General features: G+C 38.9%; 3 protein-coding genes and 2 pseudogenes across 6 annotated transcripts; 4 read left to right on the top strand and 1 right to left on the bottom strand.

Annotated features, from left to right (window-relative positions):
• Nucleotides 1-3,703: 3,703 nt before the first annotated feature.
• On the bottom strand, nt 3,704-9,244 carry LOC126625941 (uncharacterized). 4 transcript variants are annotated; one of them, XM_050295069.1, is made up of 3 exons: nt 7,054-9,244; nt 6,508-6,988; nt 5,888-6,289 (listed from the first exon to the last, which is right to left on the bottom strand). In XM_050295069.1, the coding sequence occupies exon 1, from the start codon at nt 9,151-9,153 to the stop codon at nt 8,209-8,211; it is 945 nt and encodes a 314-aa protein (XP_050151026.1). In that variant the 5' UTR covers nt 9,154-9,244; the 3' UTR covers nt 5,888-6,289; nt 6,508-6,988; nt 7,054-8,208. The 4 variants fall into 4 exon arrangements, with proteins under 4 accessions (XP_050151027.1, XP_050151026.1, XP_050151025.1 ...); XM_050295070.1 differs by lacking the exons at nt 5,888-6,289; nt 6,508-6,988 and adding an exon at nt 3,704-3,859 and having other exon boundaries at nt 8,331-9,244; XM_050295068.1 differs by having other exon boundaries at nt 5,888-6,071; nt 6,290-9,244.
• Nucleotides 9,245-14,896: 5,652 nt separating this feature from the next.
• On the top strand, nt 14,897-24,529 carry LOC126626782 (serine/threonine-protein kinase BSK1-like; annotated as a pseudogene).
• Nucleotides 24,530-30,182: 5,653 nt separating this feature from the next.
• LOC126626778 (serine/threonine-protein kinase BSK1-like) lies at nt 30,183-31,359 on the top strand (annotated as a pseudogene).
• Nucleotides 31,360-38,184: 6,825 nt separating this feature from the next.
• LOC126625940 (alcohol acyl transferase 1 allele GSa-like) lies at nt 38,185-42,223 on the top strand. The gene is made up of 3 exons (XM_050295066.1): nt 38,185-38,752; nt 40,887-41,769; nt 41,932-42,223. The coding sequence occupies exons 1-3, from the start codon at nt 38,312-38,314 to the stop codon at nt 41,946-41,948; spliced, it is 1,341 nt and encodes a 446-aa protein (XP_050151023.1). The 5' UTR covers nt 38,185-38,311; the 3' UTR covers nt 41,949-42,223.
• Nucleotides 42,224-60,087: 17,864 nt separating this feature from the next.
• LOC126625943 (phytochrome-interacting ankyrin-repeat protein 2-like) lies at nt 60,088-62,922 on the top strand. The gene is made up of 3 exons (XM_050295071.1): nt 60,088-60,804; nt 61,902-62,073; nt 62,224-62,922. Exons 1-3 carry the CDS (start codon nt 60,688-60,690, stop codon nt 62,436-62,438), a joined length of 504 nt encoding a protein of 167 aa, XP_050151028.1. The 5' UTR covers nt 60,088-60,687; the 3' UTR covers nt 62,439-62,922.
• The last annotated feature ends 9,167 nt before the right edge of the window (nt 62,923-72,089 follow it).

Raw genomic sequence — 72,089 nt, 5'->3', positions numbered from 1 at the left:
AATAGATAATTTTCAGCCCTATTTTGTTAAAAGTTTGAATTTGAATTGAGTTGAGACTCAAATTAAAGTAAATATCAATACTTGTGGGGACGACTTCATATACTTGCTCTTACTATACTACTATTGGTCTTGTGCACCTGCAAGTTAAAGTTGGGTTTGCTTATCTGATTAATAGGTACTTCGAGGTCACATCACCGAGCAGGATTCCCTGGTTCAAGTAGAGCTTAAGCGACCTACCAAACCAAAAACATAGTAAAATAAATTACAATGTTTCACGCAAACCATTTGAGCAAGCTGAAGCCAAAAAATTGAACAACAAAAAGTTACATGCCCAAAGAAAAAAAGGGTCCAAGTAGCCAAGCCATCCAGAATGCAAGAAACAAACATCTTAACAAATTATTTGAAGAAAAAAAAAAAAAAAAGAGGGAAGCAAAGCAATTTTTTCACATGAAATTTCAAGCAAGTAAACAGACTGAGGAAAACCATTATGTACATCCCCATCGAGGCTCTACATAAAAAATTCCATGTAGTTTGTTAGTCCCTTTTCTTTTCAGAAAAGTTCGTTGCGATCCCGTAACCTTAAAGAAAGGCTATTCCAAATGTCCAAGGAGTAGGTGTTGGAAAATATTAATATTTATGTTTATTTTAGTATTTGGGTTTTTCTTGTTAGTTTAGGATTTGGACGTAGCTCATCCTAGTTAGAGTTTCTTAGGTTTAGTTCTCTATAAATATTGCTTGTAATTTAATTTGAGAAATAAATTAGTTACAATGTAGTCTTTTAGGGTTTTGTAGCCTTTTTGGCATTCTTGTTTGTTTAATAATATTCTATTTTGTAATCTTGTTCGTGACGCACTCTGATATACAACTTGGTATCAGAGCAGGTTTGATTCTTCGAGATTTAATTTGCTCTTGCATGTCGCATGTCAATTTGTTGTCGTCTTCCTTTGTTTGATTGTTCTAGTTTAGATAAATTGGTGGAAGTAAAATAAATAAATAAATAAATAAAATTGTCGCTGTTCATTGTTTGTCGTTCATTATTGTCCTGTACTCCATCGTTTGATCTGCATCTCACCAGATGCATCACCACATCGTTTCCTGCATTGCATCCCCACACGGGCAAGGGAAAAAAATTGGTTAGAAGTCTTTGGGGTCCACTTTTGTTTGAAGTTGCAGGCCCACAATGAGTTTGTTGATGTTGTTTGGCTTGTATTAGGAGGTTTGGTGTTGCCTTCTGTGACGATTGCTCGAGTGTTTGGATTGGTGACTACTCGAGTAACGTTGTGAAAGTTGGGTTTTTTGCTTGTTTGTTCAGGCTTGTTCGAAAGCTCGCTATTGGACATGGTAGCTTGAACTTGGATTGGAAATTGGCATTAGCATTGGCATTGGCATTTCAATGGCATTGGCCCTGGCATAGCACTGGAATTTGGAATCTTGCACTTGTACCGATGGAATTTCGTATTGAAATTGGCATCGTAAAATTAGCATAACAAGCTTGCATCCACATTGTCTATTGGCAAACTCATGTCGTGTACCGCCATGAATTTGACCCCGGGGGGTGTTGGAAAATATTAATATTTATGTTTATTTTAATATTTGGGTTTTCCTTGTTAGTTTAGGATTTGGGCCTAGCCCATCCTAGTTAGGGATTCTTAGGTTTAGTTTTTTTATAAATATTGCTTGTAATTTAGTTTGAGAAATAAGTTAGTCACAATGTAGCCTCTTAGGGGGTGTTTGTTTTCCTTCACTAAAGTTCACTAGACTAAGGCTTAGTCCAGTCCCGTGATTGTTCCCCAGGGGGCTTAGAGTTAATGAGATTAGCTCTCACTCGCCCCGACTAAAACAGGGCCTAGCCAGTCTTAGCAAAGCCCCCTAAAAACCATGGGATTGCTGATCCCGTCTCCAAACTTGCGTAGAACGATCACATGCAGCAAGGCTTGTGAACTGCAAATCTGCAAAAATGCTTCTGGGCAACTCTGTTTGCCAACCCATATTCAGATCTGAAACCCAGCCCCACCCACTGCCTAAATCTCAACACCAAAATTCAAAAACATATATGCAAAATGATGATAAACAACAATCCCAATAGCAAAATTCTTCTTTATTCCCGAAAATTCCCATAAAATTTCCAAATTTTTTTCCTTTTCCCCAGAAAATTTCGAAAATAATGGATAGAGAAGGGGAGAGAGTAGCTTTGGGACAAAGAGATATGGAGAGATAGAGAGGGAGAGGAGAGTAGCATGGGGACGATTTGCAAGAAGAATGATTTGAAGGATGTTGTGTTGCAGGAAAAAAGATGGAGAAAGGAAGTGACGGGGACGAATTAAAGAGGAAGAAAAGGGAAGAACTCTCTAGAGAGAGAGAGGTGGTGCGTGTACTTTAGAAATAAAAAGGAAAAAGTTTGATTTAGTAATAAAATATTATTGAATTAATAATAAAATATTATTATATGTGTATTATATAATATAATATTATAGTTATTAGTTATTCTGTTTTTTAGTCCGACACTGCACCAAACGCATCACTAAATCAATCCAGCTTAGTCTAGCCTAAGCCAGTCTAACTTAGTCCTTGAAGCTAGTCCATTCTGAGATAATCCGGTGCAACAAACGCACCCTTAGGGTTTTGTAGTCTTTTCGGCATTGTTGTTTGTTTAATAATATTCTATTTTGTAATCTTGTTCGTGGCGCACTCTGATATTCAATTGTAGGTTGTGTTAGGATATATTAAATAGTGTAAGATTGTGCATTTAGTAGTTTGCTCTCCTTCATGATGCTCATATTGTCTTTGTTAGCTGTGTGCTATATAAGCTTCAATGTAATGACTTGATCATTAAGTAATCAATACAAAGAATATTCAGTCTCCTCTCTCTATATCTTTCTCTCTCTAGTTCTTGATTCTCTCTATTTCTTCAATCTCTATGTACATTAACATGGTATCCATCGCCATAACTGCTCGCACAATTCTTCTCGACCCTTCTTCTACTTCCGCTCTTCAAGTTTGATCAAGAATTTCTGTTTCTTGCTTGCGATCGTGTTCTTCTTCTCTGAGCAATCGTGTGATTCAAGATTTCTTCTTTTTTCCTAATTTATAGGTACTTCGAGCTCACATAACCGAGCAAGTTTCACTGGTTCAAGTAGAGCTTAAGCGACCTACCAAACCGAAAACATAGTAAGATAAACTACAATGTTCCACGCAAACTATTTGAGCAAGCTAAAGCCAAAAAAAATTGAAATGAAGCAAAACAATATTTGGAAATGAAACTTCAAGCAGGTAAACAGGCTGAGGGAAAACAGGGCATGTACAAGCCCATCGAGGCTCTACATAAAATGTTCCATGTCGTTTGTTAGTCCCTTGTCTTTTCAGATAAGTTTGTTGCAATCTCGTCGCATTAAAGAAAGGCTATTCCGAATGGCGATTGACATGTCCAAGGAGTGGTTTGCTGTCCTTCATGAGGCTCATATTGTCTTTGTGGTGGTCATGGAATCATATTCTGCGGCAAGGAGAACATGTGTAACCAGTAGACGAGGTAAGCATCCAGTGTAGAATCAATGGTGGAGTCCCACAAGGGACACTGCCAATAAAGGCAGACTGAGAGAATGAGGTGGTGTCGACACCCAAGCTAATATGCATACTGGAACTCTACACACCTTCTCAATGGACCACAACAGATCGCGGTTAAAAGTGACTGCAGATCGAATACAACAACAACAACAACAACAACAACAACAAAGCCTTTTCCCACTAAGTGGGGTCGGCTATATGAATCCTAGAACGCCATTGCGCTCGGTTTTGTGTCATGTCCTCCGTTAGATCCAAGTACTTAAGTCTTTTCTTAGGGTCTCTTCCAAAGTTTTCCTAGGTCTTCCTCTACTCATTCGGCCCTGAACCTCTGTCCCGTAGTCACATTTTCAAACCGGAGCGTCAGTAGGCCCTCTTTACACATGTCCAAACCACCGGAACCGATTTTCTCTCATCTTTCCTTCAATTTTGGCTACTCCTACTTTGCCTCGGATATCCTCATTCCCAATCTTATCCTTTCTCGTGTGCCCATACATCCCACGAAGCATCCTCATCTCCGCTACACCCATTTTGTGTACGTGTTGATGCTTCACCGCCCAACATTCTGTGCCATACAACATCGCTGGCTTTATTGCCGTCCTATAAAATTTTCCCTTGAGCTTCAGTGGCCTACGACGGTCACACAACACGCCGGATGCACTCTTACACTTCATCCATCCAGCTTGTATTCTATGGTTGAGATCTCCATCTAATTATCCGTTCTCTTGCAAGATAGATCTTAGGTAGCGAAAACGGTCACTTTTTGTGATCTTCGCTAGATTGCTCCGGTCATTAGTGTGGATAAGTATATAAATGGATAGAGATAGGAAAGCAAACACAAGATGTACGTGGTTCACCCAGATTGGCTACGTCCACGGAATAGAGGAGTTCTCATTAATTGTGAAGGGTTTACACAAGTACATAGGTTCAAGCTCTCCTTTAGTGAGTACAAGTGAATGATTTAGTACAAATGACATTAGGAAATATTGTGGGAGAATGATCTCGTAACCACGAAACTTCTAAGTACCGGAGTGTGGTATCGTCTTGACTTGCCTTATCTGTCTCATAGGTAGATGTGGCATCTTCTCTAGAAGTACTCTTCCTCCATCCAGGGGTGGTATCTGTAACTGGTGGAGATGCACAAGGTAATGTATCAATTTCACTTGAAGCTTACTTGTAGTTTCAGGCTTGGTCAAGCGCGATACAAACCATGTAGTAGGAGTCCCCCAAGTCGCCGGGCTAGGGGATCTGCTGAAAGAGGTGACAGACAAGGTAAGCAATCAGAGCTCCGGCTGATTGTTCACATTCTCCCTATCTTGCAGGCAGCATGAAGGATAAAGAGAAGAAAAATGAGAAGAGATGATATGGGATACTTTTGCTTTTGAAGAAGTAACTTTCCACAGGCTTATTCTTGAACAGGGCTGGAGGGTTTTCTGGTTTCCTCCAGAGTATAAGGCCGATTGAAGAATTTGAGGGTCAAAACAAGTCCATCAAATCTAGAGTACGTTCGACCCTTCTGATATGGGATACTTTTGCTTTTGACAGAGTAGTGGATGTATCGGCACGTGTGCTGTTACGCTTGTCTCCACATGCTTCCTTGTATCCTTCTCACTTGCCCTATCTGTTCCTCAAGCATATGCGGTATCTTCCCTGGAAGCATAAGATGTTGAAGATGAGTACTCGAGAGCAATGCCAGGTAAGTAATCAGGTAAGGGGTTCCAGGCAGTCAGTTCCTGGCTGGAAGCTTGATTCCAAGTGCTGACTGATTGCTCTCTTTCTCCTTGTCTTGCAGGTAAGAACAAGGCCAAAGGAAAAGACAGGGAAAAAGCATGATATGGGATACTCTTGCTTTTAACCCTGATGATATGAGATATTCTTGCTCTAGTATAGCTTGTTTACAGAGGTATTATCCGGGGGAAAGAAAGCTGAATATGTCGAAAGGCTTCGTTGGGAGTGCCCTCTCAGATAAGAGAAAGGGTTGAGCATTTTTGCAGGTCTGCCTGTCCGTTAGGGATGGAGGTCGACATATATAGGAGTCTCCCTAACATCAAGTAATAATGCTATTCCTTTACCCTGCTTGGTCATAGCACGGTAGTGGGAGCTGTCAGCTTCACATGTTTTAACTCTATCAGAGCACTTTGAAAAAGTGGTCTGTGGTATCTGGAAAGCTAATGTTGCGTGTGAAGATTACAGACAAGCTTTATCCAAGGAGATCCAGCTCTTGAAGTTGGGAAAGTGGTGCCTCTTCGGTTTTCGAACAAGCAATCCTGTCAGGGGTCTGGCTCTCGAGATTCGGAGAACGATGCCTCTTCGATTTTTGAGAAAGCAATCCTGCTGGGGGTCTGGCTCTCGAGATTCGGAGAGCGGTCTCTTCGATTTTTGAGAAAGTAATCATGTTGGGAGTCTGGCTCTCGAGATTCGGAGGGTGGTGCCTCTTCGATTTTGGAGCAAGCAATCTTGTTGGGAGTGTTTTCTCGAATGTGAGTAAAGGTTGGGCATGTTTGCTAGTCTACCTTGCCACGAAGCACAGAGGTTGACACACAGGGACTTTCCAATTATCCAGCAGTGGTACTGTTCCTTTACCCTCTCTTCGATTTTTGAGAAAGTAATCATGTTGGGAGTCTGGCTCTCGAGATTCGGAGGGCGGTGCCTCTTCGATTTTGGAGCAAGCAATCTTGTTGTGAGTGTTTTCTCGAATGTGAGTAAAGGTTGGGCATGTTTGCTAGTCTACCTTGCCACGGAGCACAAAGGTTGACACACAGGGACTTTCCAATTATCCAACAATGGTACTGTTCCTTTACCCTCTCTTCGATTTTTGAGAAAGTAATCATGTTGGGAGTCTGGCTCTCGAGATTCGGAGGGCGGTGCCTCTTCGATTTTGGAGCAAGCAATCCTGTTGGGAGTGTTTTCTCGAATGTGAGTAAAGGTTGGGCATGTTTGCTAGTCTACCTTGCCACGAAGCACAGAGGTTGACACACCGGGACTTTCCAATTATCCAGCAGTGGTACTGTTCCTTTACCCTTGTGGGTAATAATATGGTAGCTAGACCTTCAAAATTTATGTGTCTAAACTTTGTTAGTGTTGTTTCTTTGCAATTCTTTTACTCTTCTTGGTCAGAGCGATGTAGCGGGAGCTGCAAGCTTCACGTGTCTCAACTTTGTCAGAGAACTTTGGCAAAGTTATCTGTGGTACCCATGAGTTACTGTTGCATGTGGGAAGTGGGTGATTGAACAGTACGATTCATGTGCTTTCTACTTCGCCAGAAATCTTCGACAGAATGCCCATAATTTCCGCAAAGCTGAGTGTGCGTGTGACAGGTGCTGACAAGGCTGGAAAAGTAGGTGCCTCTTCGATTTCTGAGATCGGCCCTCGTGGTCTCTGAGCAGCCCAGCTTTTGAGAAAGCAAGCCTCTTCGATTTCTGAGATCGGCCTTCGTGGTCTTTGAGTAGCCCAACTTTTGAGAAAGCAAACGCCTCTTCGATTTCTGAGATCGACCCTCGTGGTCTCTGAGCAGCCCAGCTTTTGAGAAAGCAAACGCCTCTTCGATTTCTGAGCAGGCGCCTTTTCGATTTCTGAAGCTTCGTCGAGTGCAGATTTTTATAGGGGCTGACATTAAGTTCCAAAGCACACTTGAGTATCCACCAGTAGAAGCTCCATTCTTGCACTTCTAAGATCTTGATTTGTCCGACCTCTTCTCTCTTCAACACCTTTGAAAATGTCTGGCCCCTCCGACCGTCGTTTTGACTTGAACCTTGTTGAAGAGGCAGCCCCGCCTTCTTCAGACAACATATGGCGCTCATCCTTCGTCTCCCCTACTTGTCCTCTTACCGTTGGGGATTCCGTGATGAAGAATGATATGACCGCTGCGGTAGTGGCCAGGAACCTTCTCACTCCCAAAGATAACAGACTACTTTCCAAACGGTCTGATGAGTTGGCTGTTAAGGATTCTCTGGCTCTCAGTGTTCAGTGTGCAGGTTCTGTGTCTAATATGGCCCAACGCCTATTTGCTCGAACCCGCCAAGTTGAATCATTGGCGGCTGAAGTGATGAGTCTCAAACAGGAGATTAGAGGGCTCAAGCATGAGAATAAACAGTTGCACCGGCTCGCACATGACTATGCTACAAACATGAAGAGGAAGCTTGACCAGATGAAGGAATCTGATGGTCAGGTTTTACTTGATCATCAGAGATTTGTGGGTTTGTTCCAAAGGCATTTATTGCCTTCGTCTTCTGGGGCTGTACCGCTTAATGAAGCTCCAAATGATCAACCTCTGATGCCTCCTCCTTCGAGGGTTTTGTCCAGTACTGAGGCTCCGAATGATCCCCCTCCGGTGCCTTCTCTTTCTGGGGCTCTACCGACTGCTGAGACTTCTCCTAAGCAACCTTTGTGAATGCTCCCTCTTGTTTGTTTATTTTGGCTCAAGTATATGTACATATTTGTAACTTATCGGGGATATCAATAAATAAGCTTTCCTTCATTTCAACGTATTGTGTTAAATACACCAAAGCCTTCTTCGCTAAGTTCTTTGAATTTTCTTTTGTTGAAGCTTGTATGTTGAAGCTTTGTGAGTGGAGCATGTAGGTTGAGGTAGTGTTCCCTTAATTTCCCGAGTGAGGAAAACTTCTCGGTTGGAGACTTGGAAAATCCGAGTCACTGAGTGGGATCGGCTATATGAATCTTAGAACGCCATTGTGTTCTGTCCTGTGTCATATCCGCCGTTAGATCCAAGTACTCTAAGTCTTTTCTTAGGGTCTCTTCCAAAGTTTTCCTAGGTCTTCCTCTACCCCTTCGGCCCTGAACCTCTGTCCCATAGTCGCATATTCTAATCGGAGCGTCAGTAGGCCTTCTTTGCACATGTCCAAACCACCGTAACCGATTTTCTCTCATCTTTCCTTCAATTTCGGCTACTCCTACTTTACCCCGGATATCCTCATTCCTAATCTTATCCATTCTCGTGTGCCCACACATCCAACGAAGCATCCTCATCTCCGCTACACACATTTTGTGTACGTGTTGATGCTTTAACGCCCAACATTCTGTGCCATACAACATCGCCGGCCTTATTGCCGTCCTATAAAATTTTCCCTTGAGCTTCAGTGGCATACGGCGGTCACACAACACGCCGGATGCACTCTTCCACTTCATCCATCCAGCTTGTATTCTATGGTTGAGATCTCCATCTAATTCTCCGTTCTTTTGCAAGATAGATCCTAGGTAACGAAAACGGTCGCTCTTTGGTATTTCTTGATCTCTGATCCTCACCCCTAACTCGTTTTGGCCTCCATTTGCACTGAACTTGCACTCCATATATTCTGTCTTTGATCGGCTTAGGCGAAGACCTTTAGATTCCAACACTTCTCTCCAAAGGTTAAGCTTTGCATTTACCCCTTCCTGAGTTTCATCTATCAACACTATATCGTCTGCGAAAAGCATACACCAAGGAATATCATCTTGAATATGTCCTGTTAACTCATCCATTACCAACGCAAAAAGGTAAGGACTTAAGGATGAGCCTTGATGTAATCCTACAGTTATGGGAAAGCTTTCGGTTTGTCCTTCATGAGTTCTTACGGCAGTCTTTGCTCCTTCATACATATCCTGTATAGCTTGGATATATGCTACTCGTACTCCTTTCTTCTCTAAAATCCTCCAAAGAATGTCTCTTGGGACCCTATCATACGCTTTTTCCAAGAATAAATTGATGAAAGGCAGAGCCAAGCCGAAGATAGAGGAGATTGGATTTGTGGGGGATGACTGGATTTGTAGGCGTTAACTGGGGGACATGAAGATAGAGGGATGGATCTAAGGACATAATTGAGTAGGAATGATGGCAATAAGGGTGCATAGGTCACACTGATCGGGATGGATAACAGGGGGAAAACAGTAACAGAAAGGAATGAGGGAAAAAAACAAAAGAAGATAGGAAAGGATTGCCACCGACCCTGGCCATAGCTAGGGTACGCAGCTGAACGGAAAATCAAGAAGGAAAACCTCAGACAAGAGGTGAGAATAAGTCTCATCTAGGGAGAAAAACTCTCACTGACACAGGAGAGAAGAAGGAAAGGACTACCACCGCAGTCATCTGCGTCACAGTTGGATGAATATTATTTATTATTATGCTTTTTGCGAGTGCAGTAGTAATGGTGGCATTAGGGTGGCTAGGGATGGGGAAGGGACCTGTCTTGTTGCGGTTGCTACTCTTCGGAGGGTACTGCTAGTCCTTTTCACGTAGAACCATTGGTCGCGTTACGAAGTGTTTAACTAGTCCTCCTATTGGGACTATGATTATCGCTCATCATTTTTCCATGTCCTTTCACTCCCTCCTCTCACATTTTCTATTTTGTCTTTCTCTTTCTCTAAAAAATTAATATAAGATGTTGACGTGGCTTAACCGTGACCCTTCAAATAGGAGAGGAGGGAAAGGGAGAGAAAAAAAAGAGGGGAGAAAATCCTACTCCCTCCTATTGAGCTTTCGTATTTTCATTCAGAAAGGGATGCTTTTACAAGTGGTGTTTGTTGTTGAAAAATTTTAGCGACGTTGATGCTACTTCTTCTGCAACAATGCACATAAAATTAATACAAATTAATGATAATTTTCATTGCCACCATTGATTCAAGGAAATCAACAATATATTAAATACTTATCTTTTAGGGTGTAGAAATCGCTCTCTCCCGATATTTAATTAGAACAATACTGTAAGTTGAGGCAATTTAAACACTATCTTTAAGAGTAGATTTCGTCTCCCAAAAATAATGTCTCAATGTAGTAGATTATGATGCCCTATTATGTAAAATACTACCTTTGACCCTTGTTTGTACACTTGCAATACTCGAGTTCGACTAAGAGTACTATTCTTTCATTTGGAAAATAGGAATTAGGGCAATTAGCAGAAATAATCACATTTTGATATTTGATTGCAAAATGATCATTTTTTAACAATGGTGACATATAGATTAGATATCGACGACATAATGATAACATAACGATACCTGATCTTTCTGCAACCAAATGTCAAAAATAGATTATTCTTGCTAATTACCCTAAAAATTAAACGATACACTAGCCAATGATGGGTCAAGAAAGGAGAAACTGATGCGATAATTAATGTTTTGACCCTTCAGTATTAGCTGTCATTTCTATTAAATATCTGTCATTTCCATTTACTGGGCCATGCTGTTGCGCATCACTGAATCATAGTTGCAGTAGTACCCGATTACTAGGGTTTTCCCATATGATCCACTATATAGTGTAATGGTTCTGCCTCTTGAAGGCATATTATATATGAAATCCTCGTCTTTTTAATTTATTTTCTCTTGTATACAAATTAACGCACCAAATTGGCCTCAGAGCCAGGTTGATGGCTAGAAAAATCAAGCTCCGCAAAAGTCAAGTTCTACGTTGGTAGCTGTGGATGTTTAGCAAGAGCAGTTCGCAACTCAACTTCAGGAGATGAACGAGAAGGTGACGGCAATCTCATCGCACCAAGAAGCAGATTAGTCCGGAATGGCGGAGATGCAGCGGGCTATCATGTCGTTGATGGTAATGTAGAACTAGATCCAAGCATCCTGGAGCTCTCAACAAGCTGACCTCCAACTCACTATGCTGGAGGAGATTTGACAACTGAAGACGGCTTCCCGACCTTCACGTTGGAGAGGGTCTTTCAGATTCCGTCATTTGGGTCCATTTCGTTGCCACCTTCTTTGCCAATTACAGGGGTAACATCGACGCAGCCATCAGTTCCGAATTTGTATTCGAGCAATCTGATCTTTGGGTACGCTTCAACCACCAGTTCTCCATCTTTTCCGCCAGTGACACTCCAACGGTTGTACAATGCATACTCCATCAAAATGATAGATTCACTAACACTTAGAGTTTATTTCTACTTTCATTTTTATTAAGTATAACATAAGATTTTGTGGTATCCACTAATGTAAATATTTTAAATTGAAATTGAATTCATTCATTGTATTCATATAGGGTTAAGGAGTGTAGCTGTAAATTTCATCAAAATCGGAGTAAAATAACCATTAAATCGTGATTTTTCGTTTATAACCATTGAAAAGTTTTGTCCCATTACTTGATCTTTGAATGCTTATTTTTTGCGAATTTTGGCGTATGCGATCTCGAAGTATATACAAACAAGTTTAACGGTTGGATCTTTGAAACTAGTTTCGTAGAATGCGTATCCCATCAAGTTGAATGGTATATTTATTTATTAAGTAGCTTTAAATTTATTTATTTTGTACGTATAACACTTAAGAAATTAAATGATATATATTTATTAAGTAGCTTTAAATTTATTATTGTAGTTTGGATCGGGTTTTTGATAGAAAAATATATTATTGTGGGTTTTATGTAAAAAAAATTAAATTTGAAGGGAATAAAGTTAAATTTTCAGTAAACTTTATAATATATTTAAAAAAATAATAATTACCTTGTGCGACGCATCAGCCAATCCATCGCGCAAACAACCTTTGCGCAGCGCATTAACTGGTGCGTCGCCAAAAACACTTTGCGCGACGCGGTTATTCCGTCGCGCAAACACTTTTTGCATGACGTATTGGTTGGTGCGTCGCACAAAGTGTGTTTTTGCCCAACGAAATAACCGCGTCTCGCAAAATGTTTTTGCGCGACGAATACATGCATCGCCCAAGTTGTTAAAAATTTGGCCATCCAACTGAAAAAAATAGGCAATGTTTTTTAAATTTTCCCAAATTACTCATAATTAGGGGTGGTTACCGAATCGAAACACTTGTCCTGATTCCCAAACCGAAATTTTCGGGAATCCCAATTTCAATACTGATCGCAAACCAATTTTTCGAGAATCCCGAAATAGTTTCGGGATTTCGAGACAAATCGAGAATCTCGAAATGGTTTTGGGCTTTTGGACTAAAATTTGACATATTATGCTTTTGGGCTAAAATTCAACCTTTTATATTGAAAATTTGACATATAGCCAGGCTGCCAATCTGCTAGTCTGTTGGACTAAAATTTGACATACAAGTATACAACCAATCTGCCAATATGTGCACAATAGCATCTGTGATCTGCCTATTCAATTTCTACTAATAGCATCTGTGATCTACCTATTCAATTTCTACTACATATGCCTCAAGGCTTGGCAAACAACATGCAACCTTAACTCAAAAGAAGCATAATTATTTCCTCACAAGAAGTACGTGTAAAATTGCACGGAAAATATTCGCTACCTCAAAGATAAGAGATCTAAAAGTCACACCAGGTCCAACTCTTCAGTCTTCTAGGCACTCTTCTTCACCTCCGCAGACTTGATAATGTCAATAAACTTAGGCTGGAGAGAAACATAAATGTAAGAATGCGGGGATAACCAAACTTTTTTTTTACTAGGGATAAGCAAACTTTTTTTTACTAACGAAACTGGGAGATCGCAATTAGTATGCATAACCTATGATCATTACCTTTAGAGAAGCTCCACCAACAAAAAATTCATCGATATCAGGCTGACCTGCGAATTCTTTGCTGTTTGCACCGTTCACAGACCTAAAAAAATTATTCGATTCAACCAATTGTTGAGAAAGCGAACAGAGAAAGATAAGTTGACCCCTCATCTTTCCCATATGTACACAAGACATGAAAACTGAGTGGACTCCTTAATTCAAACACAAGACATAATGAATTCTTCACAAGAGAACAAATATATTTATGACTCAAAGTGATTTTGGCAGATGATAGCCTCTATCCGTACAACAGATCATTCCTATCCTCTAGTCTTTTTCGAGTTTCGCTTTTTCACCAAAGTCCAGGTAAATTGTGTTTTAGTAAGCATCCAATCTTAGGGTTTAGGGTACAAGAATTAAGACTTGAAAGGCCATACTTAAGGGTACAAGAAACATGTATACAAAATGTCATAATGCTTCATTATTGGGACAGTTATACAACTTTTCAGAAAGTCAGTTGACTCTTATATTATTTCTATAGATATTATTCCTCTAGGCAGGGTGGGGTGGGGGGAATACACATTAGTCAACATAAATATATTTTAGGTGCTTCAAAGTTGTAATTGAGAAAAGGATGGGATGTATAAGCAGATAAACAACAAAATGATGCGGTAAAGGTGTAAAAAGATACCTCCATAAATAATCTGGGTTAATGCATCAACTTCAGAACTGACGTTTGCTTGAAGCCATTTCCTTAATTCAGAATGCACCTATTGTATGGAGAAACATTTGTGTGAAAAACAAACGGTGAAGTAAGTTTCAACCCCTAAATTTCAACCAGTAAGGTATATTTCAACCTCTACATTTCAAGCCCTAAATTAAATTTCAACCCCCAAACCCTAATCTAGAATTCCAACCCTAAATTAAATTTCACAAACCCTAATCTAGAATTCCAACCCTAAACTAAATTTCAAACCCTAAATTAATTCCAAAATTTACCTGATTTGGGGGAGAAGAGAATCGGTGCACAGTCGATGTCGAGAGACAAATGCTCCTCCTCCACTGTCTGTGATGGATGAGAAGTCAAGAGAGACTGAGAGAGAGATCAGAGAGGTGATAGTCGAGAGAGAGGTGAGTCGTGACTTAGGTGAGACACTTATGTGGCCGGATTCGAAAACATAGAGGGAAATCGGCAAGGAGGGTGGTGATGGTGAGCGAGGTTGAGTCTAAGGTCAGAAAGGGTGAGCATGGCTGCGTGAGTCGTGGTGTGAGTGAGTGAGTTCTGTTGTTGTTCTGAGTATGTTTGATAATATTCAACGGTTGAGATTAAATTTTCAATCGAATCTGACGGCTATTAAAATTCTACATATATATTTTTTATTTCGGTTCGGTTCAGGATTACAGAAATCCTAAAAACTTGAGACCAATTTCGGTACCAAAATTTCGGGATCGGTTCGATATTGGGTACCAAAATTTTTGGGATTTTTGGTTTGAAATTTTTTCGGTTCAGTTCCGGGATTTTTTCAATTTGCTTTGGGATTTTTGGGATTTTTTTCCAGCCCTAAATGGAGGTGCAATTGGAAGAGTCCAGACACTACCCTCTCGCTCACTCGGTCTCTCTCTTCCCTCTCACTCATCTCGCCCTCTCTCTCACTCTATCTCACTCTTCTCTCCCACTCCGTTAGACGAAGACAAAGACGAAGGAAGACGGCAGCCACTACACACTTATCTGCTCCTCCTCCGCTCCAACCTCCCTTAGAATTCTCGCCGTTTCTTTGATTCTGAAGGTCCCTTCACATCTATCTCTCTCAATGTTTTGCTTTTTGCTTTAATCGTTCAACATATGATAATTAGGGTTTTATTTGGTGAGTGTTACAATGACCAATACGTTCTTCCACTATTTTGGGACGAAGAAATTCTGATGGGGTCGATTGCAAAGAAGGGGTTGCAGCAGTACTTGCTTCAGCTTCAGCATCACCCAGAACGAAGGTCAAATTCTATGCCTTTCATCAAATTATCAGTCTCACTTTTATTCTGGGATATCTTGATTTCCTCTGTTTTCTATATTAAAACCCTGTTTGGATCCCGAGAAAGTTGAGGAAACCCCCAAAGATTGAATTTTTTTTTTTTTGTATGTCTAGATTGCTTTCTCATCTAGGTTTTTTCAAAGATGATGTATTTTCAGCTCGTATTCCTTAATTGTGATTAGTAGTTAATTGGTTTTTCGAGCTGAGTAATATGAGTGTAACAAGTTGTTAATTGGGATTTTTTTTGGTGATCTTCATTTCATTTGATATCCGAACAGGCAATTACAGTGGAGGTTTTGTCAATGATCAGTGACATAGTGTTGCAGAAGCTCATCGGTATTCAGAAACTTCAGATAAGACGGCTCCTTCTCAAAGTGGTAAGGTCTATTAGGATTCCATATCGACGATTTTATGAAAGTTTGTATCTGTGATCTGTGTATGTGTGCATACTGTATATGAAAGAAAGAGTGATTTTTGAAAGTAGTAAAGTTGGTTTAAACTCGTTGTTCGATCATTTGAACCTAATTTTATACTTTTGTCGAAAAAATGTCTACTAGCATTTGCTATGAAACTGAAGTGTTTGTAGATTCACTTTCTCACAGATGTTCGATTATGCATTATATTTGAGAAACCTTGTGAAACTAATTTATCTCCCACTCCGTTAGACGAAGACAAAGATGAAGGAAGACAGCAGCCACTACCCACCCATCTGCTTCTCCTCCACTCCACCCTCCGTCGGAATTCCTCTCTGTTTCCTCAATTCTGAAGGTCCCTTCACATCTCTCTCTGAATGTTTTGCTAGGTCCAGATTTCAATTTTAGTTTGTGTAATTAGATTTCAATTTTTGGAAATAGGTTGCTGTAAAATTTATGGGGTAGTAGAATTTGGTATGCTATAAAGTGTTTCTTGATATTATGAATTTCTGGAAATAGGTTGCTGTAAAATTTACAGATGTTCGTTTTGTGAATTGGGTGTATGAATGATTTGTGGGTTTTGGTTTTGCAGGAGGAAGCTTGGGGTGTGGGGAAGTTGCGGCATCGGCGGCTTGCAAATTTGATTGGGTATTGCTGTGATGGGGATGAGAGGCTGCTTGTTGCTGAGTACATGCCTACTGATACTTTGGCAAGCATTTGTTCCACTGTATGTCAAACAAAATCTATCTTTATTTACTATTCGTCTTTCGACTTCACCTAATTTATTAAGAATGCTATTTTTAGCTCAGCTTCTAAGATTTCTCAGTGACCTTTTTGTGAAGTACCTCTAAATATATAGCTTTTTAACAAGCAAATATTGAAAGGCTAAGAAGGAATGTTGTAAAGCCTTATACAAGGAGAGGACCGATGAAAATGGTGAAAGGTATAGAAAAGCGAAGCAAGAGGCGAAGAAAGCTGTCAGAGAAGCTAAGTTAGCGGCTTACGACGATATGTATAAACGACTAGATACCAAAGAAGAAGAGTTGGATATCTATAAACTAGCTAGAGCAAGGGAAAAGAAGACAAGGGACCTAAACCAAGTGAGGTGCATCAAGGATGAGGATGGAAAGGTTCTTGCTACAGAGAACGCGGTTAAAGACAGATGGAGAGGTTATTTTCATAATCTTTTCAATGAAGGACATGAAAGGAGTGCTTCTTTAGGGGAGTTGAGTAACTCAGAAGAGTGTAGAAACTACTCTTTTTATCGTCGAATCCGGAAGGAAGAAGTGGTTGTAGCTTTGAAGAAGATGAAGCATCGAAAAGCAATAGGCCCAGACAATATACCAATCGAAGTGTGGAAAGTTTTGGGAGAGACATGTATAACATGGCTCACTGACCTTTTCAATAGGATTTTGAAAATGAAGAAGATGCCAAATGAGTGGCGAACGAGCACTTTGGTGCCTATCTACAAGAATAAGGGCGACGTACAAAATTGCATGAACTATAGGGGTATTAAGTTAATGAGTCATACAATGAAGCTCTGGGAGAGAGTCATTGAGCATAGATTGAGGCAAGAGACACGGGTTTCGGACAACCAATTCGGGTTCATGCCAGGGCGCTCAACCATGGAGGCAATCTATCTCTTACGAAGATTGATGGAAAGATATAGAGATGGGAAAAAGGATTTACACATGGTCTTTATAGATTTGGAAAAAGCGTATGATAGGGTCCCAAGAGACATTCTTTGGAGGATTTTAGAGAAGAAAGGAGTACGAGTAGCATATATCCAAGCTATAAATGATATGTATGAAGGAGCAAAGACTGCCGTAAGAACCCATAAAGGACAAACCGAAAGCTTTCCCATAACTGTAGGATTACATCAAGGCTCATCCTTAAGTCCTTACCTTTTTGCGTTGGTAATGGATGAGTTAACAGGACATATTCAAGATGATATTCCTTGGTGTATGCTTTTCGCAGACGATATAGTGTTGATAGATGAAACTCAGGAAGGGGTAAATGCAAAGCTTAACCTTTGGAGAGAAGTGTTGGAATCTAAAGGTCTTCGCCTAAGCCGATCAAAGACAGAATATATGGAGTGCAAGTTCAGTGCAAATGAAGGCCAAAACGAGTTAGGGGTGAGGATCGGAGATCAAGAAATACCAAAGAGCGACCGTTTTCGTTACCTAGGATCTATCTTGCAAAAGAACGGAGAATTAGATGGAGATCTCAACCATAGAATACAAGCTGGATGGATGAAGTGGAAGAGTGCATCTGGCGTGTTATGTGACCGCCGTAAGCCACTGAAGCTCAAGGGAAAATTTTATAGGACGGCAATAAGGCCGGCGATGCTGTATGGCACAGAATGTTGGGCGGTGAAGCATCAACACGTACACAAAATGGGTGTAGCGGAGATGAGGATGCTTCGTTGGATGTGTGGGCACACGAGAAAAGATAAGATTAGGAATGAGGATATCCGGGGTAAAGTAGGAGTAGCCGAAATTGAAGGAAAGATGAGAGAAAATCGGTTACGGTGGTTTGGACATGTGCAAAGAAGGCCTATTGACGCTCCGATTAGAAGATGCGACTATGGGACAGAGGTTCAGGGCCGAAGGGGTAGAGGAAGACCTAGGAAAACTTTGGAAGAGACTCTAAGAAAAGACTTAGAGTACTTGGATCTAACGAAGGACATGACACATGACCGAGCACAATGGCGTTCTAAGATTCATATAGCCGATCCCACTCAGTGACTTGGATTTTCCAAGTCTCCAACCGAGAAGTTTTCCTCACTCGGAAAATTAGGGGAACACTACCCCAACCTACATGCTCCACTCAGAAAGCTTCAACATACAAGCTTCAACAAAAGAAAATTCAAAGAACTTAGCGAAGAAGGCTTTGGTGTATTTAACACAATACGTGGAAATGAAGGAAAGCTTATTTATTGATATCCCCGATAAGCTACAAATATGTACATATACATGAGTCAAAATAAACAAACAAGATGGAGCCTTCACAAAGGTTGCTTAGGAGAAGTCTCAGCAGTCGGTAGAGCCCCAGAAAGAGAAGGCATCGGAGGGGGATCATTCGGAGCCTCAGTACTGGACAGAACCCTAGAAGGAGGAGGCATCAGAGGTTGATCATTTGGAGCTTCATTACGCGGTACAGCCCCAGAAGACGAAGGCAATAAATGCCTTTGGAACAACCCCACAAATCTCTGATGATCAAGTAAAACCTGACCATCAATTTCCTTCATCTGGTCAAGCTTCCTCTTCATGTTTGTAGCATAGTCATGTGCGAGCCGGTGCAACTGTTTATTCTCATGCTTGAGCCCTCTAATCTCCTGTTTGAGACTCATCACTTCGGTCGCCAATGATTCAACTTGGCGGGTTCGAGCAAATAGGCGTTGGGCCATATTAGACACAGAACCTGCACACTGAACACTGAGAGCCAGCGAATCCTTAACAGCTAACTCATCAGACCGTTTGGAAAGTAGTCTGTTATCTTTGGGAGTGAGAAGGTTCCTGGCCACCACCGCAGCGGTCATATCATTCTTCATCACGGAATCCCCAACGGTAAGAGGACCAGTAGGGGAGACGAAGGATGGGCGCCATATGTTGTCTGGAGAAGGCGGGGCTGCCTCTTCAACAAGGTTCAAGTCAAAACGACGGTCGAAGGGGCCAGACATTTTCAAAGGTGTTGAAGAGAGAAGAGGTCAGATAAATCAAGATCTTAGAAGTGCAAGAATAGAGCTTCTACTGGTGGAGATTCAAGTGTGCTCTGGAACTTAATGCCAGCCCCTATAAAAAGCTGCACTCGACGGAGCTTCAGACATCGAAGAGGCGCCTGCTCAGAAATCGAAGAGGCGTTTGCTTTCTCAAAAGCTGGGCTGCTTAGAGACCACGAGGGTTGATCTCATAAATCGAAGAGGTGTTTGCTTTCTCAAAAGTTGGGCTGCTCAAAGACCACGAAAGCCGATCTTAGAAATCGAAGAGGCGCTCGCTGTCTCAAAAGCTGGGCTCCTCAGATACCACGAGGGCCGATCTCAGAAATCGAAGAGGCACCTACTTTTCCAGCCTTGTCAGCATCTGTCACACGCACACTCAGCTTTGCGGAAATTATGGGTATTCTGTCGAAGACTTCTGGGGAAGTAGAAAACACATGAATCTTACTGTCCAATCACCCACTTCCCACACGCAACAATAGCTCATGGGTACCACAGATAACTTTGCCAAAGTTCTCTGCCAAAGTTGAGGACGTGAAGCTTGCAGCTCCCACTACATCGCTCTGACCAAGAAGGGTAAAACAATAGCAAAGAAACAGCACTAACAAAGTTTAGACCCATAAATTTTGAAGGTCTAGCTACCATATTATTACCCACAAGGGTAAAGGAACAGTACCACTGCTGGATAATTGGAAAGTCCCTGTGTGTCAACCTCTGTGCCTCGTGGCAAGGTAGACTAGCAAACATGCCTAACCTTTACTCACATTCGAGAAAACACTCCCAATAAGATTGCTTGCTCCAAAATCGAAGAGGCACCGTCCTCTGAATCTCGAGAGCAAGACTCCCAACATGACTACTTTCTCAAAAATCGAAGAGAGGGTAAAGGAACAATACCATTGCTGGATAATTGGAAAGTCCCTGTGTGTCAACCTCTGTGCTTCGTGGCAAGGTAGACTAGCAAACATGCCCAACCTTTACTCACATTCGAGAAAACACTCCCAACAAGATTGCTTGCTCCAAAATCGAAGAGGCACCGCCCTCCGAATCTCGAGAGCCAGACTCCCAACATGATTACTTTCTCAAAAATCGAAGAGACACTGCTCCCGAATCTCGAGAGCCAGACCCCCAGCATGATTGCTTTCTCAAAAATCGAAGAGGCATCGTTCTCCGAATCAATCGAAGAGGCGCTCGCTTTCTCAAAAGCTGGGCTGCTCAGAGACCACGAGGGCCGATCTCAGAAATCGAAGAGGCACCTACTTTTCTAGCCTTGTCAGCACCTGTCACACGCACACTCAGCTTTGCGGAAATTATGGGCATTCTGTCGAAGACTTCTGGTGAAGTAGAAAGCACATGAATCTTACTGTTCAATCACCCACTTCCCACACGCAACAATAGCTCATGGGTACCACAGATAACTTTGCCAAAGTCTCTGCCAAAGTTGAGCACGTGAAGCTTGCAGCTCCCACTACATCGCTCTGACCAAGAAAGGTAAAAGAATAACAAAGAAACAGCACTAACAAAGTTTAGACACATAAATTTTGAAGGTCTAGCTACCATATTATTACCCACAAGGGTAAAGGAACAGTACCACTGCTGGATAATTGGAAAGTCCCTGTGTGTCAACCTCCGTGCTTCGTGGCAAGGTAGACTAGCAAACATGCCCAACCTTTACTCACATCCGAGAAAACACTCCCAACAAGATTGCTTACTCCAAAATCGAAGAGGCACCACCCTCCGAATCTCGAGAGCCAGACTCCCAACATGATTACTTTCTCAAAAATCGAAGAGACACTGCTCCCCGAATCTCGAGAGCCAGACCCCTAGCATGATTGCTTTCTCAAAAATCGAAGAAGCATCGTTCTCCGAATCTCGAGAGCCAGATACCACATACCACTTTTTCAAAGTGCTCTGACAGAGTTAAAACATGTGAAGCTGGCAGCTCCCACTACCGTGCTATGACCAAGCAGGGTAAAGGAATAACATTACTACTTGTTGTTAGGGAGACTCCTATATATGTCGACCTCCATCCCCAACGGACAGGTAGACCTGCAAAAATGCTCAACCCTTCCTCATATCTGAGAGGGCACTCCCAACGAAGCCTTTCGAAATATTCAGCTTTCTTTCCCCCCGATAATATCTCTGCAAACAAGCTATACTAGAGCAAGAATATCTCATATCATCAGGGTTAAAAGCAAGAGTATCCCATATCATGCTTTTTCCCTGTCTTTTCCTTTGGCCTTGTTTTTACCTGCAAGACAAGGAGAAAGAGAGCAATCAGTCAGCACTTGAAATCAAGCTCCCAGCCAGGAACTGACTGCCTGGAACCCCTTACCTGATTACTTACCTGGCATTGCTCTCGAGTACTCATCTTCAACATCTTATGTTTCTAGGGAAGATACCGCATCTGCTTGAGGAACAGATAGGGCAAGTGCGAAGGATACAAGGAAGCATGTGGAGACAAGCGTAACAGCACACGTGCCGATACATCCATTACTCTGTCAAAAGCAAAAGTATCCTATATCAGCAAGGTCGAACGTACTCTAGATTTGATGGACTTGTTTTGACCCTCAAATTCTTCAGTCGGCCTTATACTCTGGAGGAAACCAGAAAACCCTCCAGCTCAGTTCAAGAATAAGCCTGTGGAAAGTTACTTCTTCAAAAGCAAAAGTATCCCATATCATCTCTTCTCATTTTTCTTCTCTTTATCCTTCATGCTGCTGCAAGATGGGGAGAAGGTGAACAATCAGCCGGAGCTCTGATTACTTACCTTGTCTGTCACCTCTTTCAGCAGATCCCCTAGCTCGGCGACTTGGGGGACTCCTACTACATGGTTTGTATCGCGCTTGACCAAGCCTGAAACTACAAGTAAACTTCAAGTGAAATTGATACATTACCTTGTGCATCTCCACCAGTTAAAGATACCACCCCTGGATGGAGGAAGAGTACTTCCAGAGAAGCTGCCACATCTACCTATGAGACAGATAAGGCAAGTCAAGATGATACCACACTCCGATACTTAGAAGTTTTGTGATTACGAGATCGTTCTCCCACAATATTTCCTAATGTCACTTGTACTCTAATGTCATTTGTACTCTAATGTCATTTGTACTAAATCATTCACTTGTACTCACTAAAGGAGAGCTTGAACCTATGTACTTGTGTAAACCCTTCACAATAGAATACGAGCTGGATGGATGAAGTGTAAGAGTGCATCCGGCGTGTTGTGTGACCGTCGTAGGCCACTGAAGCTCAAGGGAAAATTTTATAGGACGGCAATAAGGCCAGCGATGTTGTATGGCACAGAATGTTGGGCGGTGAAACATCAACACGTACACAAAATGGGTGTAGCGGAGATGAGGATGCTTCGTGGGATGTGTGGGCACACGAGAAAGGATAAGATTGAGAATGAGGATATCCGAGGTAAAGTAGGAGTAGCCGAAATTGAAGGAAAGATGAGAGAAAATCGGTTCCGGTGATTTGGACATGTGCAAAGAAGGCCGACTGACGCTCCGGTTCGAAGATGTGACTACGGGACAGAGGTTCAGGGCCGAAGGGGTAGAGGAAGACCTAGGAAAACTTTGGAAGAGACTCTAAGAAAAGGCTTAGAGTACTTGGATCTAACGGAGGACATGACACAAAACCGAGCGCAATGGCGTTCTAGGATTCATATAGCCGACCCCACTTAGTGGGAAAAGGCTTTGTTGTTGTTGTTAATGCTTCAGTCATTGATCTTAGTTGGCCACTAATCTTACCTTGTAGTTTTGTTAATCCCAAATGATATTAAACATTGCCTTTCGTTTGGAAAAGTCGTGGCGAGGTGGTTTTTTACGTTTTAGTATACTCTGGTCTCTAGTGTGCCAGTACTGTGCTTGTCTTTGTACTACTAATTTATTAAGTTTTGCATAAGCAATCAATTCAATGTTTTGAGTTTTGTTCCTACAAATTGAGAATTAGTTGTTGTGTTCGTCAAAAATTAATTTTTGGGCTCTGCTTGTTTATACAGGGGAGAATCAAACCATTGAGTGGGCCATGCGTTTAAGAGTGGCTCTTTATATTGCTGAAGCTTTGGATTATTGCAGTACCGAGGGCCGCCTGTTATACCACGATTTAAATGCTTATAGGGTTCTCTTTGACTAGGTATTTGATTCTCAAATTCAATCATCTTAGTTTAAAATGTGTTTTCAGTCACTTCAGTGTTCACCACTTTTTAGGGTGATAATGTAGTATCTGAATGGACTTGTAGGATGGTGATCCTCGTCTTTCATGTTTTGGCTTGATGAAAAATAGTAGGGATGGGAAGAGTTACAACACAAATCTTGCTTACACGCCACCTAAATATTTAAGAAATGGTAATAACTTCTCTAGCCTAGATATCACCTATCCCTTTGATCATTTTTCTTGTCACTATTCTAGTTTTCCTATCTAAACGACTTCTGCTTAAGAATGCTGACTTTACTGGTTGTTTATTTACTTTGTAGGAAGGGTCACTCCAGAAAGTGTTGTTTATAGCTTTGGCACCATCCTTCTAGATCTGCTTAGTGGGAAGCACATCCCTCCAAGTCATGTAAGTGGACTGCTATAAATGTGTGGCATCCACATAAGCTTCGTTGGGCTAATTTTTGTGTGATGAAGGACCAGGTTGCGCAAAATGTTTTTTGTACTAGTGATGAAGCTGATTTTTCTGTAGTTTTTTGCTTGGGGTTTGTAGTCAGCCACATAAGCTTCAAAAACATATAAAATAGGGATGTGATATCCACACACCTTCTTTTACTTCTCTCACACCCTTTTAATTTTTGGCCGTCAGATCGGATGAATTGAAGAAGATCAAAGGACATAAATTGACAAGGGATGTGAGAGAAGTAAAAAGGAGTGTGTGGATAACACACCCCATAAAATACACGTCATTTGGACGAGTACTGAAGAACATATGGCTTCACAAACATGCCTTAGCGAATCTGTGAAATCTGGGGTTTCTGCAGAAAAATTGGAGAAAAAAAAAACGTGATTTTATGTTTAGATTTGAGAGCTCTTTTTCGTGCTATTAGAGCCAGTTTTTGGAATTTATTCCTGAAATAGAAGTTGTAGCACATAATTTGGGCTTTCTAATGGTATAAGATACGAATCAAAAGGTTGCATATCGAGTGAGATACGGTCTTGGGAAATTGGCTTTATGAAATTGAAAATATGGAATTTTTAGATTTCTTTGAGAAAGATAATCTCTAATAGTTTGAGATATTGTGTTAGTTTAAATTACTCTACTCGATTGAGTATTTTAAACGGGATATTATATCATTTTAACTGCTCCTTTTGAGACTTGAGCATGTAAATGGAAAAAAGTATTTTTTTGTAGAATATTATTTCATGAGATTAATTCTAATTACGTGATTTGATTTTCATATTATGTTGGTTATCAAATTAGAATTAGAATTACTAGGAGATTATCTCCTATTATCTCTTGAATTAATGTGGATTGATTATCTAAGTGATAATCTCCTTATTAATTATTTTAAATTGATTATCTTCTGATTAATTTATATATGATTGTCTATTCCTTATTATTTAATTACGGATAATTGCCACTAGTACTACGGTCTAATGGTATTCCTCCTCACTGATTAGTAAGAGGTTTTAGGTTCAACTCTCGCCAAAGGCGACACTCCCTCTCCTTAGTGTAGATAATACCGATTTGTTCAAAAAAAAAAAAAAATTACGGATAATTGAATATTGTTGTTGGGCTTATTATGAGCATGTCATTTAGGAAAATGATCCATATTCAAGATGTTCATCAAACATGGACTGGGGTTCATTAATTGTCACTTCTTACTTGATGTGGTGTCTAGGAAAAATCTTTAAGGAGACACTTTGGGTGTCCAAGAGGGTCGGTTTTTAAAAGCTTAGCTATGCCACCCCTCCCAGATTTTACTGGCCACACTTACAAACATGGATTAGGGTTCACTAAAGGCCTATTATATGCATGAGTACTATATGAATGTTTAAGCTTTTGCCCATAATTATTTTTTTTTTCTTGCGCACAATTGGATGTAGCATGAAAACGAAATGGAAATGTGTTTGGAAAAATGTTTGGACAAATTTTTTCAAAACTAAATATTTGTTTCCAAGATAATTAACACTGTGAACTCAACCTATAATATTGAGTGGTAATTATGAGCGACTTAGCGGATTTTTCGATCTTAATTTATAGAATAGATTCATATTTCTTAATTAAGACTTGTGAAATAAATAAGAAAAATGTGTAGTTAATATATATCAATATTTATATATTACTTTTTGTGCATAGTGATATGGCTTAAATTATCGAGAGTTGCAAAAGATATTTTTTAATGGTTAAGTAGATAAGCGTTTCTCATGTAATTAGAGCAAAAGGCTCCACCACGGGGTGAAATGTTGGCTATAATCGAACGTCTCTAATGCTCCTAGGAATTGGATACACTTTGACCCTTAAAAGAACTGAGATCTTGATGAGAATTCTCATCAAGAATTAGCTCGAAAGTTAAGGAAGTGTCCTTGGTGGCATGCTAAAAGTAGTACAATTGAAGAAGTCGAGAGAGAAGGGATAAAATTGCTCAAGCATAGTTGGTTCTATTAATGTTGAAGATAAGACATCTCACTCACATTGGTTGAGTGAGTACTACTATGATCTTAAATTTTAACTCTCTACTTAATGAAGTATACACAGTGAAAATTTGGCTCGTACTTCTTTTCTAGTTGTACTTGAAGCAATTTTGGCATATGTGGTGAGAACTTAAATGAAGATAAGACAACTTGGTTATCTAATTCTATTCCTTGAAGTACTAAGCGATTGATCCACTAGGAAATGTAAGGAGATTGTGAATGAGTTCGTATTCCTTGGTTTGGCTTAGAACATTTCTTCAACATTTCATAATTGAGCAATGTTTTTGGAATATATGTCCTTTTCGATGCACCAATATTTGAGAAGTTAAAAATACTTTATAATTTTAAGAAAAAACTATTTCTCAACTTGCATTAAATGTGTTTTTTTCTTTAAATATGGAATGCTAAAAGTCAGTTGATCAAAATGGTTAGAGATAGCTCATTACTTGACCCACTCGCTAAGTGATCAACAGTACTTTGATATTTTAGTAAGTTTTCAAAAAGTCTCATGGGAGTGCTATTCAAATCTAGCTCAAATTAGTGAGCATTAAGTAGATGCTTCCCATATTTTCCGGAAAAAAAAAATTATTTTTCCTACTAATCAAGGGCAATTATTCTTTAATTGTACACTATCATAAAGCCTTGGTTGAACAACAGCTTTATATGTACATCAAAAGAATATAGTCTATTTTACTCTTCTTGGAAAACCATGAATTTGTGAGTAGGATTCCAATCACTTGGAAAGGAATTTTAGGAAATTTTGGGCAATGTCTCACACCATTTAAGGTGGTGTAGGCGCAGCTGAACTCTTCCAATCTAGTGGGAGAAGTTTTTCGAAAGTTTGCTGCCAACAATTAGTCCGTAAAACCCTAAAGTAATTGAATGAGTGAAGCAACGACTTTGAAATTTCAATTAGCTTACACCAGTTCTCACATATGGTGAGATGGTTTTCTACGATATAGACTTAAAGGTTGACTAATTTCTTGTGACATTTAAATTGCAATAGAATTGACTATAATCTTGTTCTTCACATTGGAAAAATATTCCAATCTTTAAGCGAAGGTGGGAAACATGAAATATCTTTACCTAGTGTTGCTAAAAGATTGTAAGTTTAGTGGGAGTACAACTAATGGAAGTGTACCACTAGACTTTAAAGATTTTTCAAGAAATAGGTGCTGGGCCTAGTGGGAGTACTAATAATAGAAGGGTGCCACTAGTCTGGAAGCAATCTCAAAGCTAGAATGCTAACTTAAGTACAAAAGGTTACAAGTTTAGTGGGGGTGTAACTAAAGGAAGTGTACTATTTAACTACAAGGAATCTTCCACCTTAGGGAAGTACAACTGAAGAAAATGTACTAAACAGCAGTGGGAGTACAATTAATGCAATCGTACCCAAGGTTCGAAAAAACGATAGGTGCTAGTCAGGCAGCAGGTTAGCGCCTAACGCCTAGACGGATTTAGGTAAATTTCTTGTATATCTTGTAAATAAGTGCATATTGACTCTTACAAAAAAATTATACTTGTATGAAATCTATGGGTAAGAGATAATAAAAGAATGATAAAATGCAAAAAAAATATTCAACAAGTCTAAAATTTAAAAATACATTAAGCATATATACCATATAATCATAGTGAGGAGTATTATAGGATGACACGAGAACAAAATATACTTGGGAAAAAGAATGAAAAAGAATCACAAAACAACCGCCATGAATAATTGAACTCGTGACCTGGAAACTGATGAAGATGCGCTGACCAACACGTACAAGGCCACACCCATGTCAATCCTTTACAACAACTACAATATAAGCTAGTGTAGCAGCATCATTTGACATTTGAAAAACCCTAGCAGCTACACCCACTCTCATTTCAGCTTTTGATGACCTCGAGCCCAGAGCCCAAACCCTCTATCTAATTCAGACTGTTGCTCCTCGGGTAGCACAGAGGCTTAGGATGCGCACGCGTGTCGTGCATCAAGAAATTGAGCTCCCTAGGATTCCAATTGAAAGGCTACCCCTTCCCTCATTTCTGAGTAAATTGAGAAACCCTAGGTCTCTCTCTCATTTCTCTTAAAAGATGAGAGATGTCTCCCAAGAAAATCAGAAGCCTCTTTCTCTAGAAATCGAAATAAGTCTTTCATTTATCTCCACCATCCCTCACATCAACACAAACCTCAGACATGAGCTCATCTCACCTATTTCAGCCATTATGGTTTGTCGACGCACAATGGTAAAACGCATTGATTGCTTCTCTTCTCTACTCATTAATTTCTTATTTCCAACATACTACAAGTTCACAACTTAGACTTAGATAGGATTTTTTTTAATTTCAAAAAAAAAAAAACAAAAAAAAAAAAAACGCATAGACGCCTAGCACCGCATACCCCGCCTAGCCCGTCTGGGCGGCCGCCTAGAGCCCAACCGATTTTTCCAACCGATTTGCAAGAAAACGCCTCGGGTCATCACCGCCTAGGCCATTTTTTAGAACACTGATTGTACCATTGCAGTTATGTGAGAGGAACAAAGTTTTCACAAAACAATATAGGTTGTAAATATGATATAGTCAATAAATTGAGTGACTTGTGATAAAAGTCATAAAAAATGTGAATTGAAACTTATTAAAAATAAGAGTGGTCTTAGAAGGTTCATAATCCCACTTAGTAGTTGAACCAGTAAAGTGGTTGACATTTTCTCGTAGCTCCACTGAAGCATAATACAAAGGCGATGGATCATTCTGACTTTTGCTGTGTAATTTTGGCATTCTGATTCACATAAGCCATGAAAGGGTTAATGAGTTTCTGATTTGATCCTCTTAGAAGAATCATTCCAGATATTGTTAGATTTTTTTCCATTTTGATCTGTTCTATCTCAATCATGACATTTTAAATGGCTAACTGGAAACGCCATTTTACACAATACGAAAATGCCATAAAGATCGACCACACTAATACCTATAACAAAAATCTCCAACGTAGCCCACTCCAAATGCAAAAATTTTGTAACCTAAAGAGCAAAACGATCATTTTCTTGCAAGTAAACCATCACGTGGATCATACTTGTGAAGAAAGCTGGAGTAAATATCATCTCAAACTTGCATAGGACTTGGATAATGTCATGACGCAACTAATTAACGTCCGTCTTTCGCAATGTTCTTGACGTCATTTGGGAAAAAAATCTGGACAACAACATGATTGGCTTCACTACATCTTCTGGCAATAGGTGTTGAATACCCACAGGAAGTAGGCATTGCATAACCACATGGCAGTCATGGCTCTTTAGTCAAACAAAATTACCCTCGTCAACATTCACACAACGTGCCATAGTAGAAGCATACCATCAGGAAACTTTATAGACGATAAAAACTTTAAAAACTATTTTTTGTCATTCGGTTTCATGGAAAAAAAATGCAAGATCCCTTTTGGCTTTATCATTGTCCTTATTCATCCATAAACCCCTCCATATTCCAATTCGTCCAAATCAAGACGAACTTTGATCGTATTCTTTGTCTTGCCCTTGATATCTAGAATGGTGCCCACCAATGTGTCAAATATATTTTTCTCAACATGCATAACATCGAGGTTGTGTCTCAATTTTAGTTTCGACCAATACGGGAGCTCAAAAAACATAGACTTGTGCGTCGAATTCATATGTGTAGAAGGTCTAGTCCTACTCACTATGTTTGTACCATACTTAGGGCCTCCATATTTAGACCTCGTATAAATACTCAGGGAACTCAGGTGTAATTATGTAATAAATGAAGGAGCAAATATGTAATAAGTGAGGAGCCCTTATTCTATAAAAGGGCCTTCTCACCCTCACAAACCCCAAGCTCTGATCCTCACATACAGAAGCTCTCTCTCCCTCACAATCCTCTCATAAACAGAGAAATACAATATCAGTGTGGACGTAGCCTAAACATTGGAGTGAACCACGATACATCTTGTGTTCTTTACTTTCTTGCAGATTCACGGTCAGATTTATGTTGTTCCAAGACCTCCGGTTTTGTGCATCAACATTTGACGCTGTCTGTGGGAAATAACATAAAAAGCTATGTCGGTTTTCTTTCATTTTTTCATCTCACCACCGTGAAACCTCACCACTGTCCATCGTGGATTTGCAAAACCCATACAGAGACACAGACACAGAGCTCTCTTTCTCTCTTTGAAACTTCCAATTTACAGAGCTGTTTCGTCTTCCACTGTTTCCATTTCCCAAAATCTCTCTTCCATTCGCACGCTTCATCTGAAAAATTATCTTTCTTGCGGTAAGAGGAAACAAGGAGAGAAAGGTTTTGCCATTGCTGACACAGAGAGAGAGAGGGAGAACACATGCATGCAGGCAACCAAGCAAGCAAATTAGCAATGTCATTGCCATTGCCAAGGAAAAGAAAGCGGCACTGAGTCAACTCGTCCGAGTTATGGGGTGCTGCGAGTCGTCTTTTATACATGCACATCAACACCAGCACCACCACTTGGACACCTTTAGCTCCACTGCCACCACCAACCGTACTCCTCAACCGTCCAACGGTCAAGCCGATGCCGCCGGAGCATGAACAGTGCCTGGATTCTCAGAATTCTCGCTGGCTGACTTGAAAGGCACCACAAATAACTTCAGCTCTGACTTTATCGTCTCCGAGAGCCGTGAGAAAGCCCCCAATGTCGTCTACAAGGGCCGTCTCCAGAACCAAGATAACCGTCGTTGGATTGCGGTCAAGAAATTTTCTAAATTGGCCTGGATGAAGCTTGGGGCGTTAGGAAGCCGAGGCACAAAAGGCTTGCCAATTTGATAGGGCATTGTTGCGATGGCGACGAGAGGATGCAGGTGGCGGAGTACATGCCTAATGATACCCTTGCCAAACATCTCTTCCACTAGGAGAATCAAACCATTGAGTGGGGTCTGCGACTAAGAGTTGCTCTGAACATTGCTGAAGCATTGGATAACTACAGTAGTGAAGACCGCCCATTGTACCATGATTTAAATGCATGTAGGGTTCTCTTTGATGAGAATGGCGATCCTCGGCCTTCATGTTTTGGATTGATGAACAACAGCAAAGATGGAAAAAGTTACAGCACCAATCTTGCATACACACCTCCTGAATATCTAAGAAATGGAAGGGTGACTCCAGAAACTGTTACATTCAGCTTTGGGACTGTCTTTTTGGATCTGCTCAGTGGAAAACACATCCCTCCCAATCATGTAAGTATTTACCGTGCCATGCACTTGTTCTCCAATTGGTCGGTTTGGAATGGACCCATAATCTAATAGTTAATACGAGGTTTAAATGACTGGGATTCATCATCGCCATCTGGGTTCCAGTCGGCCGGTCCAAGGAGGAAGCCAGAAGCTTCTTGATCAAACGGCTGCCGTAATGGATGCCATCACGGCCATCAGTTCTCCACCCTCGAATTTCTCAGCCGTCGAGAACGTCTTGGATATCGTAAGCTCCACCGTCTCAGGCAAATTACTTACCATTAACAGCTCTGTGCTATGCGCAGGACGCTGACTGCCGCGAAGGGATTGTTCAAAAAATGAAGGGTTTGGATTTAGGTGCAGATTGTACAGGCAGGAAAAGGAAGGCACAGTTACAACCATAACAGAACAAGTTGGTGCTGGCATAGAGATCCTATCTCCTGCGAATACCATGAGCACTAGTGGAAAACAGGAAGAAGATAAGCTTTCTCAATAACAATCCTACTATTATTCCTCTTGTCTGCCATCCACCAAAAGAAAGGAAAGTAAAGAGAAAGGAATATTACCCTTAATCATTTCATCAAGCGACATATCCAAATAAGAAAGCAGAAAGTAAAAGCAGAAAGCAAAAGAAGATAAAAAGAAGCAGACATAATTGTGGTGGTGATGGCATGCAGAAAAGGGAATTATGGGCGTGACCCATTGAGCAGAGGGACATATTTATTTTTGAATGATGTGATTTATTTTTCTTATCTTTCGGAGACATCTAGTACTCCAAAATTATACATGAGCATCACTCATGTCAATCATACATAAACATTCATGAGCATCACTCATGTCAATCATACATAAACATTCATGACCATCATTCATGTCAACATTCATGAGCATCACTCATGTCAACATTCATGAGCATCACTCATGTCAACATCCATGAGCATCACTCATGTCAATCAACATAAACATTCATGAGCATGACTCATGTCAATCAGCTTCGAAAGCTTCATTTACAGAGCTCCAGCTTCGAGAGCTCCATCTTCAAAAGCTACATTTACAAAAAGCTCCAGCTTCAAAGCTTCACTTTCAAAGCTTCACCTACAAAGTTTCAGTGCATGGTATACAAAGACCGTCTCTTAACAAGCGTCACTTCAGCCCATACATGGATTGAATTTAAAGTCTCCAGCCAACAGACTCTCTTGACTGAAGACTTTGAGGACTACACCATGTACCATATATTGGGCTTCCGCAACTGGGCCTCATGAAAAATACTTGGGGGACTTAGCCCATTATTTATGTACTGAGGAGCGAGCCCTTATTCTATAAAAGGGACTCCCTCACTTTCATTAGAGAGCACCCATTATTCATGTACTGAGGAGCGAGCCTTTATTTTATAAAAGGGACTCCCTCACCTTTATTAGAGAGCATCGCCGCCAGCTGAGCAACCGCCTCACCGCGAGCATCACTTCTAACCCATCACTTATGTATAAAAGGGACTCCCTCACCATCATTAGAGAGCATCGCCACCTGCTGAGCAACCACCTCGCCGCGAGCATCAACTCTAGCACATCACTTATGTATTGAGGAGTGAGCCCTTATTCTATAAAATGGACTCCCTCACCTTCATTAGAGAACATCGCTGCCAGCTGAACAACCGCCTCACCGCGAGCATCACTCCTAACCTATCACTTATGTATTGAGAAGCGAGCCTTTATTCTATAAAATGGACTCCCTCACCATCATTAGAGAGCATCGCCGCTTGCTGAGCAACCGCCTCACCGCGAGCATCAACTCTAGCCCATCACTTATGTATTGAGGAGAGAGCCTTTATTCTATAAAAGGGACTCCCTCACCATCATTAGAGAGCATCGCCGCCCGCTGAGCAACCGCCTCGCCACGAGCATCAACTCTAGCCCATCACTTATGTACTGAGGAGTGAGCCCTTATTCTATAAAAGGGACTTCCTCACCATCATTAGAGAGCATTGCTGCCTACTGAGCAACCGTCTCGCACCGAGCATTAACTCTAGCCCATTATTTATGTATTGAGGAGCGAGCCCTTATTATATAAAAGGGACTCCCTCACCTTCAACGCCACAAGCCGAGCCAACCAAGGCAACATAAGCCACAAATAGAGCAGCTTCGCAACATGTGCTACTTCTAGTTGAGCATCATTTCAGATTGGGCACCGCTTCATATCGAGTATCAGTTTTAGACGACATCTAGTTACTTCGGCCCACACATGGACTAAATTTCAAGTCTCCAGCCAAAAGACTCTCTTGACTGAAAATTTGGGGGACTACTGTTTGTACCATACTTAGTGCCTCCGTATTTAGACCTCGTATAAATACTCAGGAGACTCAAGTGTAATTATGTAATAAATGAAGGGGCAAATATGTAATAAGTGAGGAACCCTTATTCTATAAAATGACCTCCTCAGGCTCTCATCCTCACAAATAGAGAGCTCTCTCAAACTCTCTCTTTCTCTGGGGGACTCCCCCTCACCCTTGTAACCCATACGTACAGTTAGAGAGAAATACAATCAACATCAGTGTGGACGTAGCCCAAACATTGGGGTGAACCACGATACATCTTGTGTTCTTTACTTTCTTGCAGATTCACGGTCGGATTTATGTTGTTCCAAGACCCTTCCAGTTTTGTGCATCAACACACTATTTTTTCGAATGGAGCAAAATCCAAACGGTTAAGCCATTTCAAAATCTAATCACCGAACCATTTTCTAAGTATGATGCGAGGTTTTGTTTCCCGTTGAACTCTTTATCATTTTCCCGCCACTTGTGGTCCAATGGCAACCAAATGACCAAGGTAACAAACTTTTCCAACGTGCCAACCAGATGTTACATCATCCTTGCATACAGGGCATACCATATAATCCCTAATGCTCCACCCAGAAACCATTGCATATACGGGAAAATCATTCACAATTCACAAAACTGCTATCTGCAAGGTGACCATCTTCCCAGTACACTTATCGTATGTGCGCACATCGTTTGTCCATAAATCCTTTAGCTCATTAACCAATGGCTTTAAGTAAATATCGATTAACCTGCCAGGATCCTCAGCCATCAAAAAGTCATCATCATGTATTCTTTTTTTATGCATTGCCAAGGCGAAAAATTATATGGAAATACGAAAATCAGCCAAGTGTTGTGGTGTTGGTTTAGAACCCCGAACAGATTGAATCCGTCAGTGGCAAGTCTTAATCTAACATTTCAGGGATCAGCAGCAAACTTGAGGAACATTCAATCGAACTTTTTCCATGCCTCCCCATCTGCAAGATGCCTCATCACATTGTCGTCTACCCGTTTTTCCTTATGTCATCTCATGTCGGTGGCAGTATGCGTTGACATATACAATCGCTGCAACCTAGGTTTCAAAGGCAGATAACGCATGACTTGTTGTGGGATCTTAGTCATTCTATTCTGATATGTCATTTTGAACCTCGACTTATTGCATATAGGGTATTTATCCAATGCTTTATTCTCTTTATAGAATAAAATACAATTAATTTTGCAAGCGTGAATTTTTTCATAACTCAATTTGAGACCATCAACACCTTTTGCGCGTTTCTATGGTCTTTCGACAAACAATTATCATTTGGTAGCATTCTCTTGAAAAGCCCCGAAAAGTAATCGTATGTGTCCACACCGTTTGTCCATAAATCCTTTACCTCATCAACCAATGGCCTTAAGTAAACATCGATTGACCTACCAGAATCCTCAACTATCAAAAAGTCATCATCATGTATTTTTTTTTCATGCATTTCCAAGGCAGCAAATTATATGGAAATACGAAAATCGGCCAAGTGTTGTGGTGTTGGTTTAGAACCCCGAACGGATTGAATCCATCGATGGCAAGTCTTAATCTAACATTTTGGGGATCAATAGCAAACCCGGGGAACGTTCGATCGAACTCTTTCCATGTCTCCCATCTGCAGGATGCCTCATCACATCGCTGTCTACCTATTTTTCCTTATGCCATCTCATGTCAATGGTAGTATGCGTCAACATATACAATCGCTGCAACCTAGGTTTCAAAGGTAGATAATGCACGACTTTTTGTGGGATCTTAGTCATTCTATTCTGAGATATCATTTTGAACCTCGACTTATTGCATACAGTGCATTTATCCAATGCTTTATTCTCGTTATAGAATAAAATGCAGTTGATTTTGCAAGCATGAATTTTTTTCATAACTCAATTAAAGACCATTCAACACCTTTTGGGCGTTTCTATGGTCTTTCGGCAAACAATTATCCTTTGCTAGCATTCTCTTGAAAAGCTCCAAAAAGTAATCGAAACACTAGTTCGACGTACGATACTTTATTTTTACATGCATTAGTTCCACAATGGCCTTGGGAATCGAAAAGCCCTTGCACCCCGGATATAACTCTTGGTTGGCATTTTTTAATAGTTTTTCATATTGTTCAAATTATGCATTATCCATTGTTGTAGGCACGTCATCTTTCCCTTCCTGATTAGTGTTTGTCGATGCAAATGGAAAAGTATCATTTAAAATATCCATGACTTGTTCATTAGGATCCACATTAGGTTTAACATTGCCTACTTTTGTGGCGTTTGAAGACGAAGCATTGTCTAATTGTTTCCCATAATGGTTTCAAGTACTATAGGTCTCTACCACTCCATTCCTTACTAAATGAAATCGAACATTTTCAATTGTGTCCCTTAATGTGTTGTTACACCTCCTGCAAGGACACCAGATTCTAGTTGCACCCTGGTTGTGTGTACGTGCAAAGTCAATAAAATCCTCAATTCCATCCAAGTATTTTTTTGCGCATCTATTCGGGTTCTATATCCACGTTTTATCCATAATTCCTACAATCACAATAACAGTACAACAATCACAATAACTTCATCATGATATTATCACCTTATGCCTGCAGTAAGGGCTCTATCCCATTCGGGAATGCAAAATGTCACGTAATTTACAGCTACATCAGATTAAATTTCGATGTGGAGGAATTTCGGCAGCATCTTTGTACAGTTCTTCAGATGGACAACGTAGATATGAAATACCTATGTGCCACCCAAAGAACGTATAGAGATGACACCAAAATCCCCACAATCGAAACCTAATCCTTGAACCATAAACTACGCGCCATAACTGTGCATTCCTAAACTGTTCAAATAATGAGACAATTCAAGAATTAATTGGACTGTAGTCATGCTTTCACATCCATGCGCGAAATCCAACTAATCCTCGAATGGGAAACTAAGTTTTACTACAAAAAAAACAGGTACGAAGTTAATTACAATTAACTTCGTACATCATAACACATATTTGTACGTCACGTACAAATCTAACAACATAATTTAATTAATTTTATATATTTTTTTAAAATAAAACGAAGAAAATATCTTCCAAATCGTTCTCCACCAATAGCTAATCACACACAATATCCCTATAAACAATGAATTTCATGGCGTTAATATGAATTGACATTAATAATTTTACCCTAAACAAAAAAAAAAACGCTTACCAGGCACACCAAGATAGCTCGATCAACCTAGAGAAGAAGATGGAATGAGTATTAGATGAAGAAATTGAGAGAAAATGGAAGTGACAGATGCCTAATTGAAGAAAAATGAAGGGGGAGGAGGTGCAGAGGCGGATTCTGCAGTTTCTGCCTTTGCAACTGAAGTCACATTATAAAGATTACTTTTGCATTTGCGTGACGAATATAGTGTTTGTCGCACAAGTCTAAATTTTTTTTAGATATTTTTCGTTTTCTTTATAATTAATTAATGTAAACAAGTTGCGCAACGAATACTCTGTTGGTCGCACAACATGCTTATTTTTCTTCTTTTTTTTCATTTTTTTCTGTTTTCTTTTTAACTAATGTAAATTTTTATTTTAATCTAAATAAAAAACTCAAACCTAATTAAACATTACCAAAATAATTAATAAAATTAATTTATTAACCCAAATACATATTATAACTAATGTAAATATTAATAGTCGTCCATATAACATAAATTTATTAAATAAAGTCAAACATAACGTCCAAATTTCATAAAAAAAAATTCTAATTAAAAAAAAAAAGCGCAAGTGGCCCTTTGCCATAGTGGTGGAAATGTGTTGAACCCTTACATGACGGTGTGGGTTCAAACTCTGTCAGTGGCTAATCTAACAAAATATATCGTTTGAAAAAAAAAAAACAAATAAACTTCAATCCTCCTCCTCTGGAGCATCAGCAAGGGCATCAGGAACTCCCCCACGCTCCATAGCCCGCTCCACATCGAACTTCCACTGTCGAAAATGCATCTTGAAAAGGTCATCCAGATACTTCCACTGCTTCTCATCGGTTTCATCAACTTCCGCACCAAACCCCCAATATCATACCTAAGTTCAGCGTACGCATCAGCCCTACTTTTGTCTACAAATGAGGGCAATTGCTTACGCTGGTACCTCTCTATTTGCAACACAGCTTTCCTCATTTCTTTTTCTACCACAAAATTTTGAAAGTAATAGACTATTAAAAATAAATAAATAAATTCAACCATATCAAATATAAGCCAACTAATTAAACAATAAATTTCTTTTTTACCTTTCCCTTTGCGAGAGCCTTCTCCCTCACAACTTTTCGTTGAATCAGGAACCGAATCGGCCATCGCCCTTGAAACAAAACCTTTGAAAACTAGGGTTTATATAGAATCTGTAACACTTTTCGTGACGAACCCCTTGGTTGCGCAAAATGCGTTATAAATGCGCATTAAATGGGAGCAGTTAAGGGCATCTGACCGTTTTTAGTAAAACTTTGCGCGACGAATATGTGGAAATATTCGTCGTGCAAACATTTGGCAGCAAAAAAAAAATCTTGCTTTTTCTTGCATGACGAACACATGCGTGACGAATATTTTCATTGCATACAGTTTATTTTTTTTTTTTTTTTTGTATCATGCCATTTTTGAATGACCAATCTATGTTTTCATCGCGCAAGAACCACTTAGGCGACAAAATGTTTTTCGTCGCACAAGTTGTTTTTTTCCACTAGTGTGCCTTACTCCAACCATTATACACTCAAAGAAACCATCGTATTATTGATTTTTTTTTTTTCCGTCGAAATTCAATTATTGATTTATCTCAAAGCTTCTTCACCACACAATACTACGCATGCCTTAATTATCACAAATTCACAACAATGATGATAACTTTGATAACGATAACCCCGCCGACTAAATAAATTTTATGGTACGGGGACCGGGCGGAGAATGGGTGGTCCAAAACATAAATGCTACTCCACTCAATCTCACAATATGTAGTCAAGCTTAGGCAGCTCTATTGTATATGTAGTCTCTAAAAGGGTTGACCATATGAGATGGCGGAATTGTGTAGCTCCCTCGCATTTCAGGTGAACCGGTCGGAGCCACAACTCATAAAGCCGGCAAAGCCAACTCCTCACGAAACTAAGCGGCTGTCAGATGTAGACGACCAGCAAGGCACTAGGTTTCATTTTCCACTCATATTGTCTTACAGGAATAAAGAAAATCAGGGTGATCCCGTTACGGCGATTAGGGACGCACTAAGCAAGGCATTAGTGTATTACTACCCTGTAGCTGGTAGGCTGAGGGAAGGGCCAAACAAAAAGCTTATGGTAGATTGTAATGGAGAAGGTGTCTTGTTCATAGAAGCCGATGCTGATTTCACGCTTGAGGAACTCGGAGACACCATTCGACCTCCTTGTCCTCTCTTAGATGAACTCCTTTTTAATGTCCCAGGCTCTGATGGCATTCTTGGTTGCCCTATCTTGTTAGTTCAGGTAAGAACAACAACGTGAGTTAATATATAATTTAAATAATTTTACTATACTTTTAACTTTTAATTCTTTTCCTAATTGACATTAACTTCTCTCTCTCAAAAGTTTCACTCATACTCTCTCTCTCTCTCTCTCTCTCTCTCTCTCTCTCTCTCTCTCTCTCTCTCTCTCTCTCGAATCCTAAACCATCAAAAGCATGGTTGCCATATCCAACAGATCCAATAAAAGCTTAGTATGAGAATAAAAGAGATTCAACATTTTAACAAATGTCTCACATATCCCATAAAATTTGATTTTATTCGTTTGAGGTTTAACAGGATCAGTTTATGTGACACGCATGGTGGTGCTATCCACACACCAATTTTTACCTCCCACACATCCCTTGTTAATTTTTATCATTTGATCTTCAATTCATTTTTATCATTTGAAGCTCAATGGCCGCACGTGTTCCACGCCACCTTGTTTGTGTTGTCCACATCTTACGCTTGAAAATTCGCCACACGTGAAGTGGCGTGTGAGAATGTGAGGACAAAGTCTCACATCAATGAGGAATCAAACCATGTAAGGGCTTATAAAAGGTTGGGCTACTCTCCATATTACCAATTGATTTTATGATGAAACCCCAACTTTCTTCATATAGCACCACTCTATGTGATACTTCGCAACCATATGTTTTTCTTTCCTTGACCGAGGTTGCCATTCTTGTTGGGAATTGATTTTCACACACATTTTTTAGCCCTATTACACACCTTGTTTAATTATGGGCGTTGATTTAGTTGAATTTGTTTAATCCGATGACCATAAATAAAGAAGGGAAGCTAAAAAAAAAGTATGTGAAAATTGCTTCATAGCCTTTGATTCTATTGAATTTGTTCAATCCGATGGCCATAAATAAAGAGGAGTGTATGCAAAACTAAAAAAGGTGTGTGAAATCACTTCTTTTGTTGTAATGGTCTGCATTATTGGGAATCAAGAGGACAATCAATCGAATAAGCTAACGGTAGAAGTAACTAGGTTAACCTCTGTTAAAACAATAGAAAATAAAATGAAACTAATTAAATTTAGTGGTAGATGATGTGTCATATTTTAACTCATTAGACTGTTAAAATGATCTATAGATAAAATGGAGTTTTAACGAAAAGTCTACGGTACTGTTTACTTTAACGAAAAACCATATTTTTACACTAAAAAGTCAAACCTGATACTATTCACTTTACCCTTTATTTTGTCCTTATCATTAAAACTCAAAGTTTTCAAACCCTTTTCATTAGTTTTCCTTAGATAAAATGTGTGTATATGTGCATAATAGCCAAATGTAGAAGCCTTTTTTTTCGGATGGAAAATAGCTAAATGTTGAGGTTCGAGATCCATCTCATATATTATTTGCGTTTTATATTGGTTTTAGTTTTTGCATCCTCTTTCAGTTTGTAATCGTAAAATATCAGGTTTATAGTTTGGGTAAAGGTAATGCTAGGGAGACTAAATTTATAAACTAAATGACATAGAAGTTGATGATTGGATTATTACTTAACGGTTGATAAACATATTTATTTCTATTTGTGACATATTATTTAGTTTGCAAATTTTGTTTACAAATTTAGTCTCCTTAGCATGGGTAATGTAGGAAGACTAAATTTTGGAAACTAAATGACATGAAAGTTGATGATTGAACTATTACTTTAAGTGTTGATTAATGTGCTTATTTTTATTAGTGGTACATCATTTAATTTTCAAATTTAGTCTATCTAGTATTGCTCTTATAGTTTTTGTTGTTTTCTTTTTTCGTTTTTTAGTTCAGGTCAGTCAACTTCTTTGTGAGGAAATTTTAGCAAATAAATGAACATACAAATAGAAGTATGCTAATTTGCATTACGTGTTGGCAAACATATATAATCTATCTATCAAACAAGTGTACGCAGTTTTTTTGTGTAGATAATCACGTATAAGTGTAACGTGTAGTGAAGCACATATTCAATTTTTTTTTCTTCTTTACAGTCATATGTTCATCGTTTGTTTTGTTTGGTAAAATTTTTTGATGAACATTTTAGGATATAGCATGTGGGTGCTCCTGTCAATTTAAATGAAGGGAAAGTCTAAAGATTAATTCAGAAAGTATTTGCTGCACTAAATAATGCAGGTGACTCGCCTGAAGTGTGGAGGCTTCGTATTTGCATCGCGCGTAAACCACACAATGTTTGACGCCATGGGGTTGGCCCAATTCTTGAACGCAGTTGGAGAGATGGCTCAAGGCACACTTTCACCCTCTGTCCCGCCGGTGTGGGAACGAGAGCTCTTGGATGCCCGACATTCACCACGAATTACATGCACACATTATGAATATGAGCACATAAGCAATCCAGAAAGCTCATTTCTTTTAACCAAAGACGAGGGCTCGTTGGTCCAACGATCTTTCTATTTTGGTCCACAGGAGATAAAAGCAATTAGGGAACAACTTCCGGCACACCTTTCCACTTCCTCCCGGTTTGAGCTGATAACAGCTTGTGTTTGGAAGTGTCGCACACTTTCACTGAGATTGAATCCAGAAGAGATTGTCCGCCTTTCATGCGCAGTCAATGCCCGTGGGAAGCACAACACTTTATGTCTTCCTTTGGGATACTATGGTAATGCATTTGCAATTCCAACTGTCATTTCAACGGTGGGACTTTTATGTGAAAATCCGTTGGGATATGCCGTGGAGTTGGTGAAGAAATCGAAATCTAGAATGAGTGAAGAGTACATGAAATCATTGGCAGACCTTTTCGTAATAAGAGGACGACCTCCACTTCCAATGGCATGGAATGTCCTTATAGTTTCTGATAATACGCGTACTGGTTTTGGGGAGGTAAACTTCGGCTGGGGAAAGCCAATATTTGCCGGAATCGCCAAGTCTGTCAATCTAATTACCTTCTATGTTCAGGACAACAGCCTAAAAGAGGAATATGGAGTTGTAGTACCGATATGTTTGCCCTTTTCGTGCATGGAGGCGTTTGAGAAAGAGTTCAAGAGGATGACCTTGGAACCTGTCCTGAGGAAATAAATGGAGGCGTTTAAGGAGTCCAAGAGGATGACTTTAATCTTTGGAGCCTGTCCTGGAGGAAGTAAATAAGTTGTAGTACCGATATGTTTGCCCTTCTCGTGCATGGAGGCGTTTGAGAAAGAGTTCAAGAGCATGACCTTGGAACCTGTCCTGAGGAAATAAATGGAGGCGTTTAAGGAGTCCAAGAGGATGACTTTAATCTTTGGAGCCTGTCCTGGAGGAAGTAAATAAATAAGATGCAAAGGCTTATGTGTGATTTTCCTTTTATATGAGTGTGTAAATAATCGTTGGTTGGAGATAAAGGTTGAGAGACATGATGTTGGAAAGTTAGTTTTTTCGTTTATTATTACTTTATGGGTTTTCTTGTTCGGCAAGAACTAGAATTTCATGTGAAGGATTTGGGTTTGCTTTGATTTAACGATATTACCGTCATTAAAGGAGAAGGAGTGAATTTAGCCTCACAATGGGTTAGCAATAATGTGGTTTAAATTCGCCTTTGACGAGAATCGAACCTAAGACCTCTTACTTATAAGTGAAGATGAGTACCACTAGACCATAGTACTAAGTGGCAAGTTATTTTGTTATGTAAGGAAAATTAAACTAGTTAACTATGGTTAAACTATAAAGGCTTATTATACAAAATGGTCCCTGAGATTTGCATGATGGTCCCTGAGATTGAAAATCGATAGAAATGGTCCCTGAGATTGTCCAACATCCATGATTTTGGTCATTCCGTTAAAAACTCTTTGGGCAATTTTCAAAGCTTCGTAACTTAATCGATTCTTAACCAAATTCAACACATAATATATCAAAATGAAGATAAGAAAGTGTAGAACCAGATTATACCTATTTGAAAGCCCAATGATTATCGAAGGTGGCCGAAAAATAGCCTGAAAGGTGACTGGTCCGCGGGAAAATTGGAAAACTCATCGAAAACTAGGTAACTTTAAACGTTCATAACTTCTTCAATACTCAACGAAATCGAGTGATTCAAAAACAAAAATCATACTTCTCGATGAGACGAAGAAAATGGCATCTTTCTTGACTGCTAACTGGCTAACTCGAAAATGGTTAGCCACTTTCGAGCTGTTGTCCGATCAAACCACGGCGAGTTAGCCTTCGAAAAATGTAACATTCTCTTCATCTCATCAAGAAGTATGATATTCTTTTTTGAGTCACTCGATTTCATTGAGTATTGAAGAAGTTATGAACGTTTAAAGTTTACCCAGTTTCCGACAAGTTTTCCCCGCGGACCAGTCACCTTTCAGGCTATTTTCCGGCCATCTCCGGCAATCATTGGGCTTCCAAATAGGTATAATCTTATTGTACACTTTCCTATCTTCATTTTGATATAATATAGGTCGAATTTGATTAAAAAACGATTGAGTTACAAAGCTTTGAAAATTGCTCAAAGAGTTTTTAACGGAATGACCAAAATCATGGATGGTAGACAATCTCAGGACCATTTCTATTGATTTTCAATCTCAAGGACCATTTCTATTGATCATGCAAATCTCAGGGACTATTTTGTATAATAACCCAACCATAAATATGTGGCACACTTTAGGAGGAGTGGTAATATTCACCACCTAAATAGAGTGATGAGCAAATTTAAGCTCGGATATTTATTAAAGAATGAATTGTAAATGTATGAAATGTTTGGAAACAATGATCTCAATTTCCCTTTGGTAAGAAGTTGAACTAAGAAGCACTCTCTTTGGTCGCATAATAATAGTTTGTTTTTGTAATACCCAAAACGGCATGACATTTAGTTATATTTTCTTCAGTCATACTAGTCTTAATATGGTTAAAATCTCTTATGTAAGTTATGTTTAGTCAAATATATGAAAAAAAAGGAATTTAAGTTTTCGTTGTAACTTAGACTAACAAATTGGTTTTGGTGGCGTGGTCATCTATATATATATATATAGGGAATTTTAACGAAAAGTTCCTGGTACTGTTCACTTTAACGAAAAACCATATTTTTACACTAAAAAGTCAATCATGGTACTATTCACTTTACCTTTTATTTTGTCCTTATCATTAAAACTCAAAATTTTCATGCCCTTTTCATTAATTTTCCTATATATATAAGGATGAGGCAAAAAAAGTGAAGATTTCATAGTACTCAAATTGCTCTTCTCCCAAACTAAATTGAAAATTCGAGAAAAAAAATATAAATAAAAACATGCAAGGTGGTTAGCAAATTCATTAATTTTCAAAATATATATTTTAATAAAAACAACAAAATTAAAATTAAAACAATAAAAAAAACCAATTGTAATACGCATAGTAGATTCAAACGGTTTTTTATTTATTTTCCTCCTTCCTTACAGTCAACGCAAATCCAAAAAAGGAAACAACCAAATTTAAGTTTAGGCTTATTTACTTCAACGCCCATTGAAACTCGTATTCGCTCTTACTTTTCCCTATGAAACTCATTTTTTTCTCACTTAACCCCCAAGATTGTACTACATCATTTTTGTCCATTCAGTCAAATAAAAGTTAGAAAAGTAGCATTTTTTACAATGAATTTTAACAAGTATATTTTTTGAGATGTGGGTGATGGGGGAGAAGGCACCATTAACTCTGCCATGGGGAAGGGAGAAAGAGGGGTAGGCCAAAGAAGAAGGAAGGCTGGGTTATGGGTGCTACCTATCGTGATGACTGTTCCGAAAGGCTGGTGTATATTGAATTAAGATTAGCATGGTCTTGTGCTATGCATTTTAGACACATGATGGATATACAGGTGCATGTCTGTCGAACAACTTCACTAAGTGCTGATTACCTAAGAAGCTTAAATGTATGGATTGCTTACCACATGTTGAATTTTACAAAGTTTTGCGTTGTAGTATGTAAATGGTTCTTAGACCTGAGGCATCATCGAATATATTTTGCTTATAGATGTGAACTTGAACTCAACCTCAAAGCCCTCACTACCTCACAGGGCCTAACAGTGTGTTCTTGGGTTCGTATGTAATTGTTCACATTCTCGCAAGGCTCGATAGTGTGTTTCTTAGGTTCATATGCAATTGTCCACCTTAACAAATGTAATGTAATAATAATTAAGAAGGTATCTTTTAAATCTTCACCTTAGTCCTCATTTTTCATAAGGACGACCCTGAATCAAAGAATTCTTCCTTGCGAATCCGCTTGGCTTGCTTCACAAATTCAAGCGACAGAGGTAAATTGCTTTCCAAACATTGCGATTGGTATATCGGGACTAAGAATTTGGTAAACATCGTAGGCGTTAAGCTTCCTTTCGCTAGAGAATGGTCCATGCACTTGTTTTCTGGCTTGTTCTTATTATTGGATTGTTTCTCATCCGTCTTCTTCTAAAATGTCTCCAAGAACTTCCACAAGGTTGCTCAGTGCCTTCTGGGCTCGTTTGGCTTCATCCCAAAGTGTGTGCTTTTCTGCCAAAACAAAGAACTTGTCAGGGTTAAGTGTTCAATCATGATCAGCTATCCGAACAAGTGGTTCTCGGCTAGGAGTCCATTCTTAAATGCTGCATTGACTACCGTGTCATAACATCTGACAATCTTCAATTTCTTTGCCTTAAACCCCTTCACGTAGTAACGAAGAGTCTCATATGGTTCTTTTTTTATGTTGAATAAGTGGTCAGACTTTTTCTTGATTGAGTGGTACGACGAATATTCCTTGATATAAACCAAGGAAAGTATGTAGAAGTTCCGGATTGATTGCGGCGACATGATGTAGAACCAGTCTTGCGCCTCGTTTTGTAGGATCATAGTGAAAATCTTGCGAACACATTGTTGTTCCCGTAGAGATTCATAATGTTGCGGTACTGTTTGAGGTGCCTTTCCAAATCCTCATCTTCTTTGAAGAAAGTGAAATGAGGCAGCGTGAACTTGCAAGGTGGTTCCATCTGCTCAATCTCGTATGTGAAAGGTAACCTACTCATGTTGGTCACATCCTTGCGGAACGCCTCATCAGTGGTCTCAATGCACGAGAAATCGTGCAGTTCTTAGTTAAGTGCATGTTAGAGGTAGTGGTGCCTCCGTATGCCTCTAGCGATAGTCTACAGGTATGTGCTGCTTGTTCGTGCCATAGTTGCAGTTCACATCGTTCGTCCCTGTTTGGCAAGCGGACTACTTATGGTTGCGTTTGGCGTTAACTGCCAGTCAAACTTGAGATGGAACATTCTTATGCTTATTCCTGCCCTTGTGATGCATGCTCAGGAATGAAGTGGGAAGAACTCTCTTCAAGTCGAGTCGAGAGTGGACATTGTGTGCAAAACCAGGTCTGAATGTTCATCAGAATGTGGACCTAACCATGAATGTACGCATGCGCTAAGTCAGGAGTGAACGCTTCTTTACATCCTAAGACGGGAGAAGACATTGTCCAGAGGGTCGAGGCGAGAACGTACACTACCTGAACACTCAGTTCATGGCTTGTTAAATGACTGCTTGTCAAGGAGTTGTTGGAAAGAAACATCGTCATTTGCCCTCATCATGCTTCGGGACACCTTGACAGGAGTGTGCTGCATCTCGATGTACTCTAAGAGTTGACTCACCATGGTTGCCTGCAATGTGATGATGGTTGTCAATTATGCGACTTATTGGCATGGTATGGATCGCCATTCGAGGTGGAAGAGCTTAATTGGTATGTATCTTCATGAGTGAAGGAAGTATAATAGACATCGTGCACGAAATTTAAGCCGGGATGCGTTAAATTGTAGAAAAAAAATAGTAAAACGATCAGTCTGGTCGCCAATTTGATGGTCAAGTTGGTCGGTTTAAGGACCTAGAGCCAATTCAACTTAACCAATCTAAAGGTGCGGCTTGGTCGCTAGAGCTATAAGGGCGCGTGTTGAGTCGTCGGTCAGACCACGTGGACTGCTAGGTTGGGCATCATGCGATGGGCTTGCTAGTTTTAGGCTTGGGAAGGCTAAGCCCGCTGGGCCCTGTTGGAAATGTGCCCTAAAGCCAATCATGTGATGATACTTTACGGACATTTCACATGTTAAACTAATCTAGTTTAACATATAAAGGGCATAGATTATTGTTTGAGCCGTCTCATATAAATGTTATATGCTTAAACGATAAAGTCCAAGGAATATGTGATTGGGAGAATGTAATCTAATGAAGTTAGATTCTTGAGACCATTCTTTCGTAGACACATCCTAAACGTTCCTGATCATAGGATTGCCAATTGGGCATTGACAGTCCGTCAAGATCGGTACGTACTATGTCTTCTCTCAGGGAGAGTGATTAGTCTCTAGTCATTGGTGTGTGTGACATCAAGACAAGTACGGTAGGTGCTCAATAGAGAATGAGTTCACTGAACGCGATCAACGAAGAGTTCTCATATTCCATGTCACATGAGAACTCATGGTTGGGATAATGCAAAGTAGTCCTTTGACCTGAGGCATCATAGTTGTCTTGTGGTTAAGACCTTGATCTTTGATTATGTTAAAGTCATCCCACCAGGAGGGTGTCCACGGCATCGTTGGGGTCAAGCCGCTTAGCTATGGAGACAAATGAATGCGCAACAAGGGATCTCTAACCTTCAAACCGTTTGAGGGAGAATACTCTCTGATATGATTTGAATCTCTGGCCAGAGTATGAATGAGATTAGGGAATGCGTTCCGAATCACATTCAAGGTAATCATATAAGCACAAGACACACATTGGATAGTAGACATGAGAAAATAAACTATCAAACCAAACAATGTGGTCAAGAGTATTAGATTAGAGAAGGACCGTATTGCATTTGTAATCTCGAACTGAATAGGTTCTCTAACCTCTTCTGATTAGCTTGGGTAACCATGATATGCTGCTAGGTGTCACTCATGGTTTGTGGAAGCCCTAAACGTGTATAATCACTAAAGGGAGAATTGAAAATAGTTTCAATTCACAATCGATGTAAAATGGTTTTAATCGCCCACTACCTCGCTAAAAGGAACCTAATGGATCGCACACCGTGAAAGGTAGAGATTGGAGATTAAACGGAAATGAGTAAGAATGATTAAATGGTTTAATCATTTATTTATGGCAAGGATTAATTAATATGTTAATTAATCAAACGAATAAGTTCGTTAAAGACTTCGGGATAGTTTTGGACCTTAAGGCCCAATGGGCTTCGAACGTCAAGCCCATTAACTTAAGTTGTATGACAATTTAATGAATAAAGATTCATTAAAGCCCAAAAGCCCAAATCCCTTAGTAAGGCCGGCCATGAAGATGAATTAGGGTTTTTGGTTGTTTAGGTCACTTAAAGAAGTGACTATATAAATGACTTTATAGCCAAATATTCATTAAGTGAATTAAGTGAAAAATGGGTTTATTTTTGGGGAAAATAGGTGAGAATTGTCTCTCCATTTTCTCTCTAAAGAGGCCAACACCTTGGAGGGTACATCTAGCAATCCTACTACTCCAAGGTCACTCATTTCTTCTACAATCGAACCTTGGTGTCGAGAATTAGAGGTTCTCAATTTTGGGAACTTGGAGAACCTATTCTTCCATCCAAATCCATGGATCTAAGAAGCAAGGAATGAAGGCCCTTATCTCTTTGGGTGATTAGCCTTTGCTTATGCAAAGAGGAATCTACAAAGGTATTAATTTCAACTCACTTATGTTTTGAGTTGATTATTGGTTCACCAATCTACTAGGCTTTGAATTTCATGGTAATGTTTTGTTTTTGAGTGCATACAAGCATGATTCCGCCTTTAATTGTTAATTGCATGCTATATGATGTTGCTCAAATGAACATGTTTTCACAAAATAATTCCTTCAAGTGGTATCAGAGCCTAGGTCTAGTAGTTGGTGAATCATTTTGGGTTTTATAGTTCATAGTTTGTGATTTAAAAGTTGTAATTGTTACAAGCTTTATTCTTGCTTCTTTGAAAGTAAATTTTGTTGGAAAATTTGCTATCTCAAATGTTGTAGATGTTGTTCATATGAGCATGAATATTGGAGCTAAAATTTGGTGCCATGCTTTTGGGAAAATTCGGCCAAATCCAAAGGGTGAATTTTTGGGTTCTTGTTTGACTTGTTAAAAGTGTTTTAATGTGTTCTTTGGAACCCCTAAGTACCCTAGTTTGGTTAGATGTTATTTCCCTTAAGTAAGAATGGTTTTGGAATGTTTTTGGGTGAAAAAGGTTCATGGAAAAATTTGGGTTTTTCATGGATGTTCTTCATTGTTCTTGATGTTCTTGCCAAGAACAAAAAGGTTTGGTGTTTTGATTCAAAGTTTTGAATTATTTCATAAAGTTTATGTGATATGTTTTTCAAATGATTTATCATGTATTTAAAGTGTTAAATATTTGATTAAATGGCAATAGAAAAATCTATCATCAAAACTTATATTATTTTTATGAAAGGTGATAGAAATAATGGTGATAAGAAGTTCTTATCTTACACCACTTGATTGTTTTTGACAAAACTCACAAATCAACACACACACCAATCTTATCCCTCCCCAAAACCAGCCACTCCCTCAAAGGGAGTACTTTTGGGGCTTTTATGCAATTACATAAAGTTTTGATACTTTTGTGTATTTGCACTTTGGCCCAAAAGTTTACGTTTTTACGTTAAGGTCCAAAAACGCTAAAGGACAAATTGTTTTGTTCCTTTAATGAAGTTTTTGCATTATTAAAAGTTTGGGTTCTAGTTGTATTTACATGAAGTAGTGACTTTTGTGTATTGTACAAAGTGACCCCAAAAGTTTTTTGTTATTGCAATATGGCCCAAAAGTTGAGGTTAATTGCATGATGGCCCAAATAGGATGAGAACAAAATTGTTTTGTCTCTTTAAATGAGAATTGGATTTTCATTTTGTTTAGCTCCATTTAAATCAATTTTATGGATACAAAAACCAATTGAAAATGTTGCATTCATTTAATTAGTTAAAGTGTTAATTAATTAAAGGGTGATTATGAACCTAAGCCTAATATAATTGAGCTATGTGAAAGGCGTTTCAAATTTGTTTGAACCATGGGAATGTGTAGATTAAATTTTGGTTGTAATTTGATTTGATCAAATGTTGTAAAAGGGCTTAAGCTCTTCTTTACTTTAAAGTAATTTGTTAAATGCAAATGTTGTAATGAGCATAAGCTCACCTTTACTTTGAAGTACTTCTTTCTTGCTTTATATGATATGCATGAAAATGAAGTAGTTGGGTCCAACGCCCATAAGACAACACGCCTTAATGTGATTAAACGCGTAACTAAAATCAATCTTCATTCCTAGACCGAGATTCAACACAAGGCTCGTGTTGAATCTAAACAAAGGTTCATGATCATCCTTAGGCCCTAAGACAACTATGTAGTCCATCAAATGAATGCAAAGTTTATGTTAGTAGTATCATATACTCTTGCTTTAAAATCGTTTTAAAAGCATAGTGGGAGTATTATGTACAACTAAAACAATGAGATGGACCAATAGTTGTAATAGGACCAAAATAGTTTTAATAGAGATTAAAATGTATGTTTATATGTGATGAGACCTAAAACCCTCAATCAAACCAATATTAAGTTGATAAGCGAGAGATGTTTAGAATATCTCTTCGTGGCCTTCCACCGTGGTGGGATCCAATCGTTTATGACTTGTACACCGGCTTCACCCTATCATGGGGGAGTACACAGTGCATGCTTATACTCAGGAGGAATCCATATACATATGATGAGGTGAGTGTAGGCAACGAGGATAGCTATATATCGTATCATCGTGAGGCTATTCTTGAACCCCTTCACACACTAAGCATGGTGGGAAGAACTTAACTAAGTGCAATGGAACCAATATCATATCATTGTGAGGTTACATTCTCTAGAGGCCAAATAAGATGGGTACTTGCATGAGTTGCAAATGAGTAAGCGTACTCTCTCATTATTATTGTTGCTAGCCATATATCGTATCATCGTGAGGTGGGCTTGGTAATAGTGAGCCTCCCATAACCTACTAGGAGTTTCATCCAAAACTCTCGAATTCCTATGAGGGATATGGAATTTGCCAAAAATAGTGGGTGGTGCTATTTTGATTTAAAGACCCGAATCAAATGGCTTAAAATCAATCAATCTATATTCGTTATGTATTTGTTTACCAATATATTTGCAAACGCTATCCAACACTTGACAAAGCCGAACGTTTAGTTTACGGACTTGGTACTACAAAACCATAGATTGTCTTTAATGGCTTGTAAAAGTACCAAAGTAGTCTCTTCCTCACAATCTTACTATTGATAATGTATCATTAGAAGAATATGTTAGAAAAGGTCTATCATAAAGAGGACAACACTTTTAAATGTCATAATTCTTCAATTACAATTTGTTGTATGAAGAAATAGGAGTTGCTTTGAACAACTCTTAGTCAATACAAACACTTAGTGCTTGTTTCTTTGTTAAATGAACAAAGAACTTGAGAAGAAAGCACAAAGGCATGGACACTTTATATGCCATGATTCTTCACTTACAATTTGTTGTATGAAGAAATAAGAGTTGCCTTGTACAACTCTTTAAAGTTTGTAATTATGTTTAGAACATAATGGTTGGTTGACAAAAATAGTCCATTAACATGGACTTATGATGATTTTGAATCATTGAATGTTGAAGTGATAAACCACTTAACGAGACGGAAACTAGGCAAGGACTTCACCTTTGTTTCCCTATCCTAATCGTTCACTAAGTTTATTGTAAACTATGTAGTGAAAAATAACCACATGCTCTCCAAAATGTTTGATGTGTATAACACAATTGAAAAAGGTTTCAAGAGAGATAGTGGGAGTTTAGGGACCATGACTAATGTAGTCAAAGGTGAAAGTCAAATAAAGAAGATAAATAACTCCAAGGGAACAAACTTTCTTTATGAAAGGATGGATATTGGAAGGGGTATTTGCAAGAAATGTCTTGCAAGTGTCAAGGACACACCTTTCGAATGTGTTGTAAATTGTTCTTGAATAGTTCAAAACAGTTGGTTCTTCTACTTGAATGCATGATTCCGTATTAGTGACTATGTTTTACAATCGTTGTAAAAGTGTGGCTAATAAGAAGTAGAAGATTAATGAGAGAAGAGAAAGTACTTCACATTCGAAGCGTGAATCAAATGTAGATCTCTGCGAAAGCAGATGGTACTTACTTCCTCATATGAACTACCAAAGAAATTGGAAAAACATAGATTGTCTTTATATTCCAATTTTAAGGAACTAAATTCCGTCACTATGTGAAATGGATAAATGTTTTGTTTGACAAAACAATGTTCTTTATTAATCAATGATTGGATTATGGTAATCTAATTAATTATCTCTATAGTAGAGATAATATGGTAGTGTTAACTGTTTAGAAAATAATGATGCTTAAAACCCAAAAGGTTGCAAGGTAGTGACTAATCCCAACAAAAGTTGTGATACCTCTAAAACATAAATTACGAGTTGGTCATAGATGGACGCTTTGGATCGTTAGATCCGGATCCAATACCTTCTTGTTAAAATTGTATGGAGGCGAAATGTTCGAATCTTTATTCTTTTGGAAAGAAGAAAGAATCACAAAGTTGTTGAGGTTAATTCACTTAAATGTTAGTGGTACTTGTCCACAAACATAATATTACTCATGTTGAATAACATTCACCGAAGATCACTCTCGGTTGGACTATAGTTTATTTTGAATAAACACAAGTCCGAATACTTTGCAAAATGTTTCAAAGAATTCAAGTAATGTAAGTTGATGAGTAAGACATCTAAAGTATTTACCTCCTTAGATTTGATCCAAGGAAAGGTAACACTTTAGATGAGTTTCCTTGAAAGATATCAAGGAAATTAGCATCGTAAGATAATATATTTCTCCATTAGGAGAAGAACGAACTTGAATAAGATTTAGTTCGTTAGATGTTATCAATTACCCATATATAGGATATATACTTCTAAAACAATATGATTGTCAATGAGAAGATCTTCCAATATTTTCATGACTCCATAAGATGTAGTTGGAAAGAAAGACAAATCTTAAGCATGTTAAAGATTTGGGGTTGTGTGCTAACAAGCAATATTTGTTTGATAACAATCTTGTAGGATATCCTTAAAATAACTTTTGGATATCGCTTCTATAAACCAACTAACAAATGTTGTTTTGTTGGGAAGTTCATTGTAATTCTACAATGTGATTTGCCTAAAAGCAAATGAACGAGAGATAGAACTCAAAGAATGAGTTCTTTGAGAGACAAGAAAGTAATCAACAAATATAACAATCTAGTTCCTATACCTCAAGCTCCAAGGTAGTCGATAAGAATGAAAATCCTTATGACTACATTGAGTGCATATACGATATATACTCAAGGAAATGGTAAAGTACCATTTGACTCGAAATAATGAAACCTTCAAAGCTAATTGGTAGCTTAAGGTGACTACAATCAAATAGAATGGTTGACTCTAAAGGAACCATTTTTGACGTAGTCTTAGTTTCAATAAATTCGAAGATTGCTAGCTACAACTAAATGGTGATTCAATGTTTGGACATAATATGGGTTTCCGAAACCATTATTAAGATAGTCTTGATAATATATGTCCAAAACTATAAATCACAAGACATGTAAGTTGTAGAGATCCATCCATCATGGATCTTAGCAAATTAGTGGGAGCTATTTGCATTTTATGAGAAAAAGGATCAAATCGTTTGATTTCTCATAAAGATGTAAATGAATCTTTTGTTTACTAAGTTTTACAAAAGATTAGTGGGAGTTAATCACGTTCCTAAAAATTTAAATATATATGATATATTAATTTTGGAAATGAAAAGAATACTTCTTCGTTAAAGTTATGACTTTAATACATTATATGAATATAGAATGTATATGGGAGATATAGTCTATATACATGGGATGGAAATCTATAAAGATAAATTTCATGATATAATTGGATTATATCAATCCCTAATAATAGACAATGGATGCTAGGAAGTTTCTCATATGATGATAAACTTCAATAAGAAGGACGATTCTAGTGAGACTAGCAAGTTGCCATTCTCAAAGGGAACGTACCCCTTTGACTCCCAAAGAAATAATGCGTAAATTGAATCCTTTATGCATACGTAGAAAGGTGATTTATGTATTTCATATTGTATGAAAAACATTGATATGAGTTGTACCTAGAAACGGTACAAGACGATATCAGTGCAAGCCCAAGATCAGAACCATGGCAACTGTCAAGTGAGTCCTTAAGTATTTAAGAAATACTAAAGGATAGATTCCTCAAAGAATGAGGAAGAATTAGAGTAACGTAATGGAAGCGTAAATGTATTAGATTATGAATCTAATCCATCATTGGATGTTTCTTCATTATGAATGAAGAGATAAACGAATATCTCTTTATTATGACTAAAGAGATATTTGGATGGAAACATTAAAGTAATGACTTTAGTGTGTTCCATTATGAATGCAAGATATATTGCCATATAGAAGTTTACAACAATGTTGTTTGGATGGGAAAGTTCATTTATGAACTCTCTATTCGGTTCCAACCAGAAAGTGTATGACACTAATGGGGCGATAGCTCAAGCCTGGGAATCAAGGTCTCATCAAGATCCGAACACAAATGAGAGACTGAACCACATGATTGAGAATCATGTATAATGGTGACGTCGTTATTCTCAAGGTTGCTTCTGTGGATAACACATATAGATATCCACTGCCTAGGCCTACTATTCAGCCATTTATGAAATGACTACAGAAGAGATATCATCATTGATGATCAAGCTGATTGGCTCTAGTGCAAGTGGGAGATTGTTGGAAATGTGCCCTAAAGCCAATCATGTGATGATACTTTACGGACATTTCACATGTTAAACTAATCTAGTTTAACATATAAAGGGCATAGATTATTGTTTGAGCCGTCTCATATAAATGTTATATGCTTAAACGATAAAGTCCAAGGAATATGTGATTGGGAGAATGTAATCTAATGAAGTTAGATTCTTGAGACCATTCTTTCGTAGACACATCCTAAACGTTCCTGATCATAGGATTGCCAATTGGGCATTGACAGTCCGTCAAGATCGGTACGTACTATGTCTTCTCTCAGGGAGAGTGATTAGTCTCTAGTCATTGGTGTGTGTGACATCAAGACAAGTACGGTAGGTGCTCAATAGAGAATGAGTTCACTGAACGCGATCAACGAAGAGTTCTCATATTCCATGTCACATGAGAACTCATGGTTGGGATAATGCAAAGTAGTCCTTTGACCTGAGGCATCATAGTTGTCTTGTGGTTAAGACCTTGATCTTTGATTATGTTAAAGTCATCCCACCAGGAGGGTGTCCACGGCATCGTTGGGGTCAAGCCGCTTAGCTATGGAGACAAATGAATGCGCAACAAGGGATCTCTAACCTTCAAACCGTTTGAGGGAGAATACTCTCTGATATGATTTGAATCTCTGGCCAGAGTATGAATGAGATTAGGGAATGCGTTCCGAATCACATTCAAGGTAATCATATAAGCACAAGACACACATTGGATAGTAGACATGAGAAAATAAACTATCAAACCAAACAATGTGGTCAAGAGTATTAGATTAGAGAAGGACCGTATTGCATTTGTAATCTCGAACTGAATAGGTTCTCTAACCTCTTCTGATTAGCTTGGGTAACCATGATATGCTGCTAGGTGTCACTCATGGTTTGTGGAAGCCCTAAACGTGTATAATCACTAAAGGGAGAATTGAAAATAGTTTCAATTCACAATCGATGTAAAATGGTTTTAATCGCCCACTACCTCGCTAAAAGGAACCTAATGGATCGCACACCGTGAAAGGTAGAGATTGGAGATTAAACGGAAATGAGTAAGAATGATTAAATGGTTTAATCATTTATTTATGGCAAGGATTAATTAATATGTTAATTAATCAAACGAATAAGTTCGTTAAAGACTTCGGGATAGTTTTGGACCTTAAGGCCCAATGGGCTTCGAACGTCAAGCCCATTAACTTAAGTTGTATGACAATTTAATGAATAAAGATTCATTAAAGCCCAAAAGCCCAAATCCCTTAGTAAGGCCGGCCATGAAGATGAATTAGGGTTTTTGGTTGTTTAGGTCACTTAAAGAAGTGACTATATAAATGACTTTATAGCCAAATATTCATTAAGTGAATTAAGTGAAAAATGGGTTTATTTTTGGGGAAAATAGGTGAGAATTGTCTCTCCATTTTCTCTCTAAAGAGGCCAACACCTTGGAGGGTACATCTAGCAATCCTACTACTCCAAGGTCACTCATTTCTTCTACAATCGAACCTTGGTGTCGAGAATTAGAGGTTCTCAATTTTGGGAACTTGGAGAACCTATTCTTCCATCCAAATCCATGGATCTAAGAAGCAAGGAATGAAGGCCCTTATCTCTTTGGGTGATTAGCCTTTGCTTATGCAAAGAGGAATCTACAAAGGTATTAATTTCAACTCACTTATGTTTTGAGTTGATTATTGGTTCACCAATCTACTAGGCTTTGAATTTCATGGTAATGTTTTGTTTTTGAGTGCATACAAGCATGATTCCGCCTTTAATTGTTAATTGCATGCTATATGATGTTGCTCAAATGAACATGTTTTCACAAAATAATTCCTTCAGGCCCTTGTTGTTGTTGCAGCTGCATACACCTAGGCATCCTACCCTTGTCTCGATGGGGCCTGCACAAGCTCACTATGCGCTTGCATGGCTGCAGGTTAGGCAGCAACGCCTGGTCTAGGCTACTATGGTGGCAGTCATGGCGGTCTTTAGTGGTGGCAGGGTTCTCCAGCTGCCGTGTTGAGCCGCACGGGCCATGTCAGGGTATCCATTCTTCGGTCCATTTCCAAGTACACCATATGTACCGTTTGTCATGGTTTCAGAATTTTCAGTCATGTTCTCTTTTTTCTAGGAACTAAAAAAAAACTTTGTCAAAAAATCCAAAGACTACAAGTGTGTGAGAAAATTGAAGAGGGGAAATTTGAGAAAAGGATTACGAGAGCCTTCAAGAATTAAATTAGGGTTTCAATGAAAGCATCAATTTGTAGTAGCAAAAATCTGTCGTTTTAGTCCACAAATTTGAACCTACAAAACAATTAAACACTTTTCTCAAGGACCAAAACCACGTTCTTAAGGATTTTTTTTTTTTTTTTTTTTTTTTTTGTTTGTAGAGGGTGGTGGTTGGGCCAATGGATCTCCAATACCTTAGTTAGTTTCTTCGAAAGTTGCATAGGGTGGCCACATGTGCAGGGTTTGTCATGTCATGTGTCAACATCTTATTGGCCAAGATGTGTCATTTACTGGATGGAGGAAATAATTATTTTGAAGAAATTATTGAATAAATAATATTTTAGAATTATCATGTGGAATCATTGATTGGATTTGATTGTGATTCCTTCCTGGATTTAGTTGATCTTCAAAAAGGAAGGTATAAAGATAAGGATTTGATTATTAATCTTATCTTTAATATCTTTGACCTTTCTCCTTGCCATGGCAACAAAGCTTCAAGAGATTATAGCCACCAGTAGCTTAAGTCTTCAGAAGTGCTAAACTGTGCGTAGAATCTAATGAAGAAATCTTTGTCATTCGTAAATAAAAATTCACGTGTCAGTTCCAAAAAATTTCATATTATTTTTTTTCTCCACAAAAGTCTCCACCTCATTTGAAAAGTCTAAAGTCAACAAAACAAATTAATTATGTTACATAATCGATAACCCACTGCTTAGACCTGTTCCTTTTTCTGCATTTTCAAATATATTGTATAGGTAGCTAGCTAACTCTATTCATTATCTATTTGTTGGAGAGCCAGACTGGAGGGTTTAAAATTGAGAATTAGAGTAGGGGTGAGTTCTAAAAATGGAAAATTGAAGAAAAAGGGACTGAACACCGAACCAAAATCGAAAAATCGAAAATTAAAAAGAAACCGAATCAAAAAAAGGAAAACCGAACGAACCTAACTTTATTGGTTTGGTTTCGATTTTAGAGGTTTGAAAACCAAACCGAACTGAATGCCTTTTTATGTTAGTATTTAAGCCTAAGCCTACAAACTTGATCTTAGTATAATAATAAATAAAACAAAAACCAAATCTTAAAATTCTTCTTGAAAACCTAGCTGGTATCTTCTTCTTAGTGCCAAACTTTTAACTCTTTAGCATTAATTGAATATGTTTTCTCATGCCTTGAACCTTTAGATTTACAAGGACATGATAACCTTCTTTGTCATGAGATGGGATGGTTTATAGGGTTTAGTGGCACAGAGGAAATGACATCACAGATTCACAAGTTGGCATCCTATGCTTTCATAACTCCAATCTTATGTTCTCATGTGCACCCAATGCCACCATGGCTCACCAAAAAAAAAAAAAAAAAAAAGCCACCATGTGGCTTTGAAATTTGTAGAAACTATTTAACTTCCTCTGATGCTTTTTACTAAAAGTTCCTATTTGATTGACGTATTTTTTGGACCCAAAATTACATCATCAATCCGTGCAATCAAGGTCATTGAGTGAGTATAGCTCCCAACCATTGGATAGGAAAGTGAAGATAATTTTGTTATTGTTAAAGGATAATATTATGTAGAAACTATTTAACTTCCTCTGATGCTTTCTACTAAAAGTCCCTATTTGATTGGCGTATTGTTTGGACCCAAAATTACATAATCAGTTCGTGCAATCAAGGTCATTGAGTGAGTATAGCTCCCAACCGTTAAATAGGAAAGTGAAGATAATTTGGTTATTGTTAAAGGATAATATTATGGTTTTTATCATAATAATTATCTTTTTAATATGAATTATCTTGGCATATTCTTAAACGGGATAGATAGGATGTGGATTATATCCCTAAACAAGTGGTACAGTTCAAATTGATTTGGGATGTTTGGTGTGTGGTGATGGTGACAGAATGACAAGTAGTCATAAATGAATTTAAATAAATTTGAAATTCATTAAATGGGGATCAAGATACATGGATGGGTGATGGAATTATGATGAGATAAGAAATCCTAGGTAGGCTAGGCTTTTGGTCATGATGGGATAAGCCTGGATTAGGCTTTTATTATCTTTGAAAAGTCACCCATCTGAAGATAGGCTTTAGCCTATGCCACGGATCAGTCATTTTATGAGTTTGAGTTTCAGACGGTTTCTATGAAATTATCAGGCCATGCCAAGTAAAAGTATGGATGCTATAAATACAAAGTCACATGCAAAATATGAGGGACCTCTCCAATTCAACACACAAATTGCCCTGCGCAAAGCTTCTCAACAACCTTTGAGATTTTATCTTCTTCCCTTTTCTTCCGCCAACACATCTTCAGTTTAGATAAACATCATTGTGAAGGCAACCGGCGACATCTTTAATTTGGATAAACAGCACTGAAGCCGTAGAATCAGCCGATCAAGGAGCACCTTCAATTTGGATAAACAGCACTACTTCGAGATTGACTGGTTATTTATCCAAATCTCGGTTGACAAGGAATTTCGAGTTCTTGTTGGTAGAGGTCATCTCATTAGCCTTCTTAGTGAAATGAGGTGTTACAGGTTACTAGACTCGACACATCGAAAGCTGAGTTGTTTTATAATTGGATATTCACAAGTGAGTTTCAGAATTCGGTATTTCGCAGCCGAACCACATTTACTATCAAGACATACATCTCTTTCGAGTACTTGTGTCCATATAGCCTGGTGCTAGTTTGGCATGCTTATACTCTTATGAATATAACCACCGTGACCGAACCCAGCGCCGACGATTCGTGAACTTCACATAACTAGCAGCCTTATCTTTAGGCTCTAGAACCCAAAGGCCGAGATGTGTTCCTTCCTCGGCCATAATCGCAGGATCAAGAAGTCAGCAACGCACTTAACGCAACATCAACACATTTTACTCCTTGGTCGAGCTCGATCGTCGAGATGGCACACCTGACACACAACCGAATAACGTAGTTAGCTTATTAATTACTCGGCCTGCACGCCACGTAGGCTTGGTAGTTTTTAGTGTCAACACATATACACAAGACTACCTTAGTGTACAATGAAGACAAGATAAAAGTCATTGTTACGTTGATGTCAAGACTCAAGAGGAATGCTAAGATCATTTGTTTAAGTGTGCGATATTAATAAAATAAGAAAAACCGAAACCGAACTAAAAAAAAAAAATCGAATAAAAAAAACCAAAAGAAATTGAACTGAACCTAACAAAAATTTCGGTCCGGTTTTGGTTTTGGCAAAAAACGGAACTGAATGAAAACGAAACCACGAGTCAAAAAAGGGCAGATTTGTAAATGTACAAGACAAAGTGGGTACTTTTTGTTAAATTTGAAAGTGTGAGAGATTTTTTTGTTATTTAGACTTGCAAATATCGAGTATTTTTCGCTAAATTACCCTATTCCTTCCTCCTCTGGCTCTTGCCTCTCTTTCCTTTTAGGGTTTGGTTTTCTTCAGGTTTCCTCCTCCACCGGCAAGCCCTCTCCCAATCCAACCGGAATTCCTTCTCCTCTGGCCACAAAACCATTTGGGAATCCCACACCATAGAGGATCCTCTCTCTTTGCCCCAAAACCATCACAAAGCGTCGTCGTGTTGCATCAACTATGAACATAATCTCATCGGCTTCCGTCGTCTCCGTCGTCGTCATCTTTGAGATTGAGAATCTTCGCGTCCTCGGTCCCGGCTTGAATCCTTTGGCTCCAAACTACTGCATGGCCAATCATTCTCGCTAAGTCTCTCTTTCTCTTTCTCTCGCCCTTTTCTTCCTAAATATTGTTCTTCCGGTACTTTTTTTTTTCCTACTTTTTTCCGCTATGATCGTTCCTACAATTCGTGTAAATCTTGGGTTCTGGGAGTTGAATTCTGGGGTGAGCGTTGTTGTTGTTGTAGCCCCGTAAAAGTGGGCTTGGTTTTTCTTTGTTGGTATCAAATCGTGCGTTTTTGGGTTGTGGAAGAAATTGAAACCTTGCCCCGAGAGGCGGAGGTAATGGGTACGCTCAGGCGGAGCTTGTTGCGGCGGCGGTCGTTTAGGTCCGGTGTGGATATGGATGATAGAGGATGGACCATGCTGCACATTGGTTGTCGAAAGGGTGATCTTGGACAGGTAAATTCTTGGTCTCGTTGTGTTATTTATGTTGTAGTTGTTGAGAATGTTGCCAAATGCTTGATTATAAAGATATAATAACATCCGGTGAAATCAATTAGGTTTGGATGGTGTAAAATCTGGTTAAAACTCAAAACTTTCATTAGCCCTGCGAACCGAGTTTGATGCGTTATTGAACAGAACCTGCAAAAACTAATCTTCTATACAATAGGAAGGGATGATAAAGTCCGATGTCGCATAATTCTTTTCTGTCCTATATTATTTGTCTTGATGATAAAGTAGGTCTCAGAAATTTGTGACAATCAAGGATTTTTACATGCTCTTTGCACAATCTAATTGGATTTGGACCTTAGCTGCATTACTTGTATGTTACTACTAATTAAAGATTTATGTGTGTGCTATGATAGCCGGAGCACGAACGTGTTCTGTTTTTAGACTGAGTACTTGTAATTTATTTGTGAAGGGTCCATTAGGGTATTTCAAATGAGTTTCTGGATTTGAATTTTGAGTACAAGTTGCATAATTGTCTTTAGATTGTGACTTTAAATTGTCTTAGAGTTCTAGATTGCTACTTTAAATTGACGTCCAGTTTATGAAATTAATGGAACTGTAAATTGACTTTCAGATTGCTACTCTAAATCATGAAATTGATCAAATAACTTGTTAGGGACTTGTGTATTCAATGTTACTCCATAGTCCCTGTAAAGCTTTGTTCAACCTTTCATCTTCTTACAGTGTTTTTATTATTGTTTTGGCTTTTACTTATATAATGAGTACAAAAGCTACTTGTTTTGTGTTATTGGGTTTTTTTCCAAAAAACCTTCTAATCACGATTACTTAGGAGAGAAAGTACAGGTCTCTTTTGGGGACTTTGTTGACAAAAAATATGACTCAATGGTAACTTTTAAGTGGCTACAAGGAAATGAAAATTAGCACCCTGATCAAAAAGTAACTGTCTGTTTTTAAATTAATTTGAAATACAAGCTTTGCGTTTTCTTGTACTTTTTGTCACATGTTGTGCCCCAACTATTTTGTTACCTTAAAAAAATTAGTCACTAATCATTTGAAATTTTTCTGTATTTTCTTTCTTTTGGAAGGTGAGGCAGCTTCTTGACGAGGGAATGGATGTGAATGCTGCTGCTTGGGGTCACAAATCAAAAGGGGTTACCCCTCTCCACCTAGCTGCTGAGGGTGGCCATTTAGATGTTATGGATGAATTACTTGAGCGTGGAGCTAACATTGATGCCAGAACTAAGGGTGCTTGTGGCTGTAAGTAGCGTTTTACAGCATCACTCTCCCTTTCTTTTCCTCTTGATTTTATTTATTTTAAAGTTTTTATGTTTTAGTTGAGAAGATGAAGAAATATAAATAGTTAAGATATTCTCTGATGTGTTCTGCTTCCTTTATTTGTTGAAACAGGGACTCCGCTTCACAGTGCAGCCAAAGAGAGGAGGAGGGAAGCAGTGAAATTTCTGGTAGAAAATGGAGCATTCTTGCCAGATGACATGTATGATTGTAGGTTTAACCCTCCACTCCATTACTGCCCTGGTCTTGAGTGGGCTTATGAGGAGATGAAGCGTCTTCAGCTAGAAAGTGCATCGTCGGGGGAGAGCTCGTGCAGCTCTGAAAGCTAAGTGTTGCTGCGGTATTGTCACAGTTGGTTCGGTGATTGGTCTTGTTATATCTATATAAATATATAGAGCGCACAGATAAATAAGATGCAATATGCCTGTGTGTCACCATCTTGTGTTTGTTTGGTTGCTGCTGCTGTCTTGCGTGAAGGATGTTCAGGTACTTTGTTATGATGGTTCTTATAAAAGTTTGTGTTTTCGAACTTACTGTGGGTACTATTATGTTCGTCAGGGGAGTGCTCCTGTAGCTCTGAAAGCTAGTGATCGTTTGGACTTATCGCATTCAGGTTGGGGATTGGTTTACTTTTATATATTATCTGTATATGCCGGCGCTGCTCTTAGAACAATCGCATGGCTTCTGTGTCACCATTTTATGTATGTTTGGTTCCTTATGTTTTGTATCCGAGACGTTCGAGTGTATCGTATGATTGGTACCTTCAACAATGCTGTTATATGATAATAATAATAATAATGATGCCTTCTTGTACCTTTCTTCTTTCTTTGAAACTATGATGCGCGTATGTTTGTTTAACTTTGTGGACGAGGAAGTCAGATTTAGTTCTTCTGGTCTATTGACCTGGATATATGACTTCATCAATGAGGCTGCCATTAGTGCAGGTTCATTTGAGTGTATTTTTGCTCACCTCAATGTGGCAATGATGCTCATTGCTCACTGCCCTGTATATTATTGTTAGATGAGTTTAAATATCGAGATTTGTATAGTAGATAGATTAAATTGAACTCATCCAGTGGTAATTATTGAGGTGGTGAGCAAAAATATTTTCGGTTCATTTTGTGGATGGTTCTGGTTTGCGTCTGATTCAACTGGTCTAAATAACTCATGGGCTAAAGTTTCCCTTCCTCTCGAAACAAAAGAAGTCACTAAATGTGTTGCATTATTACAAACACATGGAGCAAAAAGAATTTCTATTGACCTCAATTGCATTTGCAAACACTAAATGTCAAATAAGAAACCTTCAAGCAAAGCGTCATGTTGAATTTTGAACCATTGATCATGCCCACGGGACATTTAGAATCTGATTCCACCTGAACCTCTAAAAAGCCTTTCTCCACGCAAACCAAATGAGCCGCCCTTACCGCTTCAGCCTCCGCCGTTACACTTGATTCGCAGGGGAAGTTACCAAAGGCACCAGCCCCCTTAAAGATGCCTGCAATGTCCCTTGACACCCATCCAAAACCACCTTTCCTAGTGGCCTTTCGCCACGCTCCATCATAGTTCACCTTGATTGTGCGAAAAGGTGGTCGCTGTCTCAACAGATAGGGCTAGACGCTTCAACCTGAATTGGACGCCGCACTTCATCCACCCGAACCTCTTGCCTTGGTTTCATATCTTCAAACTCTCCCATTGTTGTTGCAACATCATTACTTCAGCCATGGTATTAGGAATAGGAAAATGATACACACACTTTTGTTTAACTTTCTCGCATATTTATGTTTAATTATGTCCTTTTCGTGTGCTTTATTTAATTTAACGACAAAAAATAAAGAGAAATGTAAAAAAAAGTGTGCAATCACATTCCTTAAGAATACCCATGAAGAATGTAGACAATAAATAAAGCATAATAGTGCCTAACTAAAAACTAATCAAGAACTTAGCTCCTTCCTACTAATCTGCAACGTCAAACTGTTATAGCAATCCAATATGTACATGTTCATGAAAATGTTTCTGTTTTTAATGGTATTTCATCACACATTAATGATAAACTAATTCTCCTCTCTATGCAAACATCGAGTCAAATGATATGCCAAGTCAAAACAAAGTCCATGGCTCCACAATATGCCTATGTGGGAGTTTGAAGTCAAATTGAGTATTCCAAGCATTTGCTGGCTTTCTACTAAACCAACTCCATCAAGTTTATTATAGTTTTATCAACAAATGGTCTTTGAAATTGGGACTTCTCAGTTTGGTTATTGAAATTAAAAATCGATTAAGTCTTCTCAAATACAACCTATAATTATTATTTAGTATGCCCAAAATACGAACACATACGTTATATGTCATTATACAAGTGGGAGGACACTTCATAAAAAAACTTTCTCCACTTCTATAATTACATATATGTACCGTCCCGTATTCCGAAAACATTGAAAAACCTCTTCATACTTATTGCTCCCCTTCCTCCCTTTTCACTTTTGAATTTACCATGATTATTTATTGCTCTCACATTGCAACACACCGCACACGTCCCATACTCTTGTTCTTGGACCGCATTTATTTTACACATGAACATATTTGTCGGCCTTCTTTTGGAGAGGTTTTTCGATATATCGGACACATGATTCGGTACATCAAATGTAATAATATAATTGGTTAGAAATTTAAATAATTTTTTTTTAACTAATTGTATTATGACATTTGGTAAATTAAGTCATATTTCTGGCACACTAAAATAATTTTCTTAAGGACATCGGCCCAACAGCACCGCAACGGGGCCTCTTCACGCTTCTGAGCATCTCATCCCATTTGTTAAATGATGACCTGAAAATAAAAGGATAGGATAATTATTCCACTTCAGTCGCCAAATCCTACATGAATTTGCTAACAACATCCGTTACTCCTCCAAATTAAGTCATGAGTTTCCTTCACTTGAAAGCCCAACACAATATAGATCAATTGTGAGTGCTCTTCAGTGCTTGACTTGGACAGAAAGAAGACCTATCTTTTGTTGTTAACTGGTTCTGAAAGTAATAATTTGAAGTAAGAAATTTAGTATGCTTTCTAGACTTCAAAACTTCAAAATGAATAATATAAACATTCTTTATTCTTTAAGAACCGTGTGTGGTATGAAAGTTTTAATTTAATACGATAAAATTTTAGTATTAGCTAAAATGATGAGTTTATTTAACATTTGTTAACTCTTATATTCCGTAAAAGCAGCTCTAAGATTCAGACTTTTCATTATAGGCTATGACCATTAATAAGCATAAAATAGAATGATTAGTATTTTTAAGCTTAAAGAACTAAAACTCTCCTTATACTAAAGCCCACACAACCTTGTACTTGGCTCTGCCGTTGTGTGTTGGATTGATAACTTATGTTAACCGACAGTTTATAAAACCCGTGCTATTTTGAACTTGAATCCAAAATGAAAATCCAGTCATCATTCATGCTAATAGTACTGGAATCCAGTCATCATTCAAGGAAAGCAACTTTTTTAAATAATGGCATTGTATTGAGATATTTCTTCATGTGACTCAAACACGAGTCAATACATCAATTTTCATGCTAATAGTGAAGAGAAATTTGATACGTAATATATCAATATGTGTTGTGGATACGCTAAAAAATCTCTCCAACTTTGTTGCATTACAATCCATCCAAATCTGTTAAGGTGAGATTTTTTGTCACTCACAGTTTAACGTTAATATCTATGCTAATATTATAAATATTGTGTTAAAAGCATGAAGTGATTGAAAACAAATTGTTTCTAGTGCTATATGCTAATGCAACTTTTTTAAAGTGGGATGTTTAGTGGAATTTCTACCACTCCATGTTTTTTTAATACAATATTTATAATATTAACACAAATATTAATGTTAAACTGTGGATGACAAAAAATATATAGATAATCTCATTTTGAGAAAATCTGGTTAGTATTTGTCATTCCAATGTCCAACCGCTTGTTTTTTCAAAAGTAGACAAATTCTAACTTTCAGTAATTAATTATATAATTCAATTGAAATATGTCTCTCATTTTCCTTCAGAGGATATTTTTCTCACAAAATAACCTGACCACTCTATTATCACAATTAAATAAATTTAAATTTTAAGATTTTTGTAATAAGTAGATAAAAAATTTAAAATTTGAACTCATTCAATAGTAATAAATAAAGTAGTAAGCATCAGCTTTTTCCTCCATCAGAAAGATTCATTGCCTCACAAAAGCTAACAAATAAAACAACAAAATAAAATGTTAAAAAAAAAAAGAGTGATAAACTTAGCATCTATTTGTACTATTATTTATACAAAAATGTTAATTTTACCACATATTTGTACCATCTCTAATAGAGACAGGACTCACATATGTTGGCGGACCCTAACTCTATTAGAGAGATGGTTCAAATGATGGTACAAATATGTAGTAAGTGCAACATTATTCTTATTTGTATCATTTCTCTTATAGATGTAAAGTTCACAAACACATGTGGTTTTGTAATAACCCATCCCGGATTTTACGAAACGGAGGGGGCTTTTTGGTAATTTCACTTGGAGTGGGAAAGATATTTTGAATGGCGATTGTTTTTTGGCCTTAATTGGTGAGCTAGGCGGGGCCCACCTTTCCTTTGGGTCCCCAACCCTCCCTTCTTCTTTGCATGCCACATGGCATCCCTCTCCCTCACTTTCCTCTCTTCCTCTCACCTTCCTCGAGCTTTCTCTCTCGCGCAGACCTCTTCCTCTCACTCTTCCCCAATGACCAACCCACAAACACACTCACACACCCATACCTGTAAATGAACAATGGTGACACCACCATCACCACCGTGACAAGACTCTCTCTCTCTCTTTCTCTCTCTATCTCTCTCTCTCTCTCTCTCTCTCTCTCTCTCTCTCTCCCTTCTCCTATGTGAAGCACAGAGAACCCAGGAAGTCTCTGGCGAGCCCCGTGGCTTTCAAACTAAAATCCAGCCGACTCCGACCACCCCTTGGGAAACCAAAGGTATATTCTTAAACTACTCTTGGTGTTCTTCAATTTAATCGGTAGATCATAGGTACATTAGAAACGAGGTCGGTTAGAGCTTGGGAAGCTCCGGCGTTCTCCTCTATCGAAAATGGCCAAAACCCGGCAGCCTAACCTAGATCCATTAGGCCATGGAACTTGGCCCTTTGGCCGGCCCAAACTAATATCCTTCAAGCCTTTTGGTTAGGCTGGCGAGCCCAAACCCCAATTACAAACCCTTTGGGCCCAGACCTTGGGCCGTGAAAACCTAAGGCCCTCGGGCTACTCAGCCAAACCCAAAACTTTTTAAAACCCAACCCAAACCCAAGCCCGGCCCTTTAACCGGCCTTTGACCCAGCCCAGTTGACCGGATGGAATATTCCTAAGAATATTTCAAAGAATAATCCAGAGTAGACTTTTTGTTGACGTTTACGAAATTTACCCGGAACCCGTCTTAAGGTAATTTAACGTCCTGAATCCGTTTTCGACATCCGTTTTTCCCAAATTCAATCATTTTATTAGAGTTTTATTAATAATACCCTGTATGTGCTTAGGTGCATTTATTGTGGTGTTTCCGTCTTCACTAGGGGTTGGCAAACGGGTAGAGAACCCACAAGTCGGAGTGGGTAATCACTGCTCAGAGTGGGTACGAGGTGGGTCCAATCTTTTTAGAGAGTAAACGAGGCGGGGCAGTTCCAAATCTTGAGACTTATGAGACTTGGGACCAGCCTATTTCTATTATACAATGGATGGGCTTTGCTGGAGGATTAGAAAGTTAGAAACCCACAAATTTGGATGAATGGATGGGCCCATTCTTATCATAATATGAAACCTTCCAGAGCCTATTTCAAACAAACTTGGCAATTTCCTCAAGGAAATCTCACTCTGTCATTTTAAAACCTTCCAGAGCCTTCTCCCATCTTCTATTCCAAATTGAAGCCCACCAGTTCTTCCATCTCTCATTTCTCTCTCTCTCTCTGCAAATCTAGAAACTATTCAACCTACCCAACTTCTTCAAATCCCTCAATTTATGCCCACATGCTCTCAGTATTTCCCTTGATTTTATCAAAATTTTACTCGGACGAAGAGGGCACAAGGCTCCAAATCAGAGAAGACGGTGGGCTCTAGATCAACGAAGATGACGCGGTGGACGTGCTTTGCATCATCAGTGTAGGAAAAGATGATGTTGAAAGCGTCGTCGCCGCGGCCGACAATCTATCCTAGGCATCTCACCATCTGGTCATTGTTGCATCTGGGTTTCGCAACGTCAGAGGATGACGAGACTTTGAACGAAGCGTTTATGTTGGACCCGTGGACGCGTCCCTAACCGACCCGTTTCAAACGGGTCGAGTTAGGTCCGGTTCCTAATTCAGAAACTTGAATACCTACTCCACCCCGCCCCATTTCATTTTAAAACGAGTCTGGTCCGGTCCCTCCAAATTTAAGCCCGGCCCGGCCCGTGCCCACCCTTAATCTTCAATAGTTTGCGTGGCTCTTCAATGATGGAGTATCTATGAGTAGACCCCTTCTAAATGCATGCATGTTTTAATAGTAGAAATTCATACATGAAAAGCATGATTTAATGGTTATGTTTTATGAGTAAATTAGATTTACACTTTATGATTATCATGCTTTACTGAGAATATTTTGGAATACCATACTTTATCGAATTTATATTCTTTGTAGTATATATGATGGATGACTATATACTATGAAGATGTTTTGAGATATATGTATGTATGCTGAAAAGATTATGATAAATGGTTTTGTGCGTATCTAGTGGTCACTGTTCTGCCTACGGGCGATGATACTTATGTTGGCCCACGGTTCGGTTGATGTAGGGGCCTACGGGTCGAATGAAGATTTATATATTGGCCTACGGGTCGGGTGATGTAGGGGCCTACAGGTCGAATCAAGATTTATATATATTTGGCCTATGGGTCGGGTGATGTAGGGCCCTACGGGTCGATTATGATACCACTAGTTAGCACATTATATACGATATATGTTTTATGAAAGGTTTTATGGCATGCTAAGGTTTTCGGAAAAACCTGCTATTGATGTTTTCATAAAACTTTGGGGGTTAGTACGTTATTAAATAACTGTTTTAATATTATATATATATATATCAACTTGGTCCACTCATGTTTGTTTTGCGCCCCCTCAGGACTTAGAATCGAGGCGTACAATTCTGGCATCAAGGCACTCCCATGTCGGCATCTTCGAGTCCTCTTGGTGTAGGACCCATCCTTTGTTTATTTCAATTTTATATTATTCTTTTCTAGTTTCTCTATTTAGCTATATGCTCTGAGCACGTTCCTCAATTGCATAAACATTGTATTTAAATTTGTAAGTATTGTTTATAATTATTATTTCTCATGCATCCTAATATGGACCTTTGGGTGTCGGCTAGCACGTGCCTACCTCGGGTATTTGGAGGATATCAGTGTCGGACGTGTCCAGTATTCATCTTTATTAGAAAATGGTACAAATATATGTGGTAAAAACAACGTTTATTGTAAAATAAGTTAATAAATAATCAACGAGAAATTTTATTTGAACCCATATAACATCTCTCTACACCCAACTTATATTTTAAATGTGAATTGTCTTTTTTATCCTATTGCATAATTAAGATCAAATAACAACAACAACAACAACAAAGCCTTTTCCCACTAAGTGGGGTTGGCTATATGAATCCTAGAACGCCATTGCGCGCGGTTTTGTGTCATATCCTCCGTTAGATCCAAGTACTCTAAGTCTTTTCTTAGGGTCTCTTCCAAAGTTTTCCTAGGTCTACCTCTACCCCTTCAGCCCTGAACCTCTATCCCGTAGTCACATCTTCGAACCGGAGCGTCAGTAGGCCTTCTTTGTACATGTCCAAACTCATTTTGTGTACGTGTTGATGCTTCACCGCCCAACATTATGTGCCATACAGCATCGCCGGCCTTATTGCCGTCCTATAAAATTTTCCCTTGAGCTTTAGTGGCCAACGACGGTCACACAACACGCCAGAAGCACTCTTCCACTTCATCCATCCAGCTTGTATTCTATGGTTGAGATCTCCATCTAATTCTCCGTTCTTTTGCAAGATAGATCCTAGGTAGCGAAAACGGTCGCTCTTTGGTATTTCCTGATCTCCGATCCTCACGCCTAACTCATTTTGGCCTCCATTTGCAATGAACTTGCACTCCATATATTCTGTCTTTGATCGGCTTAGGCGAAGACCTTTAGATTCCAACACTTCTCTCCAACAGTTAAGCTTCGCATTTACCCCTCCTAAGTTTCATCTATCAACACTATATCGTGTGCAAAAAGCATACACCAAGGAATATCATCTTGAATATGTCATGTTAACTCATCCATTACCAACGCAAAAAGGTAAGGACTTAAGGATTGTTGATGCACAAAATCAGTGAGGACTTTGGTACAACAGAAAGTATTAAGTTTGTGATCTTCGCTAGATTGCTATGGTCATTAGTGTGGATAAGTATGTAAATGGATAGAGACAGGAAAGCAAACACAAGATGTACGTGGTTCACCCAGATCGGCTACGTCCACGGAGTAGAGAAATTCTCATTAATTGTGAAAGGTTTACGCAAGTACATAGGTTCAAGCTCTCCTTTAGTGAGTACAAGTGAATGATTTAGTACAAATGACATAGGTGCAAGCTCTCATCTTCACTTGCCTTATCTGTCTCATAGGTAGATGTGGCATCTTCTCTGGAAGTACGCTTCCTCCATCCAGGGGTGGTATCTTTAACTGGTGGAGATGCACAAGGTAATGTAACAATTTCACTTGAAGCTTACTTGTAGTTTTAGGCTTGGTCAAGCGCGATACAAACCATGTAGTAGGAGTCCCCTAAGTCGCCGAGCTAGGGGATCTGCTGAAAGAGGTGACAGACAAGGTAAGCAATCAGAGCTCCAAGCAATCAGTCCCAGATCAGAAGTTTGATTTCGAGTTCCGGCTGATTGTTCTCATTCTCCCTATCTTGCAGGCAGCATGAAGGATAAAGAGAAGAAAAAGGAGAATAGATGATATGAGATACTTTTGCTTTTGAAGAAGTAACTTTCCACAGGCTTATTCTTGAAATAGGCTGGAGGATTTTCTGGTTTCCTCCAAAGTATAAAGCCGACTGAAGAATTTGAGGGTCAAAACACGTCCATCAAATCTAGAGTACGTTCGACCCTGCTGATATGGGATACTTTTGCTGTTGACAAAGTAGTGGATGTATCGGCACGTGTTCTGTTACGCTTGTCTCCACATGCTTCCTTGTATCCTTCTCACTTTCTCTATCTGTTCATCAGGCAGATGTGGTATCTTCTCTAGAAGCATAAGATGTTGAAGATGGGTACTCGAGAGCAATGCCAGGTAAGTAATCAGGTAAGGGGTTCCAGGCAGTCAGTTCCTGACTGGAAGCTTGATTCCAAGTGCTGACTGATTGCTCTCTTTCTCCTTGTCTTGCAGGTAAGAACAAGGCCAAAGGAAAAGACAGGGAAAAAGCATGATATGGGATACTCTTGCTTTTAACCCTGATGATATGAGATATTCTTGCTCTGGTGTAGCTTGTTTGCAGAGGTATTATCGGGGGGAAAGAAAGCTAAGTATTTCGAGAGGCTTCGTTGGGAGTGCCCTCTTAGATATGAGGAAGGGTTGAGCATTTTTGCAGGTCTGCCTATCCGTTGAGGATGGAGGTCGACATATATAGGAGTTTCCCTAACAATAAGTATTAATGATATTCCTTTACCTTGCTTGGTCATAGCACGGTAGTGGGAGCTGCCAGATTCACGTGTGTCAGAGCACTTTGAAAAAGTGGTCTGTGGTATCTGGAAAGCTGATGTTACGTGTGAAGATTACAGACAAGCTTTATCCAAGGAGATCTGGCTCTCGAAGTTGAGAAAGCGGTGCCTCTTCGGTTTTCGTACAAGCAATCCTGTCGGGGATCTGGCTCTCGAGATTCAAAAAACGGTGCCTC

Source organism: Malus sylvestris, chromosome 6 (assembly GCF_916048215.2).
Source record: "Malus sylvestris chromosome 6, drMalSylv7.2, whole genome shotgun sequence".
Classification (NCBI taxonomy): domain Eukaryota; kingdom Viridiplantae; phylum Streptophyta; class Magnoliopsida; order Rosales; family Rosaceae; genus Malus; species Malus sylvestris.
The sequence above is the reverse complement of the archived record's forward strand: the minus strand, read 5'-3'. Positions and strand labels throughout refer to the sequence as shown.

What these genes read in the sequence shown, in the direction of transcription:
- LOC126625941 (XM_050295068.1), bottom strand. Translation starts at nt 9,153, where the DNA reads ATGTATGAAGGAGCAAAGACTGCCGTAAGAACTCATGAAGGACAAACC.
- LOC126625940 (XM_050295066.1), top strand. Translation starts at nt 38,312, where the DNA reads ATGGCGGAATTGTGTAGCTCCCTCGCATTTCAGGTGAACCGGTCGGAG. An exon ending in GCCCTATCTTGTTAGTTCAG is followed by an intron (nt 38,753 to 40,886) that starts GTAAGAACAACA and finishes TAAATAATGCAG; the next exon opens with GTGACTCGCCTGAAGTGTGG.
- LOC126625943 (XM_050295071.1), top strand. Translation starts at nt 60,688, where the DNA reads ATGGGTACGCTCAGGCGGAGCTTGTTGCGGCGGCGGTCGTTTAGGTCC. An exon ending in GAAAGGGTGATCTTGGACAG is followed by an intron (nt 60,805 to 61,901) that starts GTAAATTCTTGG and finishes TTCTTTTGGAAG; the next exon opens with GTGAGGCAGCTTCTTGACGA. An exon ending in AACTAAGGGTGCTTGTGGCT is followed by an intron (nt 62,074 to 62,223) that starts GTAAGTAGCGTT and finishes TTGTTGAAACAG; the next exon opens with GGACTCCGCTTCACAGTGCA.